The sequence below is a fragment of the Gastrolobium bilobum genome, unplaced genomic scaffold, assembly GCF_033153095.1.
Source record: "Gastrolobium bilobum isolate Gb01-03AN ecotype WA unplaced genomic scaffold, APGP_CSIRO_Gbil_v1 utg10412, whole genome shotgun sequence".
Classification (NCBI taxonomy): Eukaryota; Viridiplantae; Streptophyta; class Magnoliopsida; order Fabales; family Fabaceae; genus Gastrolobium; species Gastrolobium bilobum.
The window spans coordinates 200,168-266,425 of NW_026896943.1; the positions used below are offsets into that span (position 1 = coordinate 200,168).

Below are 66,258 nucleotides of genomic sequence, written 5' to 3' on the forward strand. Positions count from 1 at the left end.
CTATCTGCTCAGCTTTTAAATGTCAATTGAACTATCTTGATTTGATGGTATAATTGCTTTTAATATCGATCGTATAATGCCCGACATCCACCTCATTGAAATAATTTATATACACCTGCATCTCACGGTTTATTACTATACCGTTATGGTTTCATCTCCTGTTCTAGGCTATAGATGACATTTCATTAAAAAATCTAAAGGGTAACTTTGTTACTTACATGCCATTTTAAAACATAGACACACATTTTTTTTTTCAATTTCTGTCTGAATAGAAAATGAATATTATGCCCCTTTAAACAAACCCTTTACAATATATATAATATTCTCTTTGATGCTCCTCCATCTTTTTATGTATGTTGTTGGGTTGAGTTTGGGTCCTCTTTGCCTCCTCCTTTGTGGCTCCTCCAAATTAGAGTTGCTTCCATATTATGAAACGGTGCTTCTTTGTTTTCATCCTTTTGATCTTTGGAGTATATGGCATTAAAAAAGCTAGTTTTTTTTTTTTCTTTTGGCATTTGATGTTCAACTTTTTCATGTTGGCTTGGACTAACTGTTTGGCTTGCCTTCCAATGGCAGGATTTGTAGCTTTTGGCTCAAGCAAGTTTAATTAGTCATATTATTGCGATAGAGAAAAGAGTTACCTTAGAACATTCTAACCTCAGTACCTCTTATTTGGCGCTTCGCAAGTTGTCTTCTTCTACATAAGCAATTGAATTTAGGTTCAGTCTTGCAAAAATCCTAATGTGAACAACCTGTCTCAATACAATATGATCAGTTTTATGTTGAAGTTGAGAGTCTTTGAATCTTGAAATGTACTATAAGAATACTCTTTTTAATTTGTTCTTCGAATTTTCATGTGTGATAGCAAGCTTTTGTACTTCACAATAATATCCTACACCCAACTACAAGTTAGATGTTAGTTCTTGTAGCACTCAAGAATTGGGGTTGAATTGAGCGATGAAACATTTTATTAAAGAGAAAACTTCAAAAATTTCCTGTAACTTTTTTCAGAATCACTTATCCCATTTTCAAAAAATTTAATCATTTATACACATATTTAAATTTTTTTTATCACTTACCTCATAACTTGATTTTCCATCCAAGTTAAAGTTAACGGAGTTAATATTTTAAAAAAATACCAAAACTATCCTGAATTTTTTTTTTTAACTCCTGCACTAACCTGCTAGCAAGAGATAACACACTGCATATAGACTTTGCTTTCTTCACTATGTTGGCGTTTGCAACTCGTTAACCATTTATATATAACACACTGCATATAGACTTTGCATCTCGATTTATGTGTTTGCAGTACATTTCATTTGAATTGTTGATTGGGGTCGGTTATTGTATTTTACACACACATATATATATAAACTATTTGCGAGTTCTGCGAGTTCTATACCATTTATATGTATATATATATATATATATATATATATATATATATATATATATATATAGAGGTAAGATCCTTTGACACTGATGTCAAATTTGAAGTTTGACACCTCATCTGAGAGCCGTTAGATCAAAAAAGATCAACTACTCTGATTTGTAAACATATGATACTATTGATCTTTTCTGATCTAACGACTCTCAGATGAGGTGTCAAACTTCAAATTTGACACCGGTGTCAAAGGATCCTACCTCATATATATATATATATATATATATATATATATATATATATATATATATATATAAATGGTATAGATCTCACATAACTCACAAATGGTTTATATAAGCTTATATCATTTTAGATCATAACCGTTGATTTCCGTCCATCAACGGTTATAATTTATTGGATCAAAATTATTAATTAATTAATAATAAATTTGGCCCATTAAGTTTGACCCAATAGATTATAACCGTTGATGCACGAAAATCAACGGTTAGGATCTAAAAGATATAAGTTTATATCGTTTAAAAGGATAGGTATTTTTCCCATATATAAATGGTATAGAACTCGCAGAACTCGCAAATGGTTTATATATATATATATATATATATATATATATATATATATATATATATATGTATGTATATATATATATATGGGATTTGATTTTCTCATATTGCATGAGAATTCAATTGTCATGTTGTGACTCAACTAGTAGTGGGTCCCATATTTATTAAAAAATGAAAAAGAAAAGAAAAGCTTTGCACGCAAATCGAAGGATCACCCACATGAGAATTGAATTCTAATACAACATGAGAAAATATTTTTTTTCTCTCTCTCTCTCTCTCTATATATATATATTTTACATTGATAGCATTTGAATACCATTGATTTCGTATCGGGCTTGTGATATGAATTTGCGTTTTATTCTTTGTTATATAGAGAGAATACAAATCACTCAAATACAACCGAATAGAATGGAGATTTACCAGTCTAAATCTTTGAGTGTTGTGTGTTTCTTTCAGAACTCGAATTATATAAGCATCTACCGACTAATCAGAAGCAGGGGCAATGGAGCGTCAGAACGATTAGGGTTCTACTCCTCAATGACTATCTCTTGCCCGCAGTAAGGTCCAGTGTTGTGTGTTACTTTTCTTCAAGGGTAGTTTTGATATTTTTTAAAAAGACTAACTCCGTTAACTTTAACTTGGATGGAAAATCAAGTTAGAGGGGTAAGAGATAAAAAAAATTAAATAGAGGTGTAAATGATTAAAATTTTTGGGAAGGGGGTAAGTGATTCTGAAGAAACTTACATGGAGTTTTTGAAGTTTTACCTTTATTAAATAAATTTTTTAGATTTTTTGTGCTACAATAAAAGTGCAAAAATAAAGAACACACCAAATTTTAACAGGAAAAAAATCCTGAACTAATAAAAAAGAGAATTAATAAAAAAGAGAATAGATAGAGTATAATAATAATAATACCACCACTAATAATAATAAGGGGTTATTGTATTAATATCGCTAACTAGTGCGATTTTCAAGAATTAATATATTATTTTAGTATTAACTTATTAAAATAAAAAATAATTTTTTAAAATATTAATTTTAAAATATTGTAGATTTTAATTTTTATAAAAAGTAATATATTTTTTGAACACATTAATCAATAGATTTTAATAAAAATTAATATCATAATTATATAAATTCTTTATTAAAGAGTATTTTTGTTTAAAAATAAATTTTTTTTATCCTATCTAGTATTATATAGTGCATTACCAAATATTAGATTATATTATCTTATATAATATATTATTTTATACAATATCCTGTCAAATACTATATAGTATTAAAATCTAATCAATCTTATATTATCATATCTTATCTTATACTAAGCACCGACCTTATATACTATCCTATCATTATGAGTAGTTAATAATATTATATTCACAATACATGCAATTTGTTTTTTTGGAAAAGAAAAAAAAAAAACAAAAGAATCTCACGCGCGTGTGTTGCGGTACATGCAATATTCTAATAAGAATGTCACGTGTATTGCGATACAACATTATTAACTATTTATAATTTCGTAAAATAAATAATTGAATTACTTATTCGATAAAAAAATAAATTTATAAATTATATTAAAATTCATAAAAAAAATTATTTATTTATCAGTGTAGCAAAACCGCATCCAATAAAAGACTAACACAATCACATTAAAAAATAAAATTCGGGGAAAACAAATTTAAAATCGAATTTCATCTTAACGAATTGATCGTTAAAATATCTTTTGAATTAATTAAGGGTTTGTTTTTTCTGATGTTACTTTAGATAAATTTATCTAATGTTCATCAAAATGACGTCGTTTTGAGACGGAAATTATGATATTTTTGTAATTTTAATTTATTTCAGGATTATAATAGTCTTTATCACTTTAATTTTTTAATTTTTCAACACCAAAACGGCGTCGTTTTGATGAATATTAGATAAAATTATCTAAAGTAAAATCGGAAACTTTTTTCCCATTAATTAATCACTTTTTTAATTGTTATAAAATATTTTCTAGTGCAATCACAATAAATGGCTCTTAAATTGTAGTCCCTCATTAATAACCGTAGTCATGCTATTTGGATTATAATATGATCTTGTTCTATAAATTCAGCATACTGTGAAACAGTCCCACTATCGTTACAAGTGGCAAATTAAGGCATTCTATATCCTTTATTTATTTATTTATTTCAATCAAGGAGTTAGGGGCTATGGATTATGGAGATTACTTCGTTGAATCTGAAGATAATTTTTTTCACTCTGACCAGGAGGTACAATCAAGTTGTGGTAAGCATACTGATCACGAGCAAAAGTCCCGTCATATAAATGGGTTTTCTTTCTTATTATTAATTCACAAAACATATATTATGATACACTACAAAAAAAAAGTTTATTTGTGACGAAAAAATTTTCTCATAAATTTTGTCACAAATGATAATTTTTGACACAAATAATCAAATTTAATCATAAATAAAATTGCGACACAGAAATTCGTGATGAAATTTACTTGCGACGTAAGAATTTGTGACGAAATTTCATAAATACTACGATGACATCTAATATGAGGTGTGAGAGGACGTACAACATGAAATTGAAGGCTAGTCAGTTACTGTATATACATTCCTCATTTTCATTATTTGGGTTTTTTTTTAGGTTCAAACACCTTGCATGAAGAGCTTTTTCCTAGTGATATGATATGGGAAATCATGGTTCTTCCCCCACAAGCAGAAATATCCGAGGATTTCGAGGAGGCGATTCAAAAGTGTGTGTCTGAGTTCATAAGTGTCGTCATTGACAAGCTCAAACGCAAAAAGCGTAAGATTTCAGTGAAAAGAATCCTAGTAGTGATTGAAAAGTTAGGCTTAAAAGAAAATGTTGAGTATCTCATTCAATTCAACGATAGGTTCCTCCTGTATGAGGCTGATTGCTATATCAATGCTAAGCCCCATGCCACTGAAACTGATGAATACTAATTGGCATTAGGCCCATGATTGGATTCAAGGCCCAGAAGAATAACCAAGCAGCCCCATTATCCGAGGAACTACCAGACAACATAGCCACTAGGGTTTCTATTTCTTAAGTATTATTTTTTTCTATTTTCTACTAGCTGTTATGAATTTGTTGTAAGAAAGTGGTATTTGTATTCAAAATAGAATACTGTTATTTATATTATATAAGTTTTTTAATATTAAAATATAATTAAACTAAGGGAAAAATGTATGTCATTTTAAAGGATGTAAAGTTGTGTCATTTTAAGAGAGAGAAAGAGATAGATAAAGGAGAAGAGAGAGAGAGTTGAAAAAAATAAATAAAGGTGTGAGTCCCACCTCTTTGTGAGAGTGAAATGACGTAAGTTGTGTCATTTAAGAAGATAAATAATTTTCCCTTAAACTAAAAGACAATCGTTGACCTATATGGCCCGCGTTCACATGGAAAATTTTGAAATAAAACATAAAAGATAAACTATAGAGAAATCATATTTTTATGTTGAATAAGATGAATCTCTCATGTCACTCTCCCTTCGAAAAATATGCCTTTTTTTTCTTCTAAAAGTTGGTGAAATTCACTTTATTTGTCTCTTAACATGATAAATTTCTCTCATACTACATGAGAGAAGTAATCCCCTAAACTATAATAGTGAATGGAATTCATATACAAATAGAAAATAAATAAAAAATGTATAAATTAATAAATAAAAAGCTTCCAGTATAGGATGATTTTTGTTTTCTCCAGCCACGAAAGTCAATATAAGCAACTTCAACATCAAAATAACCTGAACAATTAAAAAAATAATGATTTACACTTTTTTTTTAAGGGAAATATGTCTTTCATGCAGTAGGAGATAGAATATTTTTCCTACACATACCGAAATGCGTATCTTCTCTTTTCTTTTTTTCTTTTCTATTTATTGTGGTGGGACCCACAATGCCTTTGAGTCTACCACATGAGAGAAGACACCTCCTACTACATAAGAAAATACAAACCCTTTTTTTAAACATACCCTAAAAAATTACACTTTCTTTTATCCTAAATAATAGATAGCTTTATGATAATAACAACAACAGTCCTTTCATTTATCTTAAAACATTGAGAAAAGTTTTGGTAATCATGATCATCAAAATTCAATGACCCACTTTGTAGTTTTACAAAAAAAAATTCATTTTACTCCTTTTTTTTATTTTTTATTTTTATTTATATATGTCTTATAAAATACAAAGGAGGATTACTGAATTTTGATGGTCCTAATCCGTCAAAACTTTCCTCCTTATTCAAATAATGAATACAATCACATAACTACACTATAAAGTATAAAGTCCAAAAATGAAAGCGTTTTGGGGCAGTTATTATTATTATTATGTTTATTATTATTATTATTTTTCCATACTTCAGGAGAAAGAAACCACAAGTCACTATTAAAGAGATCAATTTTTTTAGACGTGGACCTTTGAAAAGTGGAGGAATGAAAGGAGTTCTGACAATCCAAATCAGATTTATGATTATCAATACAAGATTCAGTGAGTGATAATCAAGGTGAGAGATATACAAGATGTTTTTCATAAGCTTAATTTAGCTCAAAATAACTTGTCCCATTCGGATACTTTGATTTGTTGGAAGGCTCCTGGAAGCAATTGGGTAAAGATTAATACGGATGGAGCGGTTAAGGGTAATCAAAGATTAGCAACTTGTGGTGGTGGTGGTGTTATTAGAAATGATGCTGGTCAATGGTTAAAAAGATTTGCTTATAGAATTGGTAGTTGTGATGCTCTTACCGCAGAATTCTGGGGTATTTTAAAGAGTCTGCAACTAGCTTGGGAAGATGGATGGAGAAATGTTATTGTAGAAAGTGACTCTAAATCAGCTATTGCTCTGCTCACTAGTGATGGTGATGCAGTCCGCGAGAATCATCTGATTTCTCGATTACGGACATGGATTCAAAAGGATTGGAGAGTTCATCTGGTTCATACTTTCAGAGAAGGAAACTGTTGTGCGGATTGGCTGACAAATTTTTCTTTTATGAATGTTAATTCTGATGATTTTTTTGTTTTTAATTTCTCCCTTGGAATTGGTCTGCTGTTTGATGCAGATTTAGCTTCTATTTGTAGAACTCGTCGTATTTCAGTTATTTAATTTGTGCTGTGGTGTGTTTTACCCAGTTTACCAAAAAAAAGAAAGATATACATTATAGAGATGTTAATGGGCTGAGCCGAGCCGAGCTTTAGTCTTAAAAAACTAAGCCTGTGTTTAAATGTGTTAGCTTGACCAAGCCTGTTACCTGTTATGAATATAATTATCGGCATGTGGCCTGACTTATTTACAAAAAATAAAAAGTATGATTTAGCCTGTTTAAAAAAAATAAGACAATAAAAATTTATCCAAATAGAATATATAATCAACATGACTAGTAATTCTATAAATATTCATAAATTCAATTTATATCCAAATAACATAATATAGAACAAAATCATTCAAAAATTCTGTTTAGCCAATAAAATGGGGTGAAATGGATTGATGATAGAGAGAGGACTATTATAAATAGTATAAAAAATTAAAATTAAAATTAATATATTAGTCCAGCCTGAGAGGCTATAAGGCCGAGCTTTTGAAAATGAGTCTGAGACCTTTTTATTAAACGAGCTTTTATACAAGTCCAAGTCTGGTTCCAACAACCAATTTTAAGCATGTAGGCTCATGCCTTTACGAGCCGAGCCAAAGATCCCTGGTTCGTTTATCACCCCTAATTACGGGATTAAGGTTTTTTTATGAGAGAATTTTATTTTCTATACTCACGTAAAAATGTGGGGTGCCTGTTTTGAGTGAACACCAACTATAGTATTAGTAGGGGTGTTCATCAATCGATTCAAACCGCGGTGATTGAACTGAAAAATTGAAAATCGAATAAATCGAAAATTGAAAAATCAAAAACAAAAAAAGGGCAAATTTTAATTGGATTGGATCGATTTTCGGTTTGGTTGGTGAAAATCGATCAAATTCAAATCAATCCAATATATTAATTTTCCTTTACCTATTTAGGCTTTTCCCCAATCATAGCCAAAAAAAAAAAATTAAACCAAAGACTCATTAACCCATCAACTAAACCTAAGAAAAAATCTAGCTACATCTCATAAGAAAAATTTCATCTGTGTAAAACTTCATCTTTCATTGTCCAAAAAAAAATTAGATTATCGTTTACTGATATTTCTGTATTTAAAAAAAAATCCTTTACAAAGTCGATTCAATACATACAAAAAATATATTATTTGCATAATAATAATCAAACAAATTTAAGGCTTTTAAAAAAATTGAACACCAATCAAATACAAACCGAAAAAAATTGGATTGGATCTGATTTGAAAAAAATTCAATTCAAATAAATGAATGATTACATGATCAAACTAGAGGAGTGGTATATAGTCAAGGTGTATGGACTGATGAATGTTATAGGCTAGGCATGAATAGTTGAAAGCAATATATATGAAGTATCTGTCATTTAGTATTGTTCCTGTATTTATATGGCCTTTAGATATGGCAGTTACAGTGATTGTGGTCTTAGTGCGCAGTAAAGGGTGATCGTGGGTATTGCAGAGCATGAAAGAATTTAGGTTTGAACTCACGATCCTTGCTCATTGACTGTGATTCAAGCCAAATGTATGGATCGAGGTGACGGAGCTAGACCCAGATGAGGGAGCCTTCGATCTCCAAATGGGCCTAGCCCCTGAGCATGAAATCGATGGGCCTAAATCAGATATAAACCCGGAAATGGTCCATATTTTCTTTTTATCTTTTCTCTTCGTATGATCCAACATGAGTCTTACACACTTTTATGTGTGTATAAGAGATAATTTTATATCCTATAATACGAGAAACATCAAACCTATACATTATTAATCAAAACACTTTTACCATGTTTAAAACTTTTGAAATATGCCAAATGGTGGTGGTTCAGTTGATAGCAAAGGAGCTCTGATTAAGTGAAAAGGAAAGAGTATCAGTTCGATTCTCACATGACATTTTTGGAAAATGTTTAAATATTTTTATCCATGACTCGCCCATCACTTTGGATTAGGAGCACTCCGGATTATTCTCATAATCAGCTCAAAGAATCGAAGCTTATGAGAATAATGTTGAGAGTCAACTCACCTCAAAAAAGTAATTAATGTAGAGTTAATTAAAAAAAAACTTTTAAAAAATATTTAATATTTTATTTTGCATAATTAAAACAATTCATTGATAAAAAATAAGGGGAAATATTTCTGCTTTAAATATATAGAATATTGTCTGTGCCACATAAACAAAATCATAGAGAGCAAAAATATATTTGGTTGAGAGAAAAATATAATGGGATTCACTATTTTATCTTTGTGGTAGATAATTTTCCATGCCTTTGAATCAGAAATGATTTTTCCAAAAATATAACATATTTCTATTTCTTAACAGGTAAGGATAAACAAATCTTATCAAACCCATGAAAGAAAAAAATAAAATAAAATAAAGGGGAAGAATATCATAGAAGGAAAGTCCAATCTGAAAGTAAACAGAGAAAAGAGAAGCAAGCACACACACTGACACACTGACAAAGTGATAATGACACCAAACCCCCCATTTCTCAATCGCAAATCGTACTTTCCTCATTTTTTTCTTCGCATATACCAATCGCTTCTGATTCCAATTTCATTCTATTTGAATCTGCATTAACTACCGAAGGGACTGAGAAATTGAGATTGTTCTGTGTCTTGTTTTCCACGGGTTTAGCATTTTCTCCATTTAATTTACTTTATTATCAGTTATTATTATTTTGGGCTAAATTATTAAATTGAGCTTCTCATGTCGATTGTTAATTTTGACTGATTGGGTGCTTCCCTTCTGATACACTCTTTTGCTTTTCCGTTTCGAAATTTGTCCTTCCGAATCGTAGATTGTGAGCAAAACCACTGATCAGATACATACTATTATTTGGTATGGTGCAGTCTAAAGTTTTTTTTTTTTTTTTATTGTTTTGCTTTAGCTTAATCTTGTTAATGATATCACTTTGGGTTTGGTTTTGCTGAAGATTTGAATTGAAATTGAGGACTTGGTTGAAGAGGAAGAGAGAAATGGCTAACAATGCAGCAGCATGTGCTGAGAGGGCAACTAGTGATATGCTGATTGGTCCTGATTGGGCAATTAACATAGAGTTGTGCGATGTCATTAACATGGACCCCAAGTATCTTTCTTCTACTACCTTATTCCTGTTACTTGTTGATCTACTCTATTGGTTTGAGGATATGCTTTATGAATATTGCTTTTTCAATCAAGAATTGACCCGGAAACTAGTTGCCTGATGTTGATGTAGCATGGGATTATGTTTTAGTAAGTTCATCATTGGCAATTTAGCAACTCAAGGAAGTAAAATTTTGATGTTATTATTTCAAAAAAATAAACACTTTGGCTGTACTTCTTTCACCCTGCTTATACTGTGGTGGGATTTGGGGTTTTGAAGAGGTGGGGGGAGGGGGATAAGATTTTTCTTACTGGATAGTGTTCTTTGTTGTTTGGATAGTTTGAATAAAGCCACCTTTACTCTGCATCTATAGCTCATGTACTCGCTTCATTGTATATTGTTTCTTATATTTTATCTTTGCTAAGGCTATATTAACATCTTGGATCTTGCTAATGTAACTGATCTATATACCCCTTAAGATTTTTTAATTCTCGGAGAATTGGTAAATTTGTGACATAAAAGTTCTTATCAAATAGCAGAGAATGGTCGACTATCATGATTCTGAAAATTTGTAGTATTGCAGAGGCTTAGTTACACTTTTGTTCTCCTTAATTTCACCAATATTTGATCCTATTTTATTTTCAGTTGCAGTTTTTGAATTGATGCATTTAACTCCCCTTGTCAGTCTACTGTTGACGTGGAACTCATTTTCTGACAATTTTGTGTCAATGAGTGCCAAAAAGTGTGTCAATTGAGTACATATAGAGCCACATCAACTATAGATGAGGGATTTAATTGCATCGATTTTGAAAACTATCGGGGTAACATTGATGGAATTGGAAATAGGGAAATAAAAGCAAACTTTGATGAAATAGGAGGACCAAAAATGAGATTAAGCCTATTTTGAATTTTGTCTTGATTCTTAGTTTTGGATTTCAAGCATAAAATTGCTTCAAGCCTTATTTCAATTTCTTTTTTCTCATAGGAATTTCTTGAATTGCAATTTTCCTGATCCGCTTTGTTGAACTAAATAAATTTTCAGGCAAGCAAAGGATGCATTGAAGATACTCAAGAAGCGTTTGAGCAGTAAAAATCCCAAAATACAACTTCTGGCTCTTTTTGTCAGTATTCTTTTTCTTTTACTTATGGATAATTATTAAATGTTTCATGCACTTGGATATAAGGAATTAAAATGTGTTATTTCTGCAAAAATTTAAAGTAAATTATGTAAAAGTCTTCTGACCTGTTATTCTGCTCTGCTTGCAAGATATTAGCTGTAAAGTACTTCTAATAGTTCATTTTCATTTATTTGTTCAGGTGGTTACAAAAAGCAGTGATTACCTGACATGGATCTATTTTTTTGGAATATTTGATGTAGGCAGTGGAGACCGTTAGTAAAAATTGTGGTGAAAGTGTATTTCAGCAGATCATTGAGCGGGATATCTTACATGAAATGGTTAAGATAGTGAAGAAGAAGGTATTTATGGACTTGCATGAAATGGTCTTTTATAGGGTTTTTTAGGGAGCTTACATGGGGTACTTATAGAGATATCATACCAACAACAGACCCTAACAGGTTTAGAACTCCAGCTGTTAGTAGTTGTGCCAATTGTTGTTTGCACGATTTTTGTTAAAGTTTTCTTTTGTCATTTCTGCAACTGTATGTTGGAAGTGAAAAACTTGCTTACCAAGTGTTGCGTTCTTTTAATCCTATTGTACAGCCGGACTTAAATGTGAGGGAAAAGATACTGATTTTGATTGATACTTGGCAAGAAGCTTTGGGGGGACCAGGTGGAAGGTATCCCCAATACCATGCAGCGTATAATGAATTGAAGGTGATTGCTCTTGTGAATTCAGATATTACTTTCTTAACCTTAATCTATGTACTTCATGCAGGAATTCTACTGTAAAGTGATATGCATGGACATTTCTAATTTTCTATTAATGTGCCTTTGTACTATGATAAACGATAATGTCATTTAGAGTCATGTTTTGTGCCTGTCTGCAACCTATTTTAGTAATTGTTGCTTTAGTCCAGGAAAAAATAATCATGAATTTTATTAAGATGTGTCATAATAAAATTGTTCCTTCATGGCGAACCGGAGCAGTGGTAAAACTGTTCCTTCATGACTGAAAGGTCATGGGTTCGAATCCAAGAAACAGTCTCTTTGCAATTATGCAAGGGTAAGGCTGCGTACAAGGATTTCTTCCACCCCACACTCGCTAGTCGGGTTTAACGGGGAGTGGTTTGGTTTGTTTGTGTCATAGCTTATTATCAGATGTTTTCCCCCAATATTTTTAGTAAGTTGTTGTATTGTTTGACTTGGACTAGCTTCACAAAATTTGGTACTTGTATGCTCTTGACTTTTTGTTTAACAACTCCATACATGTGCCAATATGCATGCACGCACACACAATACACATATTATATCCTTAAGTTGCTGCTATTTTTGGCTTGGAGCTAAAACATTGATATTGTTGCTTTAACATTGATATTTTTACCTGTCTGCAACCTATTTTAATAATTGTTTCTTTAATCCAGGACAAAATAATCATGAATTTTATTAAGATGTGTCATAGTTTATTATAAGATGTTTTTCCCCAATATTTTTAGTAAGTTGTTGTATTGTTTGACTTGGACTAGCTTCACAAAATTTGGTACTTGTATGCTCTTGACTTTTTGGTTAACAAATCCATACATGTGCCGATATGCATGCACACACACAAAACACAGATTATATCATTAAGTTGCTGTTATTTTTGGCTGGGATCTAAAACATTGATATTATATTTCTGTAATGTATTATTTTAATAATTGGCAGTCTGCTGGAGTTGAATTTCCACCACGAGAAGAGAGTAGTGTTCCTTTCTTCACCCCTCCTGAAACCCAGCCAGTTGTTCATCTTGCTGATGCAGAATATGATGATGCTGCTATTCAGGCTTCTCTTCAGTCTGATGCATCTGACCTTAGGTGCTTTTTGAAACTGCATCATGTTCTTACTGTTGTAATCCTTTGTTTGTTTTCTGTGGCTATAGTGCAATTAGTTCTAGACATTTCATTTATATACGAAATTAACAGAGTAGTTTCTCCATCTTATAAACTCAAGTATAGATAAAGCTGTTAGAATATCTATAAAACATCTCATAACTTCATTATTTTATCTTATAATATCTTAAGAGTATTTTATATATCTTGTAGAAGTGGTTTCCGTATTTCATTATATTTCATGATTTGCTTCCATATTTCTTAGGATTATGATTGGTTCCCACCCATCATGAGGGTGTACCCTCGGAAGGGCCATAGGGGATTTTGCTTCCATATTTCATTAGGATTATGATGGGTTCCCACCCATCATGAGGGTGTACCCTTAGAAGGGCAGTGGGGATTGGGCCCTTCATATGCTAGAGACGCGTGACACTCTGAAAGGAACCAACAGTACAATTGAAGAAACAACTCAAAGAGACAGTATATTAATACGAACTAGGTACAGTGTTCAGTAAGAAGATTACAATAACAGAGACAATACAACTCTATCAGCAATTACAGTAATAGTAATGGAAAGATACAATAACAGTAATGAAAAGAGAGACAGTAAAGATTGGTTCTAGAGCAATTCGAGAGACTCTCTAGTCTCTCCCAATTCATCCAAGAGGTGCCCGAAAGTCCCAAGTCCAAGTAATATCCAAGATGATTCTCCTGCTCCCATCCCTCCACTACTTATTTAGCTTTTCCCTCCACTTCCCCCTAACCGTTTTCTGTTTTAGTCACACTAACAACTCATTTGCTGACTCATCCAAATTGCTTCCCCTAAATACCCTTAAGGAAAGGGGTGGTATCGTATCACACTCCCGTTTGGTGGGAGAATATGTTACTAACAGCTTGGGGTAAGGAGAGAGATAAGAGGGGAGGTTAAGGGTAGCATGTTTGTTTGGACAGACTTGGGAGAGTACGGAGCCTCTTGAACAGTCTAGGTTACATTTTCTTCTTCATGATACACTGTAACTCTGTTTAACACTGATATCTTATCAATATCAACCGTAGTAATACAATATGCATGTTTTCTTCTATTTCTTCTCAAGTTCTTTTCGAGTCCTATTAGATTATGAATCTGGTATTAGTATAAATGGGGATTATTACTTTTTGTTTTGTATCACATCATATTGTTTAATATCAACAACAACATGAGCACCTTTATCCCAAACTTGTTGGGATATCACATCATTATACATTAGAGAATATTATTCAGTGTCTTTATTGTCACTTTTCCTCTTTGCCTTCCTATATCAGTATAATTTCAACACTTAAATCTACATATACTTGGCTTGTTCCTAACAGTAAATTCTATATGCTATTTTTTTTCTTTTTAATTCAGTTTACTTGTAGTTTTATGTTACTTGGATGTATGTTTAAGGTCATTTAACAGTGGTAAGAAATCTATCCAATACTACTGGAATGAAGTTGGAGCCCCAGGGGAAAAAGAATGAAGTAATGGAAAATAAGAGAATATCGAGTAACTTTGAAAAATTTGATTTTTCAGCTACCCTACATGACATGGCTAATGATTTCAGTGCAAGGCCAACAGTTTTGTTGTGAGGGAGTCTGTCTATACTGTTTCCTGGTGAAAGTTTAGATTTTATCCTGATGTCCTATTGGGTTGGGCCTTTCCATCATCTGTTTTTATCATGTGAATGTCACTTCCCCTGACACCTTTTCTTGTAATTTTCTCTTGTATAATTCTATTCTAATGAATAGATTGTTTTCATTGAGTTGTCACAGGTGACTTATTGCTTAAATGTTTACCTTTCTATCTGCTGTTAACACACAAAAGTCAATCATGTCTTTAGAATTCCATCCGACCTTGTCTACAGTATGCCAAATTCTTTGCTTGCTTGGTTTTAAAATTAATCAGAAAGAATGGAATTTCTCATAATTTTCTATAGGCCTACTCCAGTCTTATTTGAATGATTATGGTGAATGTGTCATGGCCTCCATATTTTGAGATTCTTTCCCGGTTAACTTCTTTCTAATGTCAGAATTATACACTGGGAGCAAAGTTTTATTATAATCAATGTACACTAGGATCTAACCACATGAATGTTCACCATCTTTAGGCATATTGGTGTTTAATTTGTGTGCATTGATGGTTTATTTCGGGGGCCTTCTCTTACGGATTTACAAGGGGATTGTGGAGCTCTTTCTGGATAATCTTTGCTTCTTTTGTTGGATATTTTGTTAATTCTGGCTGTTCTAGGAGCATTTCTTTTCCTCCTTCTATTTGTACTTCTCTTCTTTCTCTTAATGAATTCTTCTATTATGAAATAAGGTTTTGGTTGGTTTGTGCTTTATCCCTGTAACTAAATTTGCTTATAATCAGTTTGCTAGAGATTCAGAATGCTCAGGGACTAGCAGATGTTTTGACTGAAATGCTTAATGCCTTGGATCCTAAAAATCCTGAGGTGATGTTATTTTTCATTTGTTTTCCTTTGTCTACTACCTGATACCTTCACTCTTGATGATTGTTTATGAAATTTTGTTTGAACTTTGAAGTTGCAACATTCAGTATTTGATAGAAACTAGATCAAATCTCAAAGTAAAGAGGTCTGTATAATGTATATCACTGCGGTTATTGAGATCGGTCTCATATCAATCAGTAATCTGCAACTGCAGAACCTAGATATATTTCGAACTTATTCATGCTACAACATTGACTCTTTCCATCACAAAGAAGTCATTGCAAGTCGTCAATATTAATATTTCCAAATATTCTGGTCAAAATGTGAAGGGTGTGAAGCAGGAAGTGATTGTTGACCTTGTTGATCAGTGCGGTTCTTACCAAAAGCGTGTTATGCTTCTTGTGAATGATACTACGTAAGAATATTTTAAGATGATCAAGTCTGCTTTTTTGTTTTTCCTTCTGTGTGTAATAAGAATAGCTATAATGGTTGCTTTACTTTCAGGGATGAGCAGCTTTTAGGTCAGGGATTGGCACTGAATGACAGTCTTCAGCGAGTACTATGTCGACATGATGATATTGTAAAAGGAACTCCTGATACAGGCACAATAGGAACAGAAACATCAGTTCTGCCTCTTGCAAATGTAAATCATGAGGATGATGAATCAGAAGATGATTTTGCCCAACTAGCTCATAGGTGACCTGCTAAATTTCTGCCCTATATTTAACCCTGTTTCTAGTTACTTTCCCTTTCTTAGTGAATTCACAATTATATGGGGGCATAAAAAGGTTACCTGTCAAAGGCTGACAGTTTCATATGATACAATGTTGTTAATATTATATCCCTTTCTGTTCTCATTTTCTCTTTCTCTTTATTTTATTATCATAATTATTTGTTTATATACCATGATTGCAGGTCATCACGAGATACTCATGCACAGAACCGTAAACCAGCCAACGACAACTCAGAACCAGCGCGAGTAAACCCAATTCTTCCCCCACCACCAGCACCGAGGAAACCAGTCTTCTCTGACTCTGGTATGATTGACTACCTCAGTGGTGATGCATACAAAACACAAGAATCCCATGATAACTCTGAACCAACTTCATATGTTGTGCCCCTTCATTCTAGCCCTACTCCTGCCTCAACAACCCCTGAAACAGTGTCTTCCTCATCCCCTCCTCATGCCATGAGTACCTCATCACCAATTTTTAGCAGACAGCCTGTATATGATGAACCATCTCCCATCAACAAATCTTCAGAAAGCCTTCCTTCAGTTCCTTGGGACACACAATCTCCAGGCATCCTTCCGCCCCCACCTTCAAGGTATAATCAGAGGCAGCAGTTTTTTGAGCAACAAGTTGTGTCTCATTCAAGTAGTGGGTCCAGTTCATCGAATGACAGCTTGTTGGGTCACACTCAGAATCTCTCTCTGAATTCATCTACTCAAACCAAACAAGAGAAGCCAGAAGATGCCCTTTTCAAAGATCTAGTTGACTTTGCAAAATCCAAAACCTCATCATCTTCCAAACCTAGTGGGCCATCTTGAGAGATTGTTTTTGTATTACTTATGGAGGTGAAGCTTATGAATGTTGTTCGTCAGGTTTTGTTTCAGATCACTCAGATGACCATTTTATGGTGGTCTTTAGTAACTTTTGAGGATGATTTGTCCATGTGTGTGCCTGGTTTAACCAATACGTTGCTGCATATATTGCATATATTTATGTATATTGCTCATATTGATTGTTAGCTCGTGTTTTTAATAACATCCGATTCTTAAAAGCATCAAAATTTCTTCGATCTCTCTATTTGTTAAAGATTCCCGTGGTTACTCCATGAAAAATTTGAACTTGAAAAGGCTGGGATACGTTCACTTCTCCAAACTGGGTTGAAGAGTTCTTGTGTAGCTCCACGGTCCAGTTTCCCAGTCTTTTTACTCATCATAATCAACAAATTTGAATGAATGTTTATGGACGCAAGAGTATTAAGCACCGTAAGTGGAGGATACTGCATAGTAGTTAAGCTATAGCCTCGTCAAGGCCAGAATTATGCTCAAGAGTTTGCTTCCTTACCCAGAATATTGAGTATGCCCAGAAGTATCCTTGAGCATCACTGAAGAATCCACCAGATCATGCGGAACATGGATTACGCTTGGGTCCTAGAACCACCAGTGTGCGAGTGCAAAGCAACCTTTGGACCAGATGACTATAATCATTCAAGGGGCAACATAATTTTTTTTTCAAAAAAAAAAAAAATATCACAAAAAAAGGAACACACAGGTAACAAACTTGTATGCTGCAACACCAGAAGAGGCGTGGGGGGTCTCTTGGACAGGTTGCACATATGCTGAAAGTGATCGCAAGTGGATATAATGCAATATTACATAACATTTGACAACAATTTTCCAATTCTTTCTTGACAAGAGGGTCATTGGATGTTGGAATCGATACAATTACAGACACACATGATCGCGAATCAAAAAGAGAGAAAGGGAAGAAATATGAGACAACGATTTATCCTGATTTATCCAATGTGAACTAAGTCCAGCAATATATATTATATTTTTTTCACCGCACTCGTTACAAGTCACTCAGTTTATAAGGGAGATATAAATAGGATTAGAAACCTTAAGTAATAATAAGTATTTATGAACCCAAGCCCAAACTACTAAGAAAACAGAAAAATAAAATAAGCCATTGACTTTCTTTGTATCCAACCAACAAAAGTCGTCATCTATATGTGAAGTATGAGTTATACTCAACATTGAAAACTTCAAGGCTTTCTAGTGTTCTTACTCTAGCTATAGCTAATTTTTCATGTTGACTCTAGTTCTTAGCTACAATGCAATACATGTTCTTGTTGCATATGTTCGGATGACTGGATTTGGCTTAATTTTTTTTTTTTTTTATTGTTGCCTTCTGCTGTAACATTGAGTTTAATAATGCCTTGAGGATGAGCTGTGTTCCAAGCGAGATGAAAATGATGGAAATTATAATATCCCTAATCTGTTTAATTATAAAATTGCATGTGATTAAATAAATAATCATGCATTATGGAGTTTAACTAAGTAAAATGCTTAATTAAACAAATTTAAGTCATTATGGGATAAAAAGTGCAGTCAGTGAGATTTATGGAGTAAAAATATGTGTAGGCAAATTTACCTAAAAGGTAAAAGTATAGCTAGAAATATGACTCGAAAAATATTCTAGTTCATTGGGTAAAGTTTGGTAGTGAATGGAGGTGAGTAGATAGATGAACTTTTATGTAATTAAAATAGCCTATCATATGTTAAGTGAAGAAACAAAGAAAAGAACCTCATTTTCTTCTTCTTCTTCTTCTTCGTGAGAGAGGAGAGGAGAAGCCATTGTTGAGCCCTAAACCACAACCCCTCCATTTCTTGCTCAAATCCTTCCATTCCAAAGCCTAAACCACTTTAAATTTTCCCTCATCCTTAATCCTAACTTAGTTTTGAGTGGGAACCATGGTAGAGTGAGATACCTCCCTTTGAAAGTGGCGACCATTTGGCTTGGAGGAACTTGGAGTGGCTCATTTCAAGAAGTGAGGCTTGCAATCTCTTCCTTGCTTGATTCTAGGTTAGTTTCCACAAAAATATAGGCTTTTCCATGGTTTTATGAGATTGGATGTATTAGGGTTTGATTTAGGAAAAATGCATGAATAGTGGGGTATGTTAGAGGGTGATTAAAGTTAAATCCCTTTACAAATTTTGTTAGGAATGATGAATGAACGGTAGAAATGAATTTAGATTGTCATTTAAGTTATGTTCAATATCTTGGAAAAATCCATGCTTGAAATGTTGAGTTGCTTGCATTGTTGAGCCATTGGGTGGTTGATGTTTGATTTGTGTTCATTTTGGTGCTAGGATTGAGCTAAGTGGACCAATTGTGAGTGACCAACAATTGGAGGAAGCAATGGAGCTTGATTAGCTCATTGAGATTGGTAAGTTCATGCCTATGGTGATGTGAATATGTTTGTTTGATTGATAAGGATATTGATATTCATTGGATTGCATTAGTTTCCTAACACCTTAATATCGGTGTGTATATTGTAAGAGTGTAGATTGAATACAAAGCTTGGTTGATTGCGCATTGAGGTAAGCCTTCAAACCTTGTGAATTGATCCCTTACTTGTTTCACAAAGCCCTAAATGGGTAATGGTTGTTGATAGTGTATGTAAATGCAATAAAGTAGTTTAATGCTTTGTTATACATATGTGTATGCACTGGGTGTGGCATAGGATGATGTTTTCCTATGTTTTGTATGTTGTACGACGATGCGTAATTCATACTAAGTAGATTCTCTGATCAGTGGGACTATTTGCATCTAAGTATCCTTAGGACGACATGAGAGCTCGAGGAATGTCTCCTGGAGATATTTTACACACTGTATATATATGCATTTATTGCATTATTTACTGTTATTGCTATTATACTGTGAATGAACTATGAGGTGGAGAGATGTTCCAAGGACCCTTGATTTACTGAGATGTATTCGTATATCTCACACCATGTTGTGAGGACCCTCTTTCAGGTACAAATGTTGCAGGAGCCTCTGCTAGAAAGTGGCCATACTTAAGTTAGAGGGATGCATGATGATGCTACATTCTTTTGGTTTTGCATGCCATTTGGATAGTTTACCATGTATAGGACATGTTGGATGCATCTTTGATAAATGTGTTCACGAGAGACTTAGGAGATGATCATTGACATTTTGTATAGCCCTTGTATATATAGATAGGGACTTTGATGATATGTTATTCTAAGTTCTTTGGCATTATGTTTTGTCATTTTGATTTGTACAAGGAATTATGTAAAAAATGTAAATATTTGAAGCATTATATGATATAAGATTGTCAATCAGGTCATATGGTGTGTGGGAGTTAATTCCCCAAAGGAAAATAGATGAAAATAGGGGGAAATTCCCTATTGGAGGGCGTTCAAATGCGCCAGAGCGTTCAAACGCGCTAAAATGTCATTTTCTTCTGTCGGTGGGCGTTCAAATGTGTCCCAGGGCATTCAAATGTGCCCCAGGATGTTCAAACGAGCTAAGACGTCATTTTCGCCTATCATTGGGCGTTCAAACACGCTAGTGGGCGTTCAAATACGCTGCCCGGAATCAGCACAAACATAGTTTAGTAAAACTTGCATAACTTGAGCTACAGAGCTTCAAATTGAGTGAGGTTAGACCTATGTGAAGCTAACACATAGGGTTATAACCCTATAAAATCTTAGAACCATTGATTGATTATATCAATACCAGTTTAGGATTGAAGTTGATGCTGCAACTCCAAAAGTTTGATTTCGTCAGCTATTTTGCGAGTTTAATAACTCCGGCTATACTTAACCAAATGATTAATGTTATACCTTCCCAGAAAGCCCTAGAGGTCTAGTTTCACATACTAAAATATTAGAGTTGATATATATGTTGAAGTTGATGTATGGAAACCCCATAAACATATCTGTTACATAACGTTTAAAAAAAAAGTTTATCCGTATTTTTAAATTGAATCAATGTGAATATAATTGCGTTTAATATCATAAACAATGATAACATGCCAGTTATAGAATGAGGTGTTACAGGAATGGAGAATGTAGCCTTCTAATGAGGTTGTTATGTTGCGATAGTGGGATAGCCAAATCTGTTAATAAGATGAATACCTGTAACGTTTATGAGGTTGTTGGAGAGAATGCTTTACAAGCTTAAGTGATATCGCCAATAAATGTAACCTCCAAATAATAGAAAATACAAGCAAAAAATCATTTAGTCAATTTAGTCTTTTTCATTCTCTATTTTCTTGGTGGTTTTCCCTGCCCAAACTATGGAGATTGTTCTTTGATCACATTCCCTAACACAATCTGTAAGGAGACTAGTCATTGGACTTATTTGTTGACTCAATTTAAAATGTTAATTGCATTCATGTCCAATCGCTAAAAGAGTTTATAAAAGCTGTAGGGATAAATTAAATAGAGTGGTGGTGGAAGTGCGGGTGACAAAAAAGCAGTTCATGGAGAAAGACTTTGACCCTACCCACTTGGAGATGGAATTGCATTCTGCACCTTCCAACTGCGCAAGTAATTATTATAGTAGCTTTAACCCGACATTCTTTCAATTTTAGATTCTTAAACGCTTTATAACTTGCAGACACAAAATTGTTATATTCGCTGAATAACTGCAAGATTTTCGAGAAAAGTGTTTGGTGGAATAATATTCAAACCGATTTTGTACTTGTTTCCATCAAAATTAACGTGCATTTCTTACTCCATATATCAAGGTTTCATTTTTCAAAGCGTTGCGGAAATGGAAAAGAAGAAACAAGAAGCAGAACTATTAGCCGAGAGCACTTCCAGTACAGAGGGAGTACTCACCACCGGACGCGATAGGAGATTTTATCAATGTTGTGAAAATCGGATTGAATCAGCCAGGTTGACCCGGAATCCGGTAAACCGATCATCTGATTGGTCTGGTTATCACATTGGATCGGTCAAGTATCAGACTCGTATGACCTGGTGCGATCCGGTTGATTTTGGTGAAAAAACCGGTAACCCAACCGGTTAACCAATGACTCAGCCCGGGTTTAAAAAAAAATATTTTCAAAAAAAAAATTATTTCCAAAAAAAAAATTATAATTGACATATTTGAGTGATCTATTACTTATTGACTTACATAAGTTATGTACCTATAATACTAATAGTATCTCAGTTATGCACTATGCAGGAAATTTTGATTTGATAGTTAGGGATGTAGTTTACTGAACCTGAAACACCAATATAACAAGCATTATGTGTTTGTTTGATCTTTTACTGGACAATAATGTATAATTTATTATTTTTATATTAAAATATTTAGAGTTTATATTATTTTTTTCTACTATTTGAGTATATTGATAATTTTTTTAATATAAATAATAAATTTATATATAATCACTGAGTCATGCGGATATATTTGTCTACGTAGCCACTTAACTAGAGCCACCCTAATTTAGTGTTTTTGTTTAAGAGTATAATGTCTACCATAGTTCATAGGATATATTTGTCCTTTTACTGATCAATGGGGTGTCTAACACTGACCACTTCTTAAAAATTATCCACTTTTCACTGGTACCACGGATGCCATTATCTTCATATAGTTAATACACTCCATTGTTGGGTGACCAGCATACAAAAATATTAAGATGCTTTTCTTTAGGTGGACTCATAATCAAATGAACCAACTTTTCCCTTAGTTAAATTGAGCCTGTTCAGCTTTTCAGCTATATGACGGTACTGAAGAAAGAACACTCTCCTCAAGTTTGTATGATTGAAATTTATTAATACTAGAGTTAGTCTTTGGCCTATTAACCTAGAATTGAAGGGATTCAATGATGAAACTCTTTTTTTTTGGGTCAAACATGAAACTTTAATTAATGACAAAAATGTGGTTTTAAGGTTGGCCTTCATGTCAATGCTTCATTGTTCATTAGTGTACATATGCCTAAAACTATTTGGTGTCTTAAGAAACATTGAAGGTCTTTTGTTTTTTTTTAAGCTTCTTTAATTCTTTTGTTAATATAACAGATTATTCAATAAACAAAAACTTTAGGTGTAAAATAATTTGAGAGCCACTAGGCAGATGTAGTCAAGTATAAAGGGTCACACAGATTTTCATCCTCTCCTGGATTGTAATTCAACGCAGAAATAGTGAGAAACTCTTCTGCTTATGCCACATAACTTCCACAGGCCACAGTGACATTGTTAATTATAACGCTTTGAAGTTTGAACAAGTCTGACAGCAAAGATATGCTAACAAAGACATAAAGAATTAAAATATTAGCATCCAACTCGTAAAGGCTTTGAGTGAGAATTTAAGTATTCTTCATATTACACACACATGCACACTCAGATTCTACTACAATGAAAGCTAACAACGTGGGCTGCTTAACATTTTAGAATTATCAAATACCTCATTGTCTTCCATTTGCACACCTTTTCCCAAACAAACAAGTTGGCATTCTCCCTACATTACTGAACATGTCTGCTGCCACAAGCTCTCTCTAATAAAGCTTCTCTTTTTGAAAGCCAAAGGAAGGCTCAGTGCACTTCCCGACTTGAAGTAATAGTATTCATCATCATGATAGGTTCTTGGAGGCACCAGTGCTTGTTCTTGGCTCTGCTTGCTTTTGTTGTTCTATCAGAAGGATCAAGATTACCCAAGGAATACTGGGAACAAATGCTGCCAAAGAAGCTACCTTCTCCTACCTCTTCTCCCTCTAAAGGCACAAATTCTGTGTCTACCTCATCTTCCTCAACCACAAAAGCTGATAGTGTTCCTGCATCAGATGGAAAGATCTAATGTTGATTCGATCTCTTGATCTCTGCAGCACTCTCTCTAACTGTACATCAGTGCAGTCTTACTCATAACACAGCACTGATATGAAGAAAGCATCCAAATTTAGCAAATCTGATGTCACTCTTGTAGATCCATTGATCTTGGTCTGAAGACAGTCTCTTGTAAAGATATTTCAGTAACAATTCCTCATTGGACAGGTTAAGTTTATCAATAACGATACTCTAGTATAAATAGATAAGTTGGTGGGACTAGTAAGTAATATGTAAAATCTCTTGAAAAACATTTCAACAATATATGCTTTATTTCATTCTTGTAACATCCTCTATCCTCGTCAGTTATATTTTCCTCAAATTATTTCCTGTAAATTGTACTGTCAGTCAATAATAAAAAATAATAATAATGCTCTTACAAAAAAACGATATAGAAGAATCAAAGAACAACGAGAAAAAAAAAAAAAAAATCCTAAAATACAAGACAAAATTTTACAAATTATGATTAAATAATATGATTGCTCCACTGTCCTCTTATTCACTTCTTTACACACCTAATATTTATAATATATATGAAAACAACAAAAACATAACTGGATTGTTCATAAAGATTACAAAAGGTTGTAGCAGAACTTTGATATAAAATGCTGTGGAGTGTATGCTGCCATGCCATAATCATCTTCCATCATCGAAGTCAATGAGTACATGATCCTTGATGCTGTCATACCCAGTATTTTGATGGCTGCTGCTATCACCATGTTCACGAATGCTCGATGATGCCTCATGAAGCAAGTAATGAGTCTCCTCTAGATTCACGTCTGTGTTGATCCATGGATGCTTTTCCATTAGCCTTATTCCGTCCAACTCCATTGCCACTTCTTTCATGCTAGGCCTCTCCTCCCCTCTTAGTCTCAAGCACTTTGTTGCAAGAATAGCAACCTCCTTGATCTCCTCCTTATTTTCTACATTCAAAATGCCAAATTGAAGAACCTCAAACAAGCGATCCTCTCTCAAGCAAGATAGAAAGTGCATAGCAAGACTTCTTTTCTCCTCTGACCTGTCAAAACAAAGAGGTTTCTCCCCTGTAAGCAGCTCCACAAGCACTACTCCAAAGCTATACACATCACTTTTCTCAGTAAGTTGGCTTGTTTGCATGTACTCTGGGTCCAAATAACCAATAGTTCCTTGCACCATTGTGGCTAATTCAGTTTGATCAAGAGGAACCAATCTTGATGCTCCAAAATCAGACACTTTGGTAGTGTAACTGTCATCCAAGAGAATGTTGGCAGTCTTCACATCTCTATGTATAATTGGTATAGAAGCAGCTGAGTGCAGGTAAGATAGGGCCCCTGCAGCCTCTGCTGCTATCCTTAGACGTGTTTTCCAAGGTACATTACCTGCCTTGCCTTCTTTGTGTATATAATCAAAAAGTGTACCATTGTTAACAAATTCATAAACCAATGAAGGAACTTCTGTCTCTAAACAACAACCCAAGAGTTTGACCACATTCCTATGATTAATTTGTGATAGCACAATCACCTCGTTTATGAATTGTTCAATTTGGCTCTGATCCACAATTTTGGACTTCTTGATGGCAACTATCCTCTTATCTGACAAAATTCCTTTGTAAACAGTACCATAACCTCCTCTGCCGATGATTAAGCTCTCATCATAGTTGTTGGTGGCCTTCTTAAGTTGCTCTGCTGAGAACACTGTAGTAGATTGAGAAGTGTTTTCTCCTGCAGAGAGTCGCTGTTGCAAAATGATACCGCCATTTTGCTTAAAGAACTTCTCCTTCAATTTGATGAGTTTCCTTTTCTCGTATATTAAGTACAGCGAGGAAATTCCCACAATTAGAAGTATGAATCCTGCACCTGTTCCTGCATTTGAAATATTTTGCACGCAATTCTTGAATTTTTCAATGAACTAATATCAATGGCTTACATACTGAACGAACAGAAACACGAAAAAGAGTTGAAAAAACAAAGAATAAAATGAAATAGAATTGGATGCGCTTAGTTGCTTACCAATGACAACCTGGGTAACTATATCTCGTCGGTGGCACCCTCCGTTCTTTGTTCCATCTCCGGATTGCCCCTTAGGACAGAAACATTTGTAAGACCCATCCGTGTTGTGACAATTATTTTCACTTAGGCATGTATTATTTGATGTCTTACATTCATCAATATCTGCAAATCCATCACAGAAATAACTGTATTATCAAACACATACGTTACTAAAGTAAATATTCCTGTTAGAAAAATGATTTCAATCCCTATTGAGAGGTTAATATCTGTTTAAGAAATCGATTCAACAAATTCTCCTTGAAAATTGATATCAAACTTCTTATTCATAAACATAATTAATTCCAACTTGTAATGGAACTCTACCATTTTAAATGTGTGCTAGGGCCTCGGCCTGCTGTTCTTTACACCTAGGAATTATCACTAATTATTTTAAAAGGAAAATTTTCATTAATTTGCCTAGTTTTGATTACATTTTGAATTGGTTTATGACTTAATCGTATGCGAATTCGAACTTATAACTTAGATTTATTGTGGTTAGACTCATTATAGAAGCGTACAAATTATACCACCCCTATTGATTGTGGGTTGTTCCCTGTTTTCCTTTTAAATCAAACATGAAATAATTATTTTTGTGTTATTCCGTGCTTAGATTTAAACAAGTCAAACGCATCCACAAACAAAGAAAGTTAAAAAGAGGAGATATAGATAAATGAATGTTTAGCGCAAAATGTTACCTCTACAACCATCCGGATGGTATGGATTTCCTTCATAACCTTCATTACATATGCATCGGTAACCAAGCAGATCAGTGTCCTTGTCGTTGCAATAGGTATTTTTCATGCATGCATAGTGGACTCTGCTTTTGGAAGCATCACAACTTTGGTTTCCTACGGTCCAATCAACAACCATGGGGAGCATCTCGTAAGGGAAATCATATAAATGATTGGTGTCAAAAGTATAGTTGCCATCTTTGACAACAAAGGAATAGCTGCAGTTTCCCCCCGAATATTCGGTTGAATTGGTGAAGCTATTTGCTTTTATGCTGATATTCCTCATTGAAGGAGGAATATCCACCTGGCAGCACCCGATGCCGGAACACGTTCCATTCTCGATTTTCCTTTCATTGCCATAACATCTTGATAAGCACCCAGTTGAATATACCTCGCTGTTGTAAAAGCTATTGAGATATCCAAAACTATTGCATCCAACAGTTAGGAACTTGTTTTCCTTCCTTGAAATGCTGAAATTAGCAAATTTGAGCGTGGGAAGGTTCCCGGAGTTGAATTTTCCACCTTGGCTATAGCAATTTGGTGATGAGACGTAAAACAATAAGTCCATTTGACCTTGGACGCTTATGTTTAAAACTTGGACGTTACCCAAATATAATATGGAGTTATTGCAAGTAAGGCTAAATCCATTATGCAAGAAACATGACTTATGATCTGATGTAGATGACATGCCTGTGCCGAATGGATATGGAATCTTGACATCTCCACAAGTGTCCTTGCAGCCAGGAAGGGTTTGATTTGGTGGTGGAGAAAGTTTGGCTTGATCAGCTGCAACTGATGATGATACTAGAAGGGCTAATGCAACCATTAACACCTTGCCCAGTTTCGTGTGCTTCTGCTTCAGTTCCATTATATGGCTTCAATTGTTACTGCAGAAAGGGATATATATATATCTATGATTGACTAGTTGCTTGAGCTGCAATTTGGCCAGAGAACCTCATTTATTTATATACTTCAAATTTCTGTTCTTCTCTTTAAGTCTTGTTGACTTGCAACGAAGACTGACCGGTACCGGGTATGCTCTGATGAACGGATGTAATGGGATAAAGTATTTGTGGTATATATGTCAAATTCTTTTTATATAAAAGTATCATAATTTCTATCCATTATAATGAGTTTTCATGATTAAACCATTCATACAAATTCACTAGCAAAAATAGTGCTTTTCATAATGTCTAATATTTAATTTAATATTTTTATATAAAATAAGGTTTCTATATTCAAGTCTCATATTGTATGCCTTTTTTTTTTTACAATTAAATATACCCTTCTGTTCTCACATGGTCATGATTATATTATTATAGACAGTCTTGAAAAGTTAAATTTAAACATCAATACAAACTTGTTAAATATTATCATAATTAATTATTTGAAAATAATATAAAAAAACTTCACTAACAATTTCCTAAATTTGAATTAGTTGCGTTTGCGTATGAGGATGAATTGGTATAATCTAGAGAAATTTTTTTTGAACAATTCAACTTTTAAAGTATGACCAATATTTAAATTTCAGAATTTTTAAATAGATTTAGCTCCTTTAAAATAAAAAGGTACATTTTAGAGATAAAAAAGAGAGTTATTGACTTAATATCATTAATTAAAAAAAGAGTAGATACTCTTTTTGGTCCTCAGAAAAATTCACGAGGCCCGTTTTAGTCCCTAGCAAATAAAAAGGCCCATCGTGGTCCCTCAAAAATTTAAATTGGACCCATTTTAGTCCTTTTGAGGACTAATATGGCTCTTTTTTGAATTTGTGAGGATCACGATTTCAACTAAATGGGTCCTTTTGAATTTTTAAGGGACCACGATGGGCCTTTTTATTTTCTAGGGACTAAAACGGGCCTCGTGAAATTTTCTGAGGACCAAAAATGGTATTTACTCTTAAAAAAATTAAAAAATTAAGTTTTAATAACTTCATAATTCATTTATATATATGTGCATGTATTTTGTTACAATTTTAATAAATAAATTTTCAATCAATAATTAAAACTCTACGTTTTTTTCCTTCTAAATTACACTCCGCGTAGCCACATTAATTCTTCTTGATTGTGCAATGACGTACTTCGGTTATTTTGAAAAATATGAAAATGTTTACCAAAAAAAAGGAAAAAGAAAAATATGAAAACAACTTGCACAATTAGGAGAAAGACAAAGACCATATAATTTAGGGGAATATTATTCTTATTTTACATGAAAGTAATTCTCTCGTATTATAGAGAAAAGTTAGGTGAGGCCCAATATTAAAGGATAAAGGGTCCAAAGTTTTCTACTTTGGGAACTTTGCAGTTAGTTCCAAATATAGCAAACTAAACTAACATAATTGATGGAGTTTGAAAGCGAAAGCAGAGTGAAAGCCAGTGAGGAAGCTGATCTCTTCCTTAGGAGCATAGACAAACCGAAGGTTATCTCAGAGATTGTAATGACTGATGTAGTAGAAGAGAACTCAAGTGTGAACCCCACGACGATGGGGATGAAGAAAGAGCCGCAAGGAACCATTAGCCACCCCGGCTCGAAGCAGAGGAATCCTATTTCTATAGAGATAAAGTTATTCAATTGAATGGCCAAAAATACTCCTCGCTGGAAGAAGAAGAAGAATGAGCATCCAGTCAAAGGGAGGAAGATGAAGAAGAAGACATGGAGGAGGCCGAAGAAGAGGAGGACCCTCTATGCCCTACCTATAAGCTAACCAAAGCCCAACATAAAGAAAATTGCGAACAATGGAGGAAAGCCATCATTATTAAACTACTAGGAAGGAAGATAAACCCGAAGCTCCTTATTATGAAGCTGAAAAAACAATGGAACCTTGTAGGCTCTTACAAACTGATCAACCTAGACAATGGACATTTGTTAATCCGCTTTAAGGAAGAATGGGACTATATGCATGTCCTACAAGATGGTCTGTGGATTGTAGTAGAGCACTACTTAGTGGTGCAAAGGTGGAGACCACTATTTGATCCCTACGATGAGGAGGTGAAGAAGATGGCGGTCTGGTTGAGGATACCTGGTCTACCCATTGAACTTTACTCCAGTCAACATCTTTGGAAGATTGAAAATTTATTTGGGAAAACCCTAGAGGTAGACAGGAGCTCACTTAGAAAAAATGAAGTGGGGGAGGGAGAGTTAACGAAAAAAGCTCGCTTTGCAAGGATTTGTGTTGAAGTGGATATGAGAAGAAGCTTCTTATCAAAGTTTAAAATAAAAGATAGAACCTTCTAGGTAGGGTACGAAGGTATGCATATGTTGTGCTTTAGTTGCGACAAGTATGGACACCGAAAAGATAACTGTGTGAATGGAATTGGTCATGCTCAGAACGGGCAGTTAAGCGGAGCGGTAGAGAATGGTGTTTCTAGAGAAGTAGCTTTGGATATGAGGGGGGAAACTGAAGACCCAAATGCTTTTGGGGAGTGGATGGTTGTGAAGAGGACTCACAAATCTCGTCGGTTGAAGGCAGTGCCAGAAGTTCCGGTGACCGGAAAGGTAAAGCCAATGCCAGGGAACTTGGGGAAGGGTCAACTCTATCTTCAAGGTAAGGATGCTAGTCCTAGGAAGCAGGTGGAATCAGAGTAGAGCCGCTAGGAAAGATATCTTGACTATAGCATTGATTAAACCAGAAAAGCAGATGGCGGTGCAAAAAGTTGTCACATCCTCATAAGCGAAAAACCTTGGGAAACAGAAGCTTGTGGTCAAGTTAGTAAGCATGGAGACAAAAGTCAAAAATTCCACTTTTCCCTCAATAGGGAGTAAAGCGGGTGCCAGCAACGGCTGTCAAAAAGATTTTGTCCTAGTTAACAAAGATCACAGGAAGGAGAAGGAAACCTTGGGGAGTGGAGGCCCAAAAGCCAAAACCAAAGCTCCTAGGAAAGATAACAATCCCTACATTGGGCCCAATAAGAGACCAGATGGCCCAGCTAAAAAACCATTTGGGGTTAATATCAGCAACCCATTACTCCCTCTTCAGCTCGATAACGTTAACCTTTTGCCCAAGCCCGAAGAAAAAGAGTGGAAACGGGCTAAAGAAGATGATGTTTTAACATTAATGAAGTACATGGATAAAGACCAGGAGAATGAGTTGTTGGATCAGACCCTAGTGGTATGGGGGTCTACATCTCAATCTCTTTGATGGTTGCACTTTGCCCTGTTTGGGCTCTTGCTACTTTTTTGATTAGTTTCCTTGTGAATTTCTTTATTTGGAATAATAGGGGTGTGCATAAAAAGGGGTTTTTGGCTCTTATCCGGGACTTAAAGTTCATATTTAAGATCAAAGTGTTGGTCCTTCTAGAAACTAAGTGTAGTGGTGAGAAGGCTGACACTAGAATCAAGTTGTTTGGCTTCAACAATTTCCACCGCCAAGATGCTATTGGGTTTTCTGGGGGGATTTAGGTCCTTTGGGATGACTCTGATGTCTCCATCCAAATCCTCCTATCTCAGCATCAACTAGTTCATGTGAGAGCGCACCACAATGTATGAGTTAATCACTTTTGTGTACGCGAGTCCCTGACGGATGGATAGACACCATCTTTGGGAGGCCCTTAGTCAAATTGCTTTTTCTGTTATAAATGAACCCCTGGATGGTGCTAGGGGATTTTAATGCTATGTTCCTTCGCTCAGAAAAAAGGGAGGGGGAGAGTTATGTTGGAACAGTGCAACAAACTTCAGGAACTGCCTGGACGCTTGCCTCATCAAAGATATTGGGTTCACAGGTCCTAGCTTCAATTGGAAAAGGAATGATCTCCAAGAAAGGTCGAATAGAGTTTGCGTGAATGATAGGTGGAATATTGTTTGGGAGAACATAGGTGTGGTTCACCTCCCATATTATTCGTCAGACCACCGCCCCATTCTCTTAACTAATAGAATTGATGATGATCGGCTAACTGGGAGTAAACCCTTTCAGTTCCTACCTTCCTGGCTAACAGCATTTGATTTTGGTGAGCTAGTCTCCAATTGTTGGAGTACTTCCCATAATTGGTCAGAGGCGAGGGATAAATTCCAAGTTGAAGTAATGGACTGGCATAAAAACAACTTCAGAGTCTCTCAATGCCAAAAGAATAGACTGCATGCTAGAATTAAGGGCATTGAGGAGCATCTCAATTTCAAATATGACCACAATCTGGAAAATTTGTTGAGATCCCTCTGGAATGAACTGGAACGTATTCTCATCAGAGAAGAACTTGATTGGTTTCAAAGGTCTCGATGCAACTAGACTAAAATGGGAGACAAGAATACCAAATTCTACCATTCTAACATGATGGCTAAGAGAAGGAGAAACATCTCGATGCAACTGGATTAAAATAGGAGACAGGAATACCAAATTCTACCATTCTAACATGGTGGCTAAGAGAAGGAGAAACAAAATCAATGCTATAAGGAATGAGGAAGGGGACTGGTTAGCGGAACCCCAGGAAATCATTGACCTGGTTGTGGATTACTTCGAGAGAATTTATACTGTAGAGGAAAGTTGCCTGGACAAATTCCCTGTCAGAGGAGAATTTCCTCGACTAGAGGATGAGAAGCTCTCTGAACTTGGCAATTTACCTTCCAATTAGGAGATTAAGAAGACAGTTTTCAACATGGGAAAATTCAAGGCCCCTGGGCCAGATGGTCTACAAGCAGTATTCTATCATGTGTAGTGGAATTCTATTGACCATTCCTTATGTCAGCTCGTTAAGGATATTTTTCTAATCCGGAAAGGGTAGCTGAGATCAACCAGACTCTCTTGGTCCTCATTCCAAAGGTGGAGGTGCCTGAAAGAATCAATCAATTTCGTCCCATTAGCCTATGCAATGTGTCCTACAAGATATTTACCAAGCTCATAGCAAGCAAATTGAGAGGATACATGCAGACCTGGATCTCTCCTAACCAATGTAGTTTCGTGCTTGGGAGGAATGGGAATGATAATGTTGTTATTGCTCAGGAAGTCATTCATTCCATGAGATTGAAGAAAGGAGCCAAGCAGTGGATGACAATAAAATTGGATCTCAAAAAGGCTCATGACCGCTTGGAGTGGAGCTTTATTCATGATACACTTATGGAAATTGGCCTTCCTGAGAACCTGATCAAGTTGATTGACATGTGTGTTAGCTCTGCATCCATTAATCTCTTGTGGAATGGTAAAAGGACTAAAGAGTTCAAGCCTGGAAGAGGGTTACGTCAAGGGGATCCCTTATCCCCTTACCTCTTTGTCCTATGCGCAGAAAGACTTGCCCATTTGATCTAGGTTGCTAATGACGTCAAAGCTTGGAAACCAATAATTCTGAGAAGGAATTGGCCTCCTCTAACCCATCTCCGATTTGCGAATGATATTATTCTGTTTGCAGAAGCTTCCATAGACCAAGCATAGATAACTAATCAGGTCCTTAGAACCTTTTGTCAAGCTTCTGGGCAAAGTGTGAGCAAAGATAAGTCGAGAGTGTTCTTCTCGAAGAATACCTGTTTTCCTAAAGCCAAAGTGATCAGTGATTGCCTCAAAATCAGCCTCACAGGGGACCTGGGAAAATATCTAGGCATATCCCTCCATCACAACCGTGTTTCTAAAGGATCTTTATCTCAGGTGTTGGAGAGAGTCTATAACCGTTTGAATAGTTGGAGTCATCGTAACCTTTCTTTGGCTGGTCGAGTTACTCTTGCCAAGTCTGTGTTAGCTGCGCTACCTACCCACACCATGCAGTCAGTTACCTTTCCTTTGCAGCTTTGTGATGAACTGGACAAAACAACTAGAAGGTTCATTGGGGGTTCATCATTAGAGCGTCGAAAGATCCACTTAGTTAGTCGGGATACTCTTTGCTCCTAAAAAGGTAATGGAGGAGTGGGAATGAAATAGTCCAGACTAATGAATAAAGACATGATTATGAATATTGGGTATGAGATTCTATCTAAACCGGATTTTCTTTGGGTGAAAGTCATTCTCAACAAATATGGGGTTGGCAAATATTTAATACTAGCCTTTGAGAGACATTCGGTTAAGTCCAATCTTTGGAAGAGAGTCCAAAACTTCTGGCAAGATGTGATGGACAATTCAAGGATTCTAATTGGAGATGGGAGGAAAGCCAAGTTTTGGACAGATAGGTGGCTGCCTAACACGAGCCCTCTACTAGCTGCCCTTCAGAACCTATTCCTGAGGAGTGTCTTAATTGGAGTGTGAACAGGTATATGGACCACCATGGTAGTTGAAATTGGCATCTCTTCCAACATCTTCTTCCCCCTAATATCAATAACATCATAGAGGGTCAACTTCCCCCCTCCCAGATGAAGGGAATGACCGTATCATTCAGAAAGATTCCAATGATGGATCTTTCTCTGTGAGCAGTGCTTATAGAAAGCTCTCATCATCCCCTCACCCCAACAATGAGCTATGTACCATCCACTAGAAATGGAAGGGACCTCACAAGATCCAATTCTTTCTCTGGCTTCTCCTCCACAACAAGATCCTAAACAACGAACAGAGATTGAGAAGAGGGTTGTGCAACTCATTCGTTTGTCCAAGATGCAATAATCCCTGCGAAAACAGTCTCCACATGATTAGAGATTGTGTCTGGGCTCGTAAAGTTTGGAATCTAATCATAGGTCAGACTGTTCAAGCTCAATTCTTTCACCTTTCGTTGGATCGTTGGATGGATTAGAACCTAAAAAAGTGCACAAGAAACCTAGATGAAAATAAATCTGTTTGGTTTGGAGTTACATGTTGGTGCATTTGGTTGGACCGGAATGACTTTATCTTCAATGATAAAAACCCCCAATGATTTTGGCACCTTCCTCCGTATCAGGAATCTAGTGGAGAACATCTACCTTGCAGAGAGTATGCAGTCTGTAGCTAATCTCATTCCCAGGCCCAGAACTGTCACTTTCATTAAATGGATCCCCCCTCAGATTGATTGGATCAAGGTCAACACAGATGGGTCCATCTCTTTGGATGGGAGTAATACATCGTGTGGTGGAATTATACGGGATCCAGAAAGAAATTGGTTAGTGGGCTTCAGGAAAAACACGGGGCAGGGCAATCTTCTCTCAGCCGAGATAAATGGGATTCTCCAAGGTCTGAGGCTTGCTTGGGATAGGGGTTATAGAAGAGTATGTCTTGACAGTGACTCCACTACTGCTATTGAGCTCTCAGAAAATGGCTGTATGGATAACCAGTTGTATCGGTCCCTTGTCTTAAGGATCCAGTCATTAATGAATAGAGAATGGAGGGTGGAATTAACTCACATTCATAGAGAAGGAAACATCGTGGCTGATTGGTTAGCTTCTTCCTCTAGCCACCAGGGTTGGGATTTAGATGTCCTGGATTCGCCTCCCCTAGATTGTATCAGACTACTGATGAGAGACCAATGGGAGTTGCTTCTCCCATGTTGGCTGCTAGTTAGTTTGGTTGTTTTGTTTCTTTTCTTCATGTTGTTTCCAAAAAAAAATAAAAATAAAAAGATAAAAAAAGGTAAAATTTTCGAAGTGAGAGAATATGAAATAATTATATCATATAATATGAGAATAGTATTTCCTTATAATTTATTAGGGAGGGAAAAAACTATGCAAATACATTGTACTATAACGAGAGATGTAAATAATGACAAGAATGTCAATGTTGGATGGAAAAATTATTCTAAAAGGAAAATATCTTTTCAATAAGTATATAATGATATATTGTTTTGCCAAATTATTTTCTCTTTAAAAATATCAAGAAAATATATTAATTATTTTTCTCCAACTTTATTTCCAACTTTATCCTTATCTTTTGGTATTTTTACTAATAATGAGAGAGGATTAATGGAATGAAAGGATAATATAGTCAAATGAATTTATATTTGTTCAAAATTAAAAATATTAAATATCTTTTTTAATTCTCTGTAAACCTTAATTAAAACAATTATTTTTAAACCGAGAAAGAGATTGGTTAAAATTACAATACACTTTAAAAAAAATAAAAGATAAATATTCCATTACGTGACGAATACTTATTATCATGCGTGCTTGACGAAGATTTACAAGTTGCACAACTTGCACTTGCATCGTTCAAACCACAAATGTGAAGCCGTGGGATGTGTTCTTTTCTTCCATGCTTTTTCTGAACTTTTTATGTTTCGTTGATATATTGTCTATTTGTCTGCCCTTTAACAAGCAGTTGATTGGAAATTTATAATGTTCAAATATTTTGAGTATAAAATACATAAAGTAGTGAAAATTGTAATTAACATTATTATTTTGCCATATTATTTAGCATGAGAGATCTTTCTCTCTTTTTTTCATATTTTTCTCACAATTTTTTTGAACTAATCTTGAAACTGTCAGTTTAAAAGATGTACTGCAAGCAGTTTAATAAAGACGAATTTTCAAAGTAGGAAAAATGTTTGTGGATAGTCAAATTATTTTTATTTATTTAATATTTAAATTTTAAAAAAAAATCTCACTTTCTTCCACCATAATTTGTTTCTCTCACTATAAAATATAGTAATTGCTGCTAAAATGACATAATTCTATATTCTTTAAAAGAACAAACACTAATCTCTAAAAAGTAAATTGCTTGTCGATAAGCATAAAATAGAGTTTTGTTTTTTTATTTTATTTTTTACTTTTTCTATATTCTTTCTTTGTCTAAAAACATGTTTTTTAGTATGAACAGGCTTAACAATTATAAGAGATGATGATATATTATAAATGATTTCTCACAATTTTTTTTATTTCATTGATATATTATAAATCATTTTGCCAGATTGATCATAAAGCATATCAATTAGAATCAGAACGTTATTACCCAAAAAAAAATAAAAAAAATCAGAATGTTCATATGGACTATAAATTACCTAGAGTGGGAAAGCTTATAATATTAATATTTTATAATTGTTTTTCTATCATTAGAGATTTTGCTTCTCACAATTTTTTGAACTAATTTTGGATTTTAATTTTTTTAATGTATTAATTATAAGCTCAAAATCAATATTAACAATATAATTATCCCAAATTAGTTGGGGTCAATGGCCAATAAACCTAAATAAAAAATAATTTGGTTCAGCTCCCTCATTAACCAAAAATAATAAAAAAAGAGAAAAAAAAAATAAAATATAAAAGGAAAAATGAGTCTCGCCCACATTTAAGCTATTAGCAAAAACAAGTTAAAGAGTAACGAACTTGTCTACGATTACAAACATATCAACTTTGTCAATGCTTTCTTTTATTTTACATAAAATATATATAAAAATAAATAAAAAATGTAACTATTTGAATAATAAATAATTTGAAACAAATTAAAACTTTTAAAACTATACTTTTTTTAAACGAAAATAATAAAAAAATAAATAGACTTGGTCAGTACCATAAATAAATAACTTATTAAGGACGCACAACGCATGCATTGCCAGCGAGCGAGTCTATCCTAGTTAATAGTCTTTGCCTATGGACGGACAATTGGGTTCACATTGCCAGCAAGCGAGTCCATGCTAGTCAATACTCAATAGTCTTTGTCTTTGTCTTTGTCTATCGACGTACCTTTAAAAGACCAAGTAAAACCCCCAAGCACTTGTGAAGTGAGTATTCAAAGAATTGCTTTGGCCAGAACTTTAAATTTTAGATAAAATAATTTTTTTGAAGGTCAGAATTATATATATATTTTAAAAGAATTAGTCTCATCCTTGATTCGATAATAATAATCCAATACACCCTTTATTTTAATAAGAAGTTAGTCTTAAAGCCATATTCCATTGATAAAATAATCAGGAGAGGTTAAGTAAGGATATGATTTCATACCAAAAAAAAAAAAACCAAGTAATGCTTCAAAAACACGCCACAGGACAGCAGTCGCAAATTGTATATCTAATATGTATTGCTATTTACTATGAAGCACTGACACTTCAAAAATTTTTACGTGTTGTTTTTGACATTTTCTGATACTCTCGACACTCCGACACTTCTCGACACTTTAACGCAGGCTATAGAAACTCAAAAAAAAATTCAAAGGTTGCATTGCGCGCGTTGCGTTTTTAGTTCTAACTATTTTTCAATGGTCCTTATTTGTTGCAGGTCCTTATTTGTCACTGTTAATTTCACAATGCAGATGTTAAATATCTTTTTTGTGTTGAGATTAAATGCCAGTAATTCTTATGGCAGAATACTATTTTTTAGATAGTAACTGAAGAGATAGGATAACTTGATTTTCTGGATTTGCACACTCAATCGCTTAACTCAACAATCATTGGACATAGCTCACTGTCATATTTGCTTCACTCGTAACATTTAATTTATGGAAAAAATATTTGCCCTTTTAAATGACACAACTTGTGTCATTTCACTCTCACAAAAATATGAGATCCACATCTTTTTTTGTTCACTCTCTCCCCATGATCTATCTCTTTCTGTTACTTAAAATGATACAACTTTATATCTTTTAAAATGACACACACTTTTCGCTTAATTTATACATATTTTTTTTACTAGTTTATGTTTCTATCTACCTAGAGTTGCTATTTATCCTATATGTTTTTTCCTGCATTGGTAAGTCAACTCCTTCATGTGAAAGTTATATCAAATTTTTTTCGAAAAAACCCTTGCCATTAAATGTGCGAACATGAATTAATTTTTTTGGATTCGCTACTGAGCTTAGCCCCCTCGTTAACCCAAAAAAAAAAAAAAATTAAAAAAAAATATATATAAAAGGAAAAATGAGTCTCACCCACATATAAGCTATTTAGTAAAAATAAGTTAAAGAGTAACGAGCTTATCTACAAACATAAAAACTTTATCAATGCTTCCTTTTATTTTACATAAAATATATATAAAAAAATAATATTTTTAACTATTTGAATAATAAATAATTTAAAACAAATTAAAACTGTACTTTTTTAAACGAAAATAATAATAAAATAAATAGACTTCGTCATTGCAATAATAAATAACGTAAGGACGCATAACGCTTTGCCAGCGACCGAGTCTATGCTAGCTAACAGCCTTGCCTTTGTCTATGGACGTACAATTTTGTTCGCATTGCCAGCAAGCGAGTCCATGCTAGTCAATACTCAATGGTCTTTGTCTTCGTCTATCGACGTCCCTTTAAAAGACCAAGTAAAACCCCTAGCTCACTTGTAATATCAAAAAAAAAAAAAAGAATTGCTTTGTTCAAGAAATATACACTAAAAAGAATTGTCTATCTCGGACTCGTTTGGTAGCAGGTTTTTTTGGTTGGGATTCTTTAGTTGGGTAAATAGGAATGCATCGTTTAGTACAAGATTTTTAAGTTTTTTTCCGGAATTTTATTTTGTGTGTAAATTTTTTTGAAAAAACCATCCAGGAATACTATCCAGGAGATGGTATTTCAAGATTTCTATGGCAATGAAAAATTTAATACAACTAAACATAGCATCAAAAAAATTAATCCAATATTTCCGGGAATATGTTAGTCTATCTAACAACTTTTTGGTAACATTTTCAGAAAACTCATTTTCTCATCATATTCCTGAAAATTGTAATTTCCGGATAAAAAAAAATTTCTCCTCTGCCAAACGCTCCTATGTCACTTGATCAATTCTTCAGGGTATCATTTACTGTTTGGCACTCAGAATGGATTTGCAATTAGTAGAGTTTGTAATTGAAACTTATTAATGTTATTTATTTTGTTTTAAATATTTTTTATAACTAGAATTACATATTTTATAATAAAATTAAGGGAAAAATTCAAAAATCTTCTTATAATTTTACTTCGAATCACTTATCTTTTTTAATCACTTATCCATTATGGTTAGAGGTGCCAAAGTGGTAGGGGTGTTCATCAACCGATCCAAACCAAAAAATCGATTACCGAAAGTCGAAAAATAAGAAATCGAAAAAAATCCGCAAATTTTAATTGGATTAGATCGGTTTTCGGATTGGTTGATGAAAACCGATCCAATATATTAATTTCCCTCTACCTACTTGGGCTTTTCCCCTATCATATCGCAAAAATTTCTAAATCCAAGATCCATTAACCCATCAACTAAACCCAAGAAAAAACTTAGTCATATCTCATCAACAAAATTTCATCTGAGCAGAGCTTCATATCTCATTGCAAAAAAAATAAATTATATTATTGTTTAGTGATGCTTTTGTATTTTTTTTTTTTTACAAAGCCAATATATACAAAAGATGTTATTTGCACAATAATCATGAAACAAATTTTAAGATTTTCAAAAAATCGAAAACGTATCCAATCCAAACCGAAAAAATTGGATTGGATCGGATCGGATTTGAAAAAAAATTCAAACCGAATGAATGATTACATGATAAAATCGAAGGGATTAGATCAGATGATTTTTGCTTCCAAAATCGATCCAATCCAGACCGCGAACACCCCTACAAAGTGGGCGGCCCGCCCTGCCCCGCCTCACCCCGCCATCAACCCATAAATGAATCAGTCTGCCCCGCCCTTCTTTTGAAAGTGGGCTAAAAAATATTCGGCTCACCCCTCCCCATTTGGCGAGCTGGGAGGGCTAGTAACTCGCCCAGCCCGAGCCTATTTTACACTGACCTATCTCGCCCTGCCTATGCTCGCCATCAACTCGTCAAAAAACAAGCTCGCACTGCTCTTTAGATGGGTTGTAAAACTCAGCCCGACCCGCCCTGTTTGGCAGGTGGGACAGGTTGGCCTGCCGAGTCGAGCCCGTTTTGCCAGCCCTAATTATGGTTCTTTTTCATCCAAACACATCCTTAAGACCATTAGAAACACAATTAAGTTGTTTATTTTACTTTTCTTAGAAGAAGGAAATAAACAGAGGATAAAAAAATAAAATTAAATATGCTAGAAATTTATCACACTTAGGGTGTTAACGGGCCGAGCCGAGTCGAGCTTTGGTCTTAAAAGGCTAAGCCTGTATTTAAATGTGTCAGCCTGGCCAAGCCTGTTACCTGTCACGAATATAATTTCACCCTGTGGCCTGTCTTATTTACAAAAAAATGAAAGCTTGCTTTAGCCTGTTAAGCCTGTTTAAAAAAAAATAGACAACAAAAACTTATTCAAACAAAATATATAATCAACAGCACTAGTAATTCCATAAATATTCATAAATTTAATGTATATTCAAATAGCATAATATAATATAAAATCATTCAAAAAGTCTGTTTAATTAATAAAATGGAATGAAATGGATTGAGGAAAGAGAGAGAGAGTTATCACAAGTAGTACAAAAAATATAAAAAAAATATAAAAAATTAATATATTAGGCAAGCCTGAGAGGCTCTAAGGCCGAGCCTTTGAATTGGAGCCTTAGGCCTTTTTATTAAACGAGCTTTTATACAAGTCAAAGCCTGGGTCCAACAATCAATTTTAGACATGTAAGCTCAGGCCTTCACGAGCCGAGCCAAAGGCCCCTGACTCGTTTAACACCCCTAATCACACTTACATAAAAGAAAAAAAAAATTAAAATAGTAAAATTAATATTAAATATATCTAAATAAAAAAAATAAACTGAGAAAAAAATTTATTAGAGGAAAATATCCTACATTTAATGTATATATAATGAAAAATTATAATAATTAGTTTACATTGTCAGTATAGGATTAGAATCGATTGTTAGCATAATTAGTATGTTAATATTCTACATTGAATACTAATTAATCGTCAGCATAATTATAGGATAGCTGACTAGGCAACAACTAAGCTAGCGATATGATGTATATTTAAAGGCACTGATTATGAATGATCAAATTATCCTTTTGATACCAGATTTTATTTTGGTATCAAAGCATCCTATACCACTTTCGCAGCGTGTAAGTCCTAAAAAAAGTGTGAAAACTAGTCTAGCAAAGGATGGCCAAAGAAGGAAGCATCAAGTTAAAGTTGTCAGATCCTGGTTTGCCATTTTATTTGGGAATTTCAGATAGCCCAGGAGATCCTGCTAACGACTGTGATGCTGCGAGGAGAAGCCAACTATGAGAATTGGACAAAGCTAATAAAAAATGCACTCAAAGCGAAAAACAAATTGGGATTCATGACTAGATCCGTAAAGAAACCAGAAAAGAATAATGAAGAACAATGGTGCACATGGAAAATGTGCAACTCAATGATCAATGGGTGGATGCACAACACCTTTAATCCATAATTGCAACCTTTCATCAAATGTTTCGATGAGGTGAAGGACCTCTGGGATGATTTAAAGGAGAGGTACGCAGAGTAGAATTTTCCACGTCAATATCAACTCAAGGCAAGCTTAGCCAATATAAGGCAACAAGGAAGAAGTGTTGGAGAATATTACAAGAAACTAAAAGTAGTGTGGGACGAACTTGAGGGAAGCAAGTCCTACAAGTCCTGCGCATGTGGAGATAATTGTGTGTTTTCAAAGGAGGTTGAAGAAGAAAGAGAGCATGATCGCGTCTATCAGTTCCTTATGGGGCTGGATGAAGCCACCTTTGGGAACTTGCGCTCACAAATTTTAAATAATTCACCGCTTCCAACCGTCAATAACGTCTATGATATTGTCACGCAAGAAGAGACCCATCGTACTATTACTCGTAACCAAGAGGAGCAAAGCGATGTGGTAAGATATGCACCTAAAACTGACTCCAATTTGGAAATAAGACCACAATGCAGCGTATAGTTCCTGACAAACAAGTTGAGAAAGTGACATGCCTTCATTGTGGGAAAACTGATCATGATCTGTCGCAGGGGTTCACCTAAATAATAGAACTCCATCGAAAATCCTTGATGGTTGTACACCTGATGTGCCTCTGACAGATGTAGTTTTCTAAGCTGAAATTGATAAGGATTAAGTCATAAAAGAGTAATTTATATACATATTTGCTTACTATATTGACTTTTCCATGTCAATGATACTTCTCACCTTTTTGTTGTGTTTATATAGGTAAAAGAAGTGAAAACTACAAAATTGTAAAAAAAGCTAGTTGATGCGACTCCACACGGGTGCTCTTCGGTACAATATCAGCAAGTTGGCGCGGACTGGCGCCACTACGGCGCAGACCCGCGCAGGTGTGCGGATGTCACAGGATCGCTTGGTACAAATGGCAGAGGATTGGCGCGAGTTGGCGCCACTACGGCGTAAACCTGCGCCGGGTTGCGAATGTCACGCACCGTGTTGGTGCAAGTTCCAAGGATTTGGCGCAGAGTGGCGCCACAATGGCGCCAACTCGCGCTAGTTAGCGACTTCTAGTACCGACTTCCAGGAATCTGGCGCGGTCTTGCGCCAATCTGGTGCAGACCCGCGCCAGTTTGCGAGAAAAAAAATACCGTGTTCATTAAGGGCAGTTTCGGAAAGACCATATGGGGATAAAAAAATGACGTTTGCTGACAGAAAGGGAGACATTTTTTTTCAACGGCAGAGAGAAAGGAAACAAGGATTGCAAAAGGAGGAGAGGAACGGAGGATTGTTTTTAGTCTTCTTTTTGTAATTACACTCTTTATCTTTATCTTATATAATTTTATGTCAGTCATGATAATGGTTGGTTAAGTTCTTTTTATTGTAGTTAGGGTCACAAACCCTATGTGAACCCTTGTTATGACGAATTGGTTTACTCATACTCGTTTATATATTTATCTTTATTTCTACTCTGTGCGTAATTTCTATCTTCTTTATTAGAATTGATCAATCTGATAGTTGATGATAGTTTGAGGGTTAAAATCCCAGATAGGAATATTGAGGTTTTTAATCTTGAAAGGGAGTAGGATAAAAATTGGTATGCGTGCTAGGAATAGACGTATATTTGATTGTAGATGCTTAATTTATTGTGTTCATTGTTTAAATCCATAAGGAACATTGCAAGGAATTGGGGTTAAAGGGTTAATCCTGATGGTTGTACACCCTATAAGTTGCTATATGGAGTTCCACCAAGCTATTATCACTTGAAAATTTTTGTGCTTTGCCAATGTGAGACCTAAACCCAATGACAAATTTTCCTCTCGCTCCTGCCGATGTTTATTTATTGGGTATCCAGTGTGCTAAAAAGGTTGGCAAGTATTTGACTTGGAGACCAAAGAATATTTTGCATGCAGGGATGTGAAATTATGTGAAGATACCTTTTCTTTTATTACAGCATCAACAAGTGAATCATGCCAACCCACCTTGCAATCTTTACATGTTACAATGGGTGTTGATGATCATATTCCTGTAGCAGAGGACATTTGAGACATTGTGCCTTCAGCGCAGCAACAGATGAAATCACAAAGGATGTGTCACTGGAAACACCACCACCCAGTGGACATGTTGATGATAGGGGGAATCTTGTAGAACCGAACACAGCCCCACATGAAGATAGACCAGGATTAGATCAAGCACACCAGCGTCGTACACGAAGAGCACCATTGTATCTCAATGACTATGAGTGCAACACAGTTGAAACACATGCAGTTGGTCTTCCTCCGATGTTGGGTTAGGTATCAAATATCCCTTACATGACTTTCTTAGTTTATCTAAATTTGCTCCCTACCATTGTGCATTTGTAGCTGCTATTGAAGCAACAAGTGCCAAGGAAATGACTCCCTCACCACTAACCAATGAACTCAGCCCTCAACCCTCACCACACAGTAGCTATAACTCAGAAATGAGCTGCCTTTCTACCTCCTAAAGCTTGCTCACAATCCACACTAGTGTTTTGGTGGAGAAATCAAGAAGAAGGATGGCCTCTTGAAGGTTTTCTTGGAGGGGGAATGTGGAGACAAGGTAGAGCACTATCGCAGCTTCAAAAATTCACGTAGAGAGGTTAAAGTTTCAGACCTAGGTTAATGTGACATTTTAGTGTATATTTCATGAAATAAAGACCATTCTTTTAATAAAAATCAGTTCTTGTAATCTTTAAAAAATTTCTTCTCTACCAAATGCTCCTTTAGAAATTAATTTATCCAAACGATATTATTCGAGAGGTTTTTTAAAACTATTAGCTAACAATGTAAAACACTATAAGGTCCTATTTGGAGTCACTTCTAGGAGGAAAAATGAAGGAAATGAAGGGTTTTATTATATATTTCCATTGTTTATGAGTTTGAAAAATAGAGAAAGAGAATTGAGAATTTTTGTAAAATCCTTCAAAACCCTTCTCACCTTTAAAATCAAGGTTCCCCATATTTGGTGGATTTGAAAGGGAATATATTAAAAATTACTTATTTGCCCTTAGCATTAAAATGTGAAAATTATATAAATGTGAATCATTTTTTAAATGTGACATTACTAGAAAAGTCACTAATATTGACGAATTAACCAATGGAAAATATTTCATCGAAAATAGCGATGAAATTTTTGATGAAAATCATATTTCGTCGAAAATAAAGACGAAACAAGATTTGGTCATAATCACTAATGGAAATTTTTTATGGAAAAAAATTCCATCGAAATTTTTGACGGAATCTAAGTATCGTTGAAAGAGACGGAATAAGATTTGGTCATATTTACTGATAGAAATTTTTTATAGAATTATTTTGTCAAAACATTTTCGTCAAATTTTGTCGAAAAATATTTCCGTAGAAAATTTTAAGGGAATTATTTTTTTCGTTGATAATTTTTGACGGAATGTTTTTTCGTCGAAACTTTTGCTGTAATATTTTTCCATTGAAAATATTTAAGAAATCTTACTCGACATCGAAAACACCATTGGAAAAAAAAAATTCCATTGCTGTCGCGTAGGAAATTTTTTTTATATAAAATCGTTGAATTTGAATCTTATAAAATGAGTGGTGTATTTTAAAAAGAAAAATAACGAGATGTAGTGCCTGTTTGAATCCTCTTTTTTTAAGTTATAAGCTACTTATAAGTATAAGCTAGGCCAAACAAGTTTTGGGAAAAACTCTTATAATAAAAAGCTCTTTTTTTATAACGAAGAAAAAAGCTGAAAACTAAAAGCTCATAGGAGGAGCTTTTTTTTAAGCTCTTATCTGTTTTTCTTGAATTGTGTGTTTTTTTTTTAAATGAAGAGTGGCAAAGATAGAGAGAGATAATTTTCTTGAAATATGTGCTTTTACGTAATTTTTAAGCTAAATTATTATGTAATTTCCAAACAGCTTTTAGCTTCTTTATTTAAGCTCTTTTATTTATCTTTAAGTTATAAGTAACTTCTAACTTAAAATTAAGAAGATCCAAACAGGCTCTACAATCACTATTTGGAAAATCAACTAAATAAATTACAATAACTTCATAATTTATTTTATAAATGCACGTATTTTATCACAATCTTAATCATTCATTTTTAAAATCAACGATTATTTGTACAAATTAAAAAAAAATCAATGATCATAATTCTCACTTTAGAGAAAGTTTTGTACAACTTTCTAATTTTATTCATGATGCAATAGCTATAACCCAGATTATTTGTACTATATATAAGCTTCTATACGCGAGGGTTGCTGTTTTAAGAGTTTAATTTCGATTTGTTGTCATTGTACAACTTTTTTATATCATTTCGCGAGTATTTTTTTTAGCAAGGCATTTAGAGAGTTTAAATATACAGTGGTGTAGCATAATCCATATTATGTGGGACATGGCTACTGGCTATATTAGTGTTTAAAAACTTAGCTCGGCCATCGACCCGGCCGAGGTCAGGGGTCATAGGATCACGGGTTCAACCGGGGGATCACGGGGTCACTACGCTGATCCAGTTTTATATATTAAAAAAATATAAATATATACATTTTATATGAAAATATTAAAAAACAAACCACCAATCATCAAAGATTCAAAATATACTTAACATAATTCACCAATTACAACCACAAGTCAATATTACACAACCTAATTAATGTATCAAGATACCAAAGTACAAAATTTATATTCTAATGGGGTCACTACGCTGACCCGATTTTGCTTCTTACCTTTAAAGGAAAATTTAAAGGAAGGAAGAATGAGTTTTTGCTTTCCATTGACGACCGTAAGGATTTCACTTGAATGAGTAAAATTCTTACCTTTTCTAGAAGATTCACAGCAGCGAGATGAAGATTGAAGATATCTAGGACACTGGAAGAGAAGATAACGATTAGATTTAGGTTTGTAAGCATTTTTATTTTATTTTATTTTAATAAAATGATATTGTTTCAGGGAATTTTTAAAAAAAAAAAAAAACATGCAGTGACTCCCTTTGACCCCTCTGACCCGGGAGTCACTGAAACTCGGCCGGGTTTTGGGAGTCGGAGGGGTCGATATGCATATAGGGTCTAACTTGTGACTCTAACCCTCAGAGGGGAGGGATCAGGATTGACCCGGGTTAACCCGGGGTGGAGTGAAGTTTTAAAACACTGGGCTATATCATCTGTTTAAAGTATTTTTTTAGGTAAAAATAATGTATTTTTTTAGGTCAACATAAGCCGTAGTTTAGTCTAAGCTTCTTATTATTCGCGAAGTAAACAATACTATATAACTGGGAAAGGTATTACATGTACCCTAGTTGAAAAATTTGCAGAGTGTGAGGAAAATGTAATTTTAAAAGTAATAGCACTGCTTAATTAAGTAGTTGTTAAATATAAAGATGACTAATATTCATATCTCACTCTTTACTTTTTGTGTCTATATATTTCTTTATTAATAATAATTGTATCCCACTTATTTAATGCATGTGAAGAGAGAGATAAACACAAAAATTTTATATGACCAAGTTGTATAAGATTTTAACACGAGAGAATCCGCTTACAGAAATAAGAGAAAGAGAGCTAGAAATTGAAAGGTGCGAGGAAGTGGGAATGAGATTGGAATCAAATGTTTGCGTTCTCTATTATCATCCTTCAACAAAAAAATAAATTGGGCTTCTTCTTGAGCCACTCAAATGGGCTAAACATAAACAATCAACCTAAAGAGTAAAAATATCTTATGGTCCGATCAGAATTTTAAGTTTTTAACCCAGCCCAGTACATATTTCAACCCAATATATAATCAGAGAAATAATTGGGCTCGCTTTTGTTGGCATCCTCCATCTTCCCTTGTTCCATTTTCGAATTGTCAATCAGGGAAGAAACATTCAAAACTCCCTTCTGTTTCACGACAATTTTGAACGCTTATGCAGTCATGTAAACCATTCTTACATTCCTCAATGTCTACAATATTGGTGTAACAGAAATAATTATTAAGTGCAACAGCAAATTTACCGAAATAAATGACTATATTTTCCTCTACAAAAAAAAGACTATTCCTTTTGGAGCATTTTATTAAACAAAAGTTTTACTCCTACACTTGTTTTCTATTCCTTTACATTAAAAGCAAAAAAAGAGAGAGGGTAAAATAGTAAACAGAGTTTATCAATGAAACAACAAAATTGAAAGGAAAATGATAAATAGCAGGAATTAGTTGTGTATGAGGATGAATTGGTATAATCTAGAGAAAATATTTTTGAACAATTCAACTTTTAAAGTATGACCAATAAATAAATTTCAGAATTTTTCAATAGATTAGCTCCTTTAAAATAAAAATGTACATTTCAGAGAGAAAAAAGAGAGTTATTATTATCATTAATTAATAAATTAAATTTTCATAACTTCATAATTTATTATATATGTGTTTTCGTGTTTTTTGTTACAATTTTAATAAATAATTTTTCAATCAATAATTTAAACTCTAATATTTTTTCTTCTTAATTACACTCCGCGGAGCCAAATTCCTCTCGAATGCGCAATGACCTTCTTCGGTTATTTTGAAAAATATGAAAGCAACTTGCATAAGTACGTAGGGGAAAGAAAAAAGACAATATAATCTATTTGGGAGGGGAAAAAAATAAGTACATTGTACTAATGGGAGATGTAAATAATGACAACTTGACAAGCATGTCGATGTTTGATGGAAAAAGTTTTCAAGAAGAAATTATCTTTTCAACAAGTAAACAATGATAGAGGAAAGTTATACTTACAGCCCATTTACGTTTACAACCTTTTATAATCATATCTTAACCGTTGATTTTCATCAATTAATGGTTATCATTTATTTTGAATTAATAATTAATTAATAAATTTAATTTGAAAAAATAATAACTGTTGATTGGTGGAAATCCACTACAAGAAAAACGGCAGATAACGGCAGTGTTTTCACGTCGTTTGGATAAACCGCCCTTAACTCCATCAAATAGTTAAAGAATGGTTAAGTAACCCATATCACACACTATTCAGCCTTCATGATTTTCCCTCATTACTCTCTCTCTTCTCACCGATAATCTATACCACTTCACGCGGTAATCAGCCAATCCAACACCAGAGCCTTCATAATTTTCTTGGATCGAAGCATTTTTCGTTGAGGACTTCGCAATGTATGTTGCGAGCAGCGCAACGATGATGGGTTGTGATGGAAGCATTTGAAGAAGAATGTATAGCAACTTCAATAGGGGAGAAAAGGGGGTTTAGGGTTTGGAGATGTTTATGCGTGGAACTGAGGTATAAATCAGATTCAATAGTCTCTTCTAGGATGATTCTCTTTACAGCTCAAAATTTGCTTTATGTATATGTCCATTTATTTTTCAAATTTTGATTTCGATTGTTGCATTGTTCGTTTAAATTGTTTAATTCGTTATTTGTGAATTATGTGTAAGAAGCCATATACATCTATATGAGAGTACAATGTTGCTTTGGCATGCTTTGAATTTCATCTTTGTTTTCACGGTTTTCACCATTCTCGTTGTCGTTTGAGTGCCTTCAAATTGATTAGGAATCCAAGGTACGAGTTTCTTTTGGTTGTTAGGTAATTTCATTTTTTTTTTACTAATTTAGCTTCAAATGCCAATGTGGGTTTGAACTGATTAAGATCAACCAAGAGGACAGGGATTGCTTGTAGTACTACTTTTAGTTTGCTTCTATATTGGTTCCTGCTTCTTTTTTCTCCTTCACTGACATTAAGATGCTCAAATTGGAGTTTGATATGCTGAGGATTCTTTTGACTTAAATTGAAGTTTGCAAAAAAAAATTCAAAATTCATTGCATGGTGGTTATCTTTATGAACCAAGCCAATTAGCCTAGTCATGGACTTACATGCACCCAAACACATTGTTGAAAGAATAGTTGTCAAACATGTTAACCTTTGCTTTTTCATACTTTTCCCTTGACAATGTACACTTTTTAATCTAATTTTCCATTTTGAACAATTTCAGGTTCAGCCTTCCAAAGGCTGCACCTTGTTCCAGAGGCTGCATCTTTTACTGCCGTTCTCAAATTTACAGCCGAAGAATTCAAAGTGCCTCTTCAGACCAGCGCTATTATCACCAATGGTTTTTGCTTTTTTCATCCCTTTTTTCTTTTTATTAAATAAATTATTATTTGTTCTTTGGGATAGATTAAGCTTATTTTTTTTTCTTTTTTTTTCTTTTTTTTCTTTTTTCTTTTTACCTTTTTTCGTTTTTCGATTTTTGGATGTGATTATTGGAGGTTGATTTTGCAATTTTTAGGGATTATTCAGAGTACATTTAAATTTACTGAGAGTATATTGTGCCTTTTTTGGGGGGTGAGATTATGAAATTTGGGTAAATCTAATATTATGAGACTTTTTGGGTAAATGCTCTGTTCTGTTGTGGAAAGGTGCTTGATCGTTATTTCAGGACAAACCAAAACCATTCTCTCAACTCCCTTGGCCTCAAAAGAAATGAAAAATAAGAAAAAGAAGGTAAACTATATAGTAAAGGTGGAAAGAACATTGTGATTCATAGTTTCATCGAAGCTTTGTACAAGTTAAACCTCCAAGCATCCTGAATTCTCCTAGATATTTATTGACCACTTATTATAAGGTTGTATTCTTCACTCTTCAGGTTGTCTTGTTTGATTACCATGGTTCTAATGGTTTCTTTTCTTTAACATTACCGCCTGTAGATGCAGAACAACTAAATAAGTTAGGTGATGAAAATAAGGATCAAAATTATGTGCTATCCTTCCTACACCCAGCGATCTCATTGATACTGTGAGGACTCTACCCCAGATAACTCACTTTATCTTCCCATATTTTGTATGGTTACGTATTAAGTTTGCAATTCCTTATAAGAATAAGAAATCACTAGTTACTGATAAATGGGCATTCTTAATACTGCAATATGTATAATTAAATGTAGTATTTCTATGCTGTGACATGTGTAAACTATGTCGTTTGAGAACTATTACATTTGCACAAATTACATGAATGTATACTATTTGGTGTTTGAGGGACTATGTTTGTCATCTTTTGAGATGCACGAATTTTTGGTTGTCAATTGCAATCTTATCAAATATCTGCTTTTAATGAGGATGGAAGTTTCCGTCCCTGGTGAATTTCCATACAATCAAGGGACCTTTCACTAGTCACTAGCTGCTGATAAGGTCCTGGGTGAACACTTGTTATTTGTGATTAGTAAGTAGTTCATATTCAGTATCGAAGTGACTCATAATACACGTATTTACTTACAGATTTCACATGGTATTTATTTATATTGGTTCCAAATTTTGTATTTATTTGTCTTTTCAGATATACTTGAAGAGGTTGTTTATGTTCGTTTGCGTATGTTTTAATCATATAGAGTAACATCTGCTGCTTCTTCTTAGCATTGCCAGTTTTCACAGAATTAGACATGTTTTACTGCCTCTTTATCAAAATTCTTTCTAATAAGCAAGATAAAAAGGTCAACCTGATACTATAAAGCTCCCACTCTGCATAGGGTCCAGGGAAGTGTCAATAGTAGGTAGTCTTACCTTAAATTTACGAGACTGATTATGTGAATCAAACCTATGACCTCCAGGTCACAAGGCAATCACACTAGTCATTGTGCCAAGCTCCCCTTCTTTCTAATAAGCAAGATATATATATATATATATATATATATTGGTAAGGCGGTATATTTTTCTTTTATTGTATACTTCATAGTATTCCTGCTAACTTAATATTTTGTATATTCATGGCTGGAATAGGTACGGGAGCTTGTCCTTTCCCGTAATCTTAATCTCATCATTGAACCAGGGAGATCACTCATTGCAAACACTTGTTGCTTAGTTAACCTAATAGGTTAACTAAATAGGTTCATGTCTATGTAATCTGTCTAAACCAAATCCTTAAAATGAGACCTAGTTGTGCTACTCTGTAAAAAAAATTTCCAATCAAGGAAACGAGGGTGTTGGCAAGTAAATGAATCCAGATATAGAGACAAGTCCAACAAGTTTTTCTTTTCCTATCTGATACAACAGAGTACAGACTGTGTTCATTTTTGAGATTTTGATCTATGTGATAGGTTGTGGCTACACGAAATGGTGCCTGAAAACATGAAGAAACAACTTGCTTTGGCTTTGAGAAGCATCCAGTGGAGCTACGCAATCTTCTGGTCCAGTTCAGCTACCCAACCCGGGTGGGTACTAACTGTTTCATTCACAGATCTCTATTGTGAATTTTTTTTTATTGAGTTTGCACTTTCCCCTTCTTGAATATGTTGGTTTTCCAATACATGGAAAGACTTTATATTGGATGAGGCATATTATGATTTATTTTTCTCCTCTTGGTTAGTTTGACATCCAAGTGAAACTGTTTTATTGCTCCGACTAATGTGGATGATGGCTAAGTTTGATTCTGCAGTTTTGTTTTATACTAATGGAAGAGAATAATAAATCAACAATTCTAATCTAACCAACTAAATAGCTACTTGAAATTCTGACTTCACTATTAGATTTTCTGGTATTACTGGCTATAAAGTTGTTTGCTAAGAAACCATTATATTCAAAATTAATTTTTTGGCTGATAATTTTGAAGGGTTTTGAGCTGGGGGGAAGGTTATTACAATGGAGATATTTAGACTAGGAAAACAAGTCAAGGAGTAGAACTTAATTCTGATCAAATAGGCTTGCAGAGGAGTGAGCAACTGCGAGAGCTATTCAAGTCCCTCAAAACTGCAGAAACCAGCCCACAAACCAAAAGGCCTTCAGCGGCAGTCCCCTGAAGATCTTACAGATACTGAGTGGTATTATTTGGTTTGCATGTCCTTCGTATTCAACATTGGCCAAGGGTAAATAATTTCTCATTTTTTTTTTTTTATGTTTTGGATAATCAAATTGTCTTCCCTAAATGGGGGTTGCGAAATCTAAAGTGTGTGTTAGTCTTAGTTATCTTCAAATCTGTGTATGCTCGTAGGTTACTAGGAAGAGCTCTAGCAAATGGCCCACCCATTTGGCTCAACAATGCCAATTCCACTGATTGTAGAGTTTTTAGTCGCTCTCTGCTGGCAAAGGTAAGATTCTGTCTCTTGACTTTGCTTGTTCTTTCTTCTGCTTTTGATTAGAATGTCATTTTTTTATACTCTTTAACTAGGTCTATTATGTGAATATTTTTTGGGTTAAATTTAACTAGGTCTAAATAATAATGTATTGTTCATTATTATTATTATTATTATTATTATTATTATTATTATTATTATTTGGGTTAAATTTGTAAAGAAAAAAGATAGTGATGATAATTATGTGAATATTTCGACAAAGGACTATTAGATAAAGGATCTAAATTAAATAGAATAATTTGCATTCACTTAATAATGGGTGGGGTTTTATCTTACGGGATGTCCTTTATCAACGATTTTATATAAAAAAAACTTTCCAATTGATATAGCATGCATTCTCTTGAAATATATGTGCAATGGTGCTGTCATTTCAATGATATCGAAGTTTGCAAAAACGATGATTTAAATGTGTGTATGTATAACTGACATGGGAATGTTGTGTGATAAGTTGCCTACTTTCCCTTGCTATTTCCATGGATACTGTAGGTAATTGGACTGGACCAAACCATTTTTTTTCTCATTGTGTTTGTTGTATTCACATTAACAATCCAATACAGACCCATATGTTCTCCTCTAAAGGGAACACAACCTCTATACAAGATGATTAATTATTTAGGTATAAATATTACTCAAATTATTTAAGGAAAATTAAATTAACATCTTATAATTTCTTATATTTATTTTTTAATTGACAATTTAATTTTGATTTAATGATAATAAAAATAATTTGGATACCAAAAAAAAAATTCTAAAAGATTATAAGGAAAAAAATTTCCTAAGTATAATCTCCCTGAATATTATACATTATTTAAAATATTCTTCACAATATTAATTTTTTTTTTGATAAATAATCACATATCGTGTATTTAAATTAATAATTATAATAAAATTATATAGATAAAATATTTAAAAATAATTAATTATTCAATACATGTTTACACTAATAGCTTTAATAAAAATATTTAAAAATAGGTTTGAGATAATTTTTTCTTTAACCCTACTGAACCTTCTTATGGTGACTCGTTGCTAGTTTGGATGTTCTGTCTAGTGTTTTCTCTATTAGCACTCTTTTCATGCTCACTGGTTTTATTAGTCGCCAAATCATAGAACACATGTTGTCCATGTGTCATTTGAATTGCCCACCTCATCTAGCGCATGCCACACATGTGGCTAGGCCTTGTCAATTCAATTGGATGCATGGCAAACAAGTGGCAACCAAGCTCTCCTTTTCCTTAATTGCATGTACGCCACATCCTTGACCAAGTTGACACATTGCATCCATTCATCCCTCGGCTGAACCCCCCTGCATTCTCTATTTGAACTAACTGAAGATAATTCCACCAAGTCACCATCTTCATCACCTTCTTTTCCCCTTTCAAATCGAAGCCATACCCTCTTCCATTCTTTATATTTCATCACTCATTTTCATCTTACAGACATGACAAATACACATTAGAAGAGAACCCCTCCAAAGCCTCCTTAATCGAGGAAGGAGTTTTCGATGTCTTCAGAAATTTTGTTTTCTTTTTAGTTGTGGGAAGCGAGATACTCCTCTTAGCATTTGAAGTACTGTCCGAAAAGAAAGGTAGTGCATGCAACCTTTAATTTGTAAGTAATAGTGAGAACTCCTCTTCTTATGGTGACTGAAGTGGCAGACTTAGCAAGGAAAGAGGAAACTAAACTTCCTTATTCTTTTGTATAGGATTTCGTTTGATAGAGGTATTAGGAATAAAATGTATAGAAATGTATAGAAATTCTGGTATGTTAAGAGGCTTGAGTAAGCTTATAAATATTTGAGACTGACTGGCAGAAGTGATGAGACTGTGAGTTAACAATTATGTCTTGCTATTTTATGGTGACTACATGTCTTTCTTGTAGGTTTCAATGATAGAATCCTATTTACGGGCTAATAGGATGTTTGTGGACTACAGTGAGGTATACTATGTATATATATTTTTGGAATAGTTATATCTGAACTGCCTGAAAAAACTTGGCTTGATTGAGATTTTTTTTTTTTTTTTTTGTGTAGCCTCAAATGGAGAGTTTACTCATCATATTTGGAGCTCAATCTTAACCTGTGTCTCAGGTCCAAAAAGGTAATTAGTCATCAAGTCTCGAGTAGTTCATCATTCAACGAGGACGTGAGTTTTTTTATGATAGGCTTTATATAGAAATAGCCTGACAGATTGGTTCATATAATGACAAACATTTTAAAAGGAACAATATTTAAAAATTGTGTCAATTGATTCAATTGATTAATTTTTTTACAATAAATACAATTATTGTGGAATCAAATTATAATACTTTCATGGGAGAGGGATCAGCTTTAGGAAGAACATAGAAGATTTTTTTTTTGTATAATATATTCCAATGGACATAAAACAGTAATTTCCTCAATGGCTATTTCTAAGTTTGTAACAGTATGCAGATTCTAGCAGAAGAAATTTGCTTGTTTTAGTTTGCAAGAAGTTCTTGAACTTGGCCATTTTTGACATCTTTCAAATTTAAATTCTTTGTGGGATAGATTCTGTTATCCTACGTTCAGCATTTGAAACCTTACTGATTTCCTGTTGGCATGCCGCGGTTATACTTATGCTATCCAAGTTGAAACCTTGAATGTAAGGAAGGTGAGACTTCTTGCATGCCTTGAGGTTCTAGGCATAGTTGATACTTATGCTATCTTCAAGCATTAAAATGGTCAATATGAGATTCTGTTGTTATACTTCCAGTGTCTAACGTTGTTGCTTAAGTGTGTCGTAGGAATTTCATCCAAAGATGGCATTGATGATCGATTGAAAGTGTGGGATGAGAAATACCAACCTTGGGTGCATGTCCCTGCATTTGCTCCATATTATTCTCCTCAAGCTGAAGTAAATTCACTTGCCTATATGATTGTATACTCAACATTTTCAGTTTCATATATAGAATTTTCAGTTAGGCTTAATATCTAAGATTACTCAGGTTTAAACATTTGTAGTATTATTGATATTTTGATTCCAATATTAAATTTCCAAAGCACATTTACATTGTTTTATCATGTATTTGGATCAACTAATTTTTAATTATGAGAAATTTTTAATTTGTTATCATTATTTGTATTTATTTCGGATTACATTTAATTTCGTATAAATTTAACGATAATAGATTCAGAGGTTTAAATGTTTGCTCAATTAATAATATATTTTTTGTAATGATATAAATAATTATAAAATAAAAGGTGAGGAAGTGAATATTCCAAAAAAAAAGTAGCAGCAGCAAATACAAAAAGAAGCGGCAAATACACAAAACAGAGGCAAATATCCAAAAAAAAACAGCATTGTAGAATCGCGGCGGTTCAAAACCGCCGCTAAAATATTACAATTTTATTTAATTGTTTTACTTTAACGGCGGTTATGCACATATAAGGTCGGTTTTGTTTTCATAGACGGTTATTCCGTCGGTCGTGAGAAACTGACTCCGAAATATTTAATGGCGCCAATTTCTACGTCAGTTTGAAAAGGGCCACAAAATTGTTTTGCGGCGGTTCAAACCGCCGCTAAGATTAAAAAGAACCGCCGCTAAAACCCGTTTTTGCTATAATGATCAACGGTATTAAAAAAATATAATTGTAAGAGGTTGTAAACAAAAATAAGTTGTAAGTATAACTTTCCTCGTAATTATATATTGTTTTGCCAAATTTTTGTTCTTAAATAAAATCAAGAAAAAATATTTTTATTTTTTTTCAACTTTATCCTTATCTTTTGGTATTTTTACTAATAATGAGAGAGAATTAATGAAAAGAGAGGATAATATAGTCAAATGATTTATATTTATCCAAAATTAAAAATTTTAAATACCTTTTTAAATTCTCTGTAGAACCTTAATCAACACAATTATTTTGAAATGGATCGAGAAAGAGATTGGTTAAAATTACGATACACTTTAAAATATATAAAAGGTTAATATCCCATTACTTTAAAAAAAAAATTCCATTTTGAAAGAGACTTATCATGCTTGACGAAGACTTCAAAAGTTGCACAACTTGCATCATTGAAAGGTGAAATCGTGGGATGTGTTATTTTCTTCCATGCTTTTTCTGATCTTTTTATTATGATATTATGCTGTTATCCATTGTTTGGTGAACTAATAAGATATATAAGTTGATTTTGTTGGTTTATTTTATTATGTCCACAATAAGATAAAGTATTCTAGGGGTCGAGACTCGGACAAGAACGGACATCATAGTATAACAAATGTCACATTCCTCTTTTATTCCAAATATAGCTCTATGCTCTTCTACTACAAATATTACTAGCACATGAGGGTAATTCCTTTCCACTGACCAGCAGTCACTGCCAGCCACCAGCCATCAATATAAGCTATCAGCCACCACTGTTGTTATCGACTACTACCATCCCCAACCACCTAGTACCACCACCACCATCGATCAGCCCCGACAATTGCCCTCTACTCACCATTGCCACCACCAACTAGCCACAACCTTTGGCTGTCGTCACCGCTAACCACCAAACACCAACCATCACCGCCACCGCTACCACCTATGCAGCCACCAATTAGCCACCACGCAGCGTCAGCATTGCCACCACCAGCACTTCCACGCCCTCATATGCCACCATCGCACCAACAACTACCACTGTCGTTGCTGTTGTCGTTGCCCTTGGTCAACGACACCCAACCACTAAGCACCAACCATCACCACCATCAATCAATCACCACAATTGTCACCTCTAAATACCAGCACTATTATCACCACCCATTGCCACTTGCCCCTACAACTAATACTACCTCCAATTCGATCAATCACCCATCGCACCAGCTGCCGCTAGCTGCCACCACTTACCACATGTTGGGTTTATGCTCTTTCACTTAAAGTCTAATTGGGCTCAATGTATGAGAAGAGTCCAAATAGCCTAGGGCTCAGTGATTGCACTATATAGTTATAATATTTATAAAGAGAGAGAAAAAAATCATCTATTACTCATAACACGTTGTTAAATTTTTGAAAATAAAAAAAATACATTATGTACTACGCTTAATACATAGTGTAACTGCATCAATCCTTAGGTACATTGCAAATTATTTTATATATATATATATATATATATAGGAGTACATAGTCTATTCCTGGAAATATATAGTGTAACTATCAATCCTTAGGTCAAATCACATGATATCCACTTAACCAATATATATGTGGAAGATTATATTTACAAACTACACTAAGTATGACCGGACATACTTAGCGTAATTTGTAAAAAAAATTTGTAAACGGATTCTTCCCATATATATATACGATAAAATCATTTCTACAGCCGCTTTACGTATAGCAATGACATGTGTATGATTATGATTCTCCACATTAATTGCTTTCATATTTTGTATGGTTATGATATTTCACATTTAATGTTTTCACGTATATATATGACAAGTATTTAACTGCTGCATATATATGGAGTTTATATGCAGCAGTTAAATACTTGCCATATATATACGTGAAAACATTAAATGTGAAATATCATAACCATACAATAGATGAAAGCAATTAATGTGATAACCATACACCTGTCATTGCTGTATGTAAAGTGGATGTAGAAATGATTTTATCATATATATTATTCTTTGTCTAGTCATGTCCTCATCCTCACCTCTACGTGGTTGTGTCATATTTACATAATTTTATATTTTTCTTCCTCTTATTTTTCATTTACGGATCATTAGAACGGGGTGAATATTGCAGGAAAACATAAGACAATTGTTAAGATGGTGTTTGGTTCAGGGATTTTAAAAAGTTAGCTATGCAAATGAAAGTGCCAAAGTTAGACACCCATGTTTGGTAGACTGATTCTTTCAATTTTCTTATCTATTATATTTGCATAGCCTTCTGCATTTGGTTGTAGAAAGCAAGCATTTGTCACTGTTAGGAAAGACAAGTTGGAGGTGGTTTTTTATACTTAGCCATCTAAACAAAGCTCATGGCAATCCAAATCAGACCATATTACCCTCGTGTAAAGCGCAAAGAAAGATTGAATCATTCAAAACTGCAGAAGCTGCAGCAAGAGCTTACGATGAAGCTGCATTGAGATTCAGAGGTAACAGAGCAAACTCAACTTCTCAGAAAACGATACTACAACAATGCGATCACCACCTGCTCACGATTTTCCTATCGCCATTTCCCAGAATACCAACCTCCATTTTCATGCCCAAGGCAACTGTAGATTCGTGATCTTCTCCCCTTTGCTTTGTATGGAAATATACAATTAAATATTTCAAATTAATAAAACAAATTCTCAAACTTTATACAAAGACATCCAAAAGGCTTTCATTCACTTTCTCTGTTTCTGAATTTATATTCATTTGATAAGAAGAAGAAAGCTTTACTTGTTTGCCCCAGGTGCCTTCTTCCTTAGGGTTAAAAACCTTCCAAAACCGTTGAACAAACCCAGAAAAGAAAAAAAAACAACAACAACAACCTCAACAACCCCATTGATTTTGTTCTTTTGGGTTTAGGAAGAGGAAAGAAAAGTTTAAACCTTTGAGTGGTGGGAAAAGGAAAAAAAAAAGATGAAGAGGGTGAAGATGGACCCGTTTGTGCTACCTAACAGGCTCACACTGCTTCAAATATTCATGGTGGTGATGCTTCTTTACATGCTCTTCATGAGTTTCGAAATCCCTCTTGCTTTCAGAGCTGGGTTTGGCTCTGTCTCTTCTGAAAGTGGTGGTGCTTTTGGGTTTCTCACCGGTTGTGGGTGTTCACAGAATGTTGAGGACCTCAAGCAGACGATGCATTAGGCCTGGTAATATTGCATTTATAAATTGTCACCAACTATGGACAAATTTGGATGACGGAAATTACCGTTAGAGGACAAATGACATACACTGTTTACTTGTATTAATAATGGGGTTATATTTGTAATTATATCTCTTTTACCCATTAATATTTTTTCCTCAACCAAACATAGGTTTCAAAAACTTCTATCGATTTGCCTGGTAATATTAGGCCCAACCAAACAACTTTTTTTTACATTTTCCTATCAAACTCACTTTCCAACTATTTCTCTATCATTTACATTTCTCTAGTATTCAAAAAATTTCTCCTCAACCAAACGCCCCCTAAGGAAAACCTTGAGAATGAAATATCATCATCACAATTTATTTATGAAATACCAAGTACATCAGGGTGTGGAGGCTTTAAATTTGTCTGGCTAGAGTCTGACTCTAGGTCAGCTATTGAAGTGATTAAGAAAGGTTGTCAGGAACTCTCAAACTTTCGCTAGTCTTTTTGTTAGGATCCAGGAACTCTGTAGCAGGATCTGGACAGTTAGAAAATTTCGATAAATTAAAAAAAATGCGGTTGCTAATTGGCTTGCTTCCCACCTGGTTGCTGATGACTGGAATTGTCCAAATTTTTTATCCCTCCCCTTGGATGTAGGCTTCTGTTTGAAATTTATCTTCTTCTTGCTTTTTTGGTTAAAGGTGTGTCCAAGAATAATTCATCTTTGCGTTTCTTTGTGGCATAAATTTTATTCTGACGCTCTGTTGCTGAATGGGACCATGAGCCTTAAATCATCGCTGTTATTCTCTTTTAATTCTTATCTTGTCTTGAATTCCCTGTTCGTCTATTTTGATGATAAGAAACAATTAGAAATAAAATAGGTCGTAGAGATAAACATAGTTAAAATATTAATGGCACAACATGCGTGGTAGGGGTGTTAACCGACCGAGCCGAGCCGAGCTTTGATCTTAACGGGCCAAGCCTGTATTTAAACGTGTCCGACTGGCCTTAGCCTGTTACATGTTACGAATATAATATTGGTCTGTGGCCTGGTTTATTTACAAAAAATAAAAACCTGTGTAAAGCCTGTCTTAGCCTGTTAGCATGTTAAAGAATAAAAATAAGAGAACATAATTTCACAAAAAATCAATTTCCAGATAGAAACCTTAGCTTCCAATTTGCAGCAATAATTTACAAAGTCTACAATAAAAAAAAAAAAATTAAAGTGAGAGAAGGTAGATAACAGGTTATATTATCTTAGCCCATTATAAAAAAAGTGCCAACAAAAATAAAAATAAAATAAATAAAATAAAAAATAAATTGACACAAACGAGCAGTACACAGTGGAACAAATGAGTTTTTGTGAATTTGTTTGTGTGAAGGAGGATGAAGGATAATATAGAACAACACTAGTAATTCCATAAATATACATAAATTCAATATATATCCAAATAACATAATATAGAACAAAATCATTCAAAAAGTCTATTAAATCAATAAAATGGGGTGAAATAAATTGATGAGAAAGAGTTATTACAAGTAGTATAAAAAGTATAAAAAAATATTTATATACTAGGCTAGCCTGGGAGGCTCTAAGGCTGAGCTTCTGAATTAGAGCCTGATGCCTTTTTATTAAACGAGCTTTTATACAAGTCCAAGTCTGGTTCCAACACGAACTTTTATTAAATGAGCTCAGGCCTTTACGAGCCGAGCCAGGGGCCTTTGCCAAATGCCCCTGGCTCGTTTACCACCCCTAATGCGTGGCATGTAAATGTAAATCTAAAAATAGGGAGATTGATTCGTAAATCTTTGACTGCCTTTGTAGATTGTGGAGCAGAGTTAAATTGTATAAGAGATGGATTAATTCCTCCTCAATATTTTGAAAAAAATAATATAAACTTTATTTGCGGTAAATAATAAAAAATAAAAATAAATTATAGAATATCAGAAGCCCATATCTATAATAAAGTAGTGTGTTTAGGATTATTCTGTTTATCAAAAAAAGAATGTGTTTTATAAATGCATTTATATTTACGCTGGGAATTACTGAAGACATGGTGTTTTTTAATCTCAAATATACCCTTTTGAAGTATCAGAATAAGTAATTAATTAAAAGATAGATAATTAGTTTTTGACTTCATAAACTTTTAAAAATTAAAGAAAATTATAACGTTCAAGAATTTAATGAAGAAAACTATATCAATAACAGATAAATAAAAACAAATAAAGTTCTTACCAGAAAAGGATATAAAAATTTTACAAAAAAAGAAAAAAAAGAAAAGGATATAAAAGAATCAAAGAACAACGAAAAAAAAAATCCTAAAATACAAGACAAAAATTTACAAATTATAATTAAATAATATGATTGCTCCACTGTACTCTTATTCATTTCTTTACACACACATTATATTTATAATATACATGAAAACAACAAATATAACTGGATTGTTCATAAAGATTACAAAAGGTTGTAGCAGAACTTTGATATAAAATGCAGTGGAGTGTACGTATGCTGCCATGCCATAATCATCTTCCATCATCGAAAGCAATTAGTTCATGATCCCTGATGCTGTCATACCCAGTATTTTGATGATGGTTGTTATCACCATGTTCATGAATGCTAGATGATGCCTCATGAAGCAGGTAATGAGTCTCCTCTAGATTTACCTCCTCATTGGTCCATGAGTGCTTCTCCATTAGCCTTAGTCCCTCCAATTCCATAGCCACTTCTTTCATGCTAGGCCTCTCCTCCCCTATAAGTCTCAAGCATTTTGTTGCAAGAATAGCAACCTCCTTGATCTTCTCCTCCTTATTTTCTTCATTCAAAATTCCAACTTGAAAGACTTCAAACATGCGATCCTCTTTCAAGCAAGACAGAAAGTGCATAGCAAGACTTCTTTCCTCTTCTGGCCTCTTAAAACAAAGAGGTTTCTCCCCTGTAAGCAGCTCTACAAGCACTACTCTGAAGCTATACACATCACTTTTCTGAGTAAGTTGGCTTGTTTGCATGTACTCTGGGTCCAAATAACCAAGAGTTCCTTGCACCAATGTGGCTAATTCAGTTTGATCAAGAGGAACCAATCTTGAAGCTCCAAAATCAGACACTTTGGCAGTATAAGTGTCATCCAAGAGAATGTTAGCAGTCTTTACATCTCTATGTATAATTGGTATAGAAGCAGCTGAGTGCAGATATGATAGAGCCCCTGCAGCCTCTGCTGCTATCCTTAGCCTTGTTTTCCAAGATACATTACCTGCCTTGACTTCATTGTGTATATAATCAAAAAGTGTACCATTGTTAACAAATTCATAAACCAGTGAAGGAACTTCTGTCTCTAAACAACAACCCAAGAGTTTGACCACATTCCTATGATTAATTTGTGATAGCACAATCACCTCGTTAATGAATTGCTCAATTTGGCTCTGATCCACAATTTTGGACTTCTTGATGGCAACAATCCTCTTATCTGACAAAACTCCTTTGTAAACTATACCATAACCTCCTCTGCCGATGATTAAGCTCTCATCATAATTGTTGGCGGCCTTTTTAAGTTGCTCTGCTGAGAACACTGTAGTAGATTGAGAAGTGTTTTCTCCTGCAGAGAGTCGCTGTTGCAAAATGATACCCCCATTTTGCTTAAAGAACTTCTCCTTCAGTTTGATGAGTTTCCTTTTCTCGTATATTAAGTACAGCGAGGAAATTCCCACAATTAGAACTATGAATCCTGCACGTGTTCCTGCATTTGAAATATTTTGCACGCAATTATTGAATTTTTCAATGAACTAAAATCAATAGCTTACATACTGAATGAACAGATACATGAAAAAGAGTTGAAAAAACAAAGAATAAAATGAAATATAATAGAGTTGGATGCGCTTATAATTAGTTGCTTACCAATGACAACTTTGGTAACTATATCTCGTCGGTGGCACCCTCCGTCCTTTGTTCCATCTCCGGATTGCCCCTTAGGACAAAAACATTTGAAAGACCCATCGGTGTTGTGACAATTATTTTCACTTAGGCATGTATTCTTTGATGTCTTACATTCATCAATATCTGCAAGTCCGTCACAGAAATAACTGTATTATCAAACAAATACGTTACTAAAGTAAATATTCCTGTTAGAAAAATGATTTCAATCCCTATTGAGAGGTGAATATCTGTTTAAGAAATCGCTCCAACAATACCTCTAGTCTCATGAAATATATATAAGAAATTGAAACATGTAATAAGACATAGTTAAAGCATATCATAGAAAGTATATAGAGGAGATAGATAAATGAATGTTTAGCGGAAAATGTTACCTCTGCAACCATCCGAATGGTATGGATTTCCTTCATAACCTTCATTACATATGCATCGGTAACCAAGATCAGTGTCCTTGTCGTAGCAATAGGTATTGTTCATGCATGCATAGTCGACTCCACTTTTGGAAGCGTCACAACCTTGGTTTCCTACGGTCCAATCAACAACCATGGGGAGCATCTCGTAAGGGAAAGCATATAAATGACTGGTGTCAAAAGTATAGTAGCCATCTTTGACAACAAAGGAATAGCTGCAGTTTCCCCAATATTTCGTTGAATCGGAGAAGCTCTTTGCTTCAATGCTGATATTCCTCATTGAAGGAGGAATATCCACCTGGCAGCACCCTATGCCGTAACACGTTCCATTATGGATTTCCCTTTTATTGCCATAACATTTTGATGAGCACCCAGTTGAATATTCCTCGCCGTTGTAAAAGCTGTTGAGAAATCCATAACTATTGCATCCAACAGTATGGAACTTGTTTTCCTCCTTTGAAATGCTGAACTTAGCAAATTTTTGCGTGGGATGGTTCCAATTGGAATTTCCATCTTGGCTATAGCAAATTGATGAAACATAGACCAATACCTCCATTTGACCTTGGACGCTTATATTTAAAACTGGAAAATTACTCAAATATAATGTGGAGTTATTGCAAGTAAGATTAAATCGACCATCCAAGAAACATGGCTTATGATCTGGTGTAGATGACATGCCTGTGCCGAATGGATATGGAATTTTGACATCTCCACAAGTGTCATTGCAGCCAGGAAGGGTTTGATTTGGTGGTGGAGGAAGGGCTTGATCAGCTGCAACTGATGATGACACTAGAAGGGCTAATGCAACCATTAACACCTTGCCCAGTTTCGTGTGCTTCTGCTTCAGTTCCATTAATTATGGCTTCAGTTGTTACTGCAGAAAGGGATATATATGATTGACTAGTTGCTTGAGCTGCAATTTGGCCAGAGAACCTCATTCATTTATATATATACTTCAAATTTCTGTTCTTCTCTTTAAGTCTTGTTGACTTGCAATGAAGACTGACAGGTAACGGGGATGCTCTAATGAACGTACGTAATGGGATAAAGTATTTGTGGGATATATATATGTCAAAATCTTTTTATATAAAAGCATCATAATTTCTATCCATTATAATGAGTTTTCTTGATTAAACCATGGATTTGTTTTTTCTGCATTTAATAGAGATAAATTATTCGCATTGAGCTTAAAACGATGTTATTTTGGGCATAAATTAAAATATTTTTTGTAATTTTAATTTATTTCAAGATTATACTATTATAATTATAATTTTTTAATATTTCAACACCAAAATAATGTCGTTTTGAAAATAAATGCAGATAACTTATCTACAATAATTGCAGAAATATTTTTCTGTTAAACCATTCATATAAATTCACTAGCAAAAATAGTGCTTTTCATAATGTCTAATATTTAATTTAATATTTTTATATAAAATAATGTTTCTATATTCAAGTCTCATATTGTATGTTTTTTTTTTTTTTTACAATTAAATATACCCTTCTGATCTCACGTGGTCATGATTATATTATTATATTATAGACAGTCTTGAAAAATTAAATTTAAACATCAATACAAACTTATTAAATATTATCATAATTAATTATTTGAAAATAATATAAAAAAGTTCACTAACAATTTTCTAAATTTGAATTAGTGGCGTATGAGGATGAATTGGTATAATCTAGAGAATTTGTTTTTGAATAATTCAACTTTTAAAGTATGACCAATATTTAAATTTCAGAATTTTTAAATAGATTTAGCTCCTTTAAAATAAAAAGGTACATTTTAGAGATAAAAAGAGAGAGATTTATTAACTTAATATCATTAATTAAAAATTTTAAAAATTAAATTTTAATAACTTCATAATTCATTTATATATATGTGCATGTATTTTGTTACAATTTTAATAAATAATTTTTCAATCAATAATTAAAACTCTTACGTTTTTTTCCTTCTAAATTACGCTCCGCGTAGCCACATTCTTCTCGATTGCGCAATGACGTACTTCGGTTATTTTTAAAAAGGGTTTGTTTTTTTAAAGTAATTTTAGATAATTTTATCTAATGTTCATCGAAACGACCTCGTTTTGGGCAGAAATCATGGTGTTTTTGTAATTTTAATTTATTTCAGGGTTATAATAGTCTTTATTATTTTAATTTTTTAATTTTTCAATCCCAAAACGACATCATTTGGATGAACATTAAACAAAGTTGTCTAAAGTAACATTAGATATTTTTTTCTCTTTAAAAAATACGAAAATGTTTTAAAAAAA

The 66,258-nt window shown here is 34.0% G+C and overlaps 5 protein-coding genes across 6 annotated transcripts; 3 read left to right on the forward strand and 2 right to left on the reverse strand.

Annotated features, from left to right (window-relative positions):
- Positions 1-4,157: 4,157 nt before the first annotated feature.
- On the forward strand, positions 4,158-4,919 carry LOC133302909 (nuclear transcription factor Y subunit B-9-like). The gene is made up of 2 exons (XM_061502733.1): positions 4,158-4,233; positions 4,600-4,919. Exons 1-2 carry the CDS (start codon positions 4,158-4,160, stop codon positions 4,917-4,919), a joined length of 396 nt encoding a protein of 131 aa, XP_061358717.1.
- Positions 4,920-9,469: 4,550 nt separating this feature from the next.
- On the forward strand, positions 9,470-17,376 carry LOC133302912 (TOM1-like protein 3). 2 transcript variants are annotated; one of them, XM_061502740.1, is made up of 11 exons: positions 9,470-9,690; positions 9,860-9,900; positions 9,995-10,147; positions 11,187-11,265; positions 11,523-11,621; positions 11,866-11,979; positions 12,967-13,115; positions 15,520-15,601; positions 15,928-16,013; positions 16,103-16,294; positions 16,514-17,376. In XM_061502740.1, exons 3-11 carry the CDS (start codon positions 10,038-10,040, stop codon positions 17,145-17,147), a joined length of 1,545 nt encoding a protein of 514 aa, XP_061358724.1. In that variant the 5' UTR covers positions 9,470-9,690; positions 9,860-9,900; positions 9,995-10,037; the 3' UTR covers positions 17,148-17,376. The 2 variants fall into 2 exon arrangements, with proteins under 2 accessions (XP_061358724.1, XP_061358723.1); XM_061502739.1 differs by having other exon boundaries at positions 9,470-9,900.
- Positions 17,377-24,302: 6,926 nt separating this feature from the next.
- Positions 24,303-27,743, reverse strand: LOC133302919 (putative wall-associated receptor kinase-like 16). Its single transcript, XM_061502750.1, has 3 exons — positions 26,692-27,743; positions 25,958-26,119; positions 24,303-25,810 (listed from the first exon to the last, which is right to left on the reverse strand). Exons 1-3 carry the CDS (start codon positions 27,593-27,595, stop codon positions 24,606-24,608), a joined length of 2,271 nt encoding a protein of 756 aa, XP_061358734.1. The 5' UTR covers positions 27,596-27,743; the 3' UTR covers positions 24,303-24,605.
- A 21,042-nt stretch (positions 27,744-48,785) lies between these two features.
- On the forward strand, positions 48,786-55,882 carry LOC133302921 (transcription factor EGL1-like). The gene is made up of 8 exons (XM_061502752.1): positions 48,786-49,036; positions 49,747-49,863; positions 51,841-51,954; positions 52,450-52,605; positions 52,731-52,827; positions 54,751-54,807; positions 54,902-54,968; positions 55,633-55,882. The coding sequence occupies exons 1-7, from the start codon at positions 48,948-48,950 to the stop codon at positions 54,944-54,946; spliced, it is 675 nt and encodes a 224-aa protein (XP_061358736.1). The 5' UTR covers positions 48,786-48,947; the 3' UTR covers positions 54,947-54,968; positions 55,633-55,882.
- A 6,189-nt stretch (positions 55,883-62,071) lies between these two features.
- Positions 62,072-64,875, reverse strand: LOC133302920 (putative wall-associated receptor kinase-like 16). The gene is made up of 3 exons (XM_061502751.1): positions 63,947-64,875; positions 63,537-63,698; positions 62,072-63,378 (listed from the first exon to the last, which is right to left on the reverse strand). The coding sequence occupies exons 1-3, from the start codon at positions 64,833-64,835 to the stop codon at positions 62,171-62,173; spliced, it is 2,259 nt and encodes a 752-aa protein (XP_061358735.1). The 5' UTR covers positions 64,836-64,875; the 3' UTR covers positions 62,072-62,170.
- Positions 64,876-66,258: the final 1,383 nt, after the last annotated feature.

Excerpts from the sequence above, each read along its gene's own strand:
- LOC133302912 (XM_061502739.1), top strand. The coding sequence starts at position 10,038 with ATGGCTAACAATGCAGCAGCATGTGCTGAGAGGGCAACTAGTGATATG. Across the intron at positions 11,622-11,865 it reads TTAAGATAGTGAAGAAGAAG|CCGGACTTAAATGTGAGGGA; the intron begins GTATTTATGGAC and ends CCTATTGTACAG. Across the intron at positions 11,980-12,966 it reads CAGCGTATAATGAATTGAAG|TCTGCTGGAGTTGAATTTCC; the intron begins GTGATTGCTCTT and ends AATAATTGGCAG.
- LOC133302919 (XM_061502750.1), bottom strand. The coding sequence starts at position 27,595 with ATGGAACTGAAGCAGAAGCACACGAAACTGGGCAAGGTGTTAATGGTT. Across the intron at positions 26,120-26,691 it reads CCATCCGGATGGTTGTAGAG|ATATTGATGAATGTAAGACA; the intron begins GTAACATTTTGC and ends ATGGATTTGCAG. Across the intron at positions 25,811-25,957 it reads AGTTACCCAGGTTGTCATTG|GAACAGGTGCAGGATTCATA; the intron begins GTAAGCAACTAA and ends TTTCAAATGCAG.
- LOC133302909 (XM_061502733.1), top strand. The coding sequence starts at position 4,158 with ATGGATTATGGAGATTACTTCGTTGAATCTGAAGATAATTTTTTTCAC. Across the intron at positions 4,234-4,599 it reads GGAGGTACAATCAAGTTGTG|GTTCAAACACCTTGCATGAA; the intron begins GTAAGCATACTG and ends GTTTTTTTTTAG.
- LOC133302920 (XM_061502751.1), bottom strand. The coding sequence starts at position 64,835 with ATGGAACTGAAGCAGAAGCACACGAAACTGGGCAAGGTGTTAATGGTT. Across the intron at positions 63,699-63,946 it reads CCATTCGGATGGTTGCAGAG|ATATTGATGAATGTAAGACA; the intron begins GTAACATTTTCC and ends ACGGACTTGCAG. Across the intron at positions 63,379-63,536 it reads AGTTACCAAAGTTGTCATTG|GAACACGTGCAGGATTCATA; the intron begins GTAAGCAACTAA and ends TTTCAAATGCAG.
- LOC133302921 (XM_061502752.1), top strand. The coding sequence starts at position 48,948 with ATGGAAGCATTTGAAGAAGAATGTATAGCAACTTCAATAGGGGAGAAA. Across the intron at positions 49,037-49,746 it reads TGTTTATGCGTGGAACTGAG|GTTCAGCCTTCCAAAGGCTG; the intron begins GTATAAATCAGA and ends GAACAATTTCAG. Across the intron at positions 52,828-54,750 it reads GTCGCTCTCTGCTGGCAAAG|GTTTCAATGATAGAATCCTA; the intron begins GTAAGATTCTGT and ends TCTTTCTTGTAG.